Source organism: Lithobates pipiens, unplaced genomic scaffold, assembly GCF_037356315.1.
Source record: "Lithobates pipiens isolate NorthernLeopardFrog02 unplaced genomic scaffold, aLitPip1_a1.2 Scaffold_10, whole genome shotgun sequence".
NCBI lineage: Eukaryota > Metazoa > Chordata > Amphibia > Anura > Ranidae > Lithobates > Lithobates pipiens.
In genome coordinates this window covers 190,721,950-190,788,907 of record NW_027507686.1, presented here as the reverse complement: position 1 = coordinate 190,788,907, position 66,958 = coordinate 190,721,950, and the positions used below count along the sequence as shown (strand labels likewise).

Here is a 66,958-nt window from a genome sequence, read left to right as displayed (position 1 = left end):
AAAACAACAAAAAATCATATAATGTCCAACTAAAAATATTTTTTCAAAATCGCATCATCTAGTTGCTGGAAAAACGCATGGAACTTTTATCAGATGAGGAAGGTGAAGCAAGGTGACTGGTGTAAAAGGGTTGAATGCATTCCTCTCCGGTGCGCCACTCTGTGTTAGAAAAGAGATATATATATGCGCTCACCAGACACCAAACCCTCAATGGGTTAACCGAACAGTCACAGTATGAGCCACTGTGCAGCTTTCTTAGGGCTCTGCCTCCGCTGTGCTGTGGGGATATTTTGCACTCTTCCTTCCGAAAATAGTCCGTTTAGCGTTTATACATAAAGGGAAACAGAAATACAGCCATAGTGCAATACTGTTGTATGAACGTTCTTGTTTATTTAAAATCAGGTTACTCACAAAGTCCGAAAAGACAAATCGCTATGAAATTGATTGCGCCGGCGTTGCTGCTTGAATAACAGTGTAAGGTGCACGTCCTAGGCCACGCCCTACGCGTTTCGTCAGAGCGACGTCATCTGGAGCTCCACGTCGCTCTGACGAAACGCGTAGGGCGACGATGACGTCGCTCTGACGAAACGCGTAGGGCGTGGCCTAGGACGTGCACCTTACACTGTTATTCAAGCAGCAACGCCAGCGCAATCAATTTCATAGCGATTTGTCTTTTCGGACTTTGTGAGTAACCTGATTTTAAATAAACAAGAACGTTCATACAACAGTATTGCACTATGGCTGTATTTCTGTTTCCCTTTATGTATAAACGCTAAACGGACTATTTTCGGAAGGAAGAGTGCAAAATATCCCCACAGCACAGCGGAGGCAGAGCCCTAAGAAAGCTGCACAGTGGCTCATACTGTGACTGTTCGGTTAACCCATTGAGGGTTTGGTGTCTGGTGAGCGCATATATATATCTCTTTTCTAACACAGAGTGGCGCACCGGAGAGGAATGCATTCAACCCTTTTACACCAGTCACCTTGCTTCACCTTCCTCATCTGATAAAAGTTCCATGCGTTTTTCCAGCAACTAGATGATGCGATTTTGAAAAAATATTTTTAGTTGGACATTATATGATTTTTTGTTGTTTTTACTTGGTATTTTCACAATGCTTTTCTGATTGTCACTTTTGAGGATTTTGAGCATAATTTTTGGCTCGCATATGATTTTCCACTAAAGCACCTAATATTTTTAATTGTGACAGATTAACCATATTTTTCACTACACATGTGCATGTTTGTGTTGTAAGATAATAGACACACATTTCATTTATATATTTATTTTTTGTTTCACGTAATTCGTTAAATATCACGCATATAGTGGAGTTTGGGAGATTTCCACATTAGGTCTCGTTTAACTCTTCAGAGTATCAGCATTTATATTTATAGTACACAAAAAGGTTTTAGCGCCAAAGCTCAATTTACTTTTCAGGTTAATTTGGTTGTCTGCGAGCTGGTGGTAAGTTGGCTTTGGTTTTTTCCCTGGGCATTCCCCAGACTTTGTTGTTACCTACATTTAGATACCCATCAATGCAGCCTTATCAGTGTCCATCTGCAGCCTTGTCCAGTGTCCTTGCAGCCTTGTGTCTCTTTGCAGCCTTGTGTCTCTTTGCAGCTTCATTGCAGGAATTTAAAATTGGCGCCGATCGCTAATTGGGAGCGGAGCGAGTGCCGCCGACATAAACAAAGCCGAGTACACTCGGCTAGTCTCGGCTCCTATCACAGTCCCACCCATGTGACTGTGAGCGGAGCCGAGATTAGTTGAGTGTACTCGGCTTTGTGTATGCCAGCGGTGCTCACTCCGTTCCGCTTATTTTCTTTTCTTACTAGTTTCTTTGCATACTTTGAGCCCCTTAGTACCAACTGAGCATCGTTTAAACACCACGGCCTATCCGAGGATTATTGCTGACCATGTCCATCCCTTTATGACTACACTGTACCCACCTTCTGATGGCTACTTCCAGCAAGATAATGCACTTTGTCACAAAGATGAACTAAATCGTTAAATTAGATTTAAACCCTAACATATGACATTTAGTTTGCTAAAGCAACATTTATCAACTACTCTCCTGATGCCTCTTTTCAGCCATTTCCTGTCAACATATATGCATTCCAGTGACAGCTGCTCATCATTGCTCTGCAGAAGCTTCCTAACAGTGCCAATGGAGGACCATGCCTGCGTAGTCTCTGTTGGTCGCTTATAGCAGGGATATGCAATTAGCGGACCTCCAGCTGTTGCAAAACTACAAATCCCATCATGCCTCTGCCTCTGGGTGCCATGCTTGTGGCTGTCAAAGTCTTGCTATGCCTCATGGGATTTGTAGTTCTGCAACAGCTGGAGGTCTGCTAATTGCATATCCCTGGCTTATAGTGTCCACTACAAAAAATTGCAACAAGGTGACAAAGCAGAATAGCAATTCAGAGAAAAGGACACACCAGAAGTCTCTAACAAAATTACCTTTTTCCGGGTTTCCAGGTATTATAATTAAAAAGATGAAAAGGTGTCTATTGAAATTATGTTGTGTTAAAGAGGAAGTAAACCCTGATAAGTTTACTTCCTCTTTCATTCCCTGCAAAGGCAACGCATAATGGACTACTATGCATCGCATAGTAGCCCATTATGTGTCACTTACCTGACACAGGAGCCAGCAAAGTCACCGCTGTCCCCTGTAGTTCGGCGCATCCATCTTCTCGGTGGGTCTTGCAGCTCCGCCGCTGTCATTCGGCGAAGTCGCGATGATGTCACTCCCGCGCATGCGCACGGGAGCCGAGACGCGCGGCATTGCGCGCCATCTTCATAATCGAGGATGCCACGCTCAGTGCGCCTGCGCGCCGCTGTCTACGGCGCATGCGCCGTAGACAGCGGTGCCCGTCTTCGGGCAAATATCTCCTAAACCGTATAGGTTTGGGAGATATTTCTTGGACCTACAGGTAAGCCTTAATCTAGGCTTACCTGTAGGTCAAAGTGGTTTGTAAGGGTTTACAACCACTTTAAAGGTATATAAGATCTTTGAAACTGGGTTTACATTTACTTTATTAGCAAGAGAGTTAACCAGAAAGTAATGTTTGAGACAGAATGTTCATTTTTCCATGTACAAAGCTCCCATGAAGTTTCAGTTGCTTCAGATGCTGGGGAGATTAGCACTGTATGGCCTGGAGACAAGTAAATATTTAGTGCAGAATGAAAGGGTTAATTGGAGTTAGGTCTCTGTAAAATTCACCATAGATGATCCGGTTGCTAAAAAAAAAATAGGTAATCCTATCCACACATTTAAAGTGGATGGAGGAATCCTCCCCGTTGTGTCATTGCATTTTGACAGCAGGGATTCCCCCACTGCCACTCTGAACAGCGCTGCAGCTGATTGGCTAGCATGTGCTGATTGAACACAACATTTCCAACAGTCCCATTCAAGAAGAGCTGATCACAATGTTGACTCCTCTCCAACAGGAACTGCCATAGATGGATTTCTCCATGTTGAACTGGCAGAATTTCGATCCATCTATGGCCAGCTTTAGCATCTAGGCTTAGATTAGTTGTAGGTTTTCTTAGCTTCTTAAAGCGGGATTCCACTCTTTTTTTCTTTTTTTCTTACCTGTCTCACTGGTGGGTGAGTGCTACCTTCGATTGGCATCCACGTCTGGCGTTTATTTGACCCCCGGCGCCACAAATCTTTTCCTCAGGATGACTTATAAAAACCTGCCCTGGCATTTTCCATTTTAACTGTGGGCGTCTGAAGCCCACAGGCATTTACTTCCTGGTATATGATGACGTCTGGCTCCCAGCATGCTCCGCTCCATCTTGCACATGCTCAGTGAGAGCAGTGACAAGGAAAGAAAAACTTTCATTGTCCCCCATGGATTCTTGGGAAATTTCCCAGGGACCATTGCGAGGACGATAGCCACACCTACTCCCACGGGAGGACAACCAGGAAGTCAGCTGAAACATCAGAAATAAAAGGTAAGGAAATGATATTTTTTTTTTTCAGGGTTCGTTTAGGTAAGTATGCTATCTGTTGATTTTAATAACATGAACTTTCATTTTTAGGTACCAAACCACTTTAAATGTTATGCGTTGTGGAGGACAGCTAAAGGCTCACTTTAGAGCTTACTGTATATTTGGGTGAAAATGAAGTTTAGTATCTAGGCTAAGGCTTGTAACAAAATCTATAACAACAATATTGCGCAAATGGAAAGAAGAAAAGAAAAATATATAAGCGATCGGCTGCTGACACGCTAAAATTAGGGACCCTTTTAGCTGAGAGATATGTCAAAAGTGTAGTGTAAGCGCTCTGCTTTTATGACTTAAGATGATCCAAAATGGTATGTGCTCATGTATACTGAAACATGAAAAAATGACCCCCAAAAAGACAGGGGTGGTGCTACAAAGTAACAAAAATTTGAAAATACATAGAAAGTGACCTCTAAATATGTGTATAGACAAAAAATAAATATCAAAATATGTGTATAGACAAAAAATATTTGTATAGAAACTGTATAAATAATTATCCCAGTGATAAGACAACCAAAAACTGTAAATGAATGATCACAGTAATAAAGTTCATAGATGTGCATATAGTCCAGATAAGCATGCAATTTATCGATCCGGATGTATTGTGATGACAACAAAAATTCCTGTGGTATTGTGATCGAAGAGAATAATATTTCACCCTGTGACGATCCCACCACCTTATAGGGCACGAGCTTACCAGATCTAAATGACCCTAGTAGACATACGCCTCAGGGGTCAAACAAAGCTTGTGATCTCAGCCAGTGTAATGGATATACCGATCATGGCATTTGCGACTCCAACAAACGACTAGATGAAGTCAGAATTCTTCAAGTACAAGTCCGACAACAACTCAGGCATGGGGAATGAAAAAATAAAGCCAACATGGCATAATAAGGTTTTTTTAAAAACTCTTTAATAAAAATATGGCTAAAACTCACATTTCCAAGATGGGTAATACAGCATATCAGAGAGAAAAAGATGGCAGTAGCAAAGTCCTCCCGACGCGTTTCGACCCACCGGTCATCATCTAGGCTAAGGCTTAACTGTTAGTGTGGGTTAAAAGTTAAAACCCAATCCCGGGCAGATCATCGAGTAACGTCTGAAATCTTTACTGGAGAATGGTCACATCACAAAGGACATAGTGCAAAGTTTTGGAGACCTGCAGAACCCTTGGTCAGGCATGTGACATGACATACATCATGAAGGGGTCCTGCATGTCTCCGCAGTGTGTCCTTTGTGATGTGACAGTGCTTCAATAGAGATTCTGGATGCTACTTAGTGATCTGTGGTGTGCTGACGAATATCTGCATTTGATCTATAATGTCTCCATGATGATCTGTGATGTCTCCAATTGCAGCTGATTGTTGCTTCAGCACCCATTACTCCTAAACCTTATCCAGGAAATTAAGTTTGCCCTCCTGGTGACACCTCTGTTCTCAAAGAACTCTCACCTTAGTGTGTAATCAAATGCACCTTTTTATTACTATGTCTCTTAGGTTTATGTTCCGCCAATCCTATTGGTGTCTTTGGGCGATGTTCCTCCAGCCCTGGCTCAGTTCCTGGTCTTTCTAGTGAATTTAAATGTATTAGGTTATTCCCTTGTTGTGGTCCCTTTAAGGCTCCATCCACCATGCAGTATTAATATATTAAAGTAACCAAAGTAACCTCTCATAGTGTAGTAGTTAAAATCTTAATGTTTATTTAAAAAATATATAAACTCTTACTTTCAATTTGGTAAGCAATGCTTGGTATATGCAGATACAGGCACTATGTAGGCTTCCAACATCACTTCTGATTCAGCAATGCCTTACACGTTACGTCACCGTACGTGACTTCATCAGGGCCGTTGATATTTTTTTTTTGTACGATTTGTCTATACCGCTTGGAACACAGTGGGAAGTTGCAGCAACTTGCCTAAACAAGATTTTATGTTTATTGTGGTTATACAGTTGTGCTCATAAGTTTACATACCCTGGCAGAATTTATGATTTCTTGGCCATTTTCAGAGAATATGAATGATAACACAAAACTTTACTTTCACTCATGGTTAGTGTTTGGCTGAAGCCATTTATTATCAGTCAACTGTGTTTACCTTTTTTAAATCATAATGACAACAGAAACTAATCAAATAACCCTGATCAAAATTTTACATACCCTGGTGGTTTTGGCCTGATAACATGCACACAAGTTGACACAAAGGGGTTTGAATGGCTATTAAAGGTAATCATTCTTACCTGTGATCTGTTTGCTTGTAATTAGTGTGTGTATTAAAGTTCAATGAGTTTCTGGACTCCTGACAGACCCTTGCATCTTTCATCCAGTGCTGCACTAATGTTTCTGGATTCTAAGTCATGAGGAAAGCAAAAGAATTGTCAAAGGATCTGTGAGAAAAGGCAGTTGAACTGTATAAAACAGGAAAGGGATATAAAAAGATATCCAAGGAATTGAGAATGCCAATCAGCAGTGTTCAAACTCTAATCAAGAAGTGGAAAATGAGGGGTTCTGTTGAATCTAAACCACGGTCTTGTAGACAAAAATTTCAGCCACAACTGCCAGGAAAATTGTTCGGGATGCAAAGAAAAACCCACAAATAACTTCAGGTGAAATACGGGACTCTCTGAAGACATGTGGTGTGGTTGTTTCAAGATGCACAATAAGGAGGCACTTGAAGAAAGATGGGCTGCATGGTCGAGTTGCCAGAAGAAAGCCATTACTAGGCAAATGCCACAAAGTATCCCACTTACAATACACCAAATAGCACAGAGACAAGCCTCAAACCTTCTGGCACAAAGTCATTTAGAGTAATAAGACCAAAATTGAGCATTTTGGCCACAACCATAAACGCTACATTTGTAGAGCAGTCAACAAGGCCTATGATGAAAGGTACACACCATTCCTACAGTGAAAAACGGAGGTGGATTGCTCACATTTTGGGGGATGTGTGAGCTACAAAGGCACAGGAAATTTGGTCAAAATTGATGACAAAATGAATGCAGTATGTTATCAAAAAATACCGGATTTGCAATTTACTTGGACATTTCAACGTGACAATGATCCAAAACACAAGGCCATGTCGACCTGTCATTGGCTACAGCAGAATAAATTTAAGGTTCTGGAGTGTCCATCTCAGTCTCCTGACCTCAATATCATTGAGCCACTCTGGGGAGATCTCAAACGTGCAGTTCATACAAGACAGCCCAAGAATTTACAGGAGCTGAAGGGCTTTTGCCAAGAGGAATGGGCAGCTTTAGCATTTGAGAAGATAGAGAGCCTCATCCACAAATACCACAAAAGACTTCAATCTGTCATTGATGTTAAAGGGAGCAATACACGGTATTAAGAACTGGGGTATGTAAACTTTTGATCAGGGTCATTTGGGTAGTTTATGTTATCATTATGATTTAAAAAGAGTAAACACAGTTGACTGATAATTAATGGCTTCAGCCAAACACCAACCATTAGTGAAAGAAAAGTTTATGTGTTATCATTCATATTCTCTGAAAAATGGCCAAGAAATCATAAATGATGTCAGGGTATGTAAACTTATGAGCACAACTGTATCTGATACTTACTCTTTATTATCACAGGATTAATTTATTTGGATTACTATATTATCACAGAGGTGGCACAGAGGTACACATTCACCTTTTACCCATTGGAAGATTTCCCCTCTGTTACTTTTCTGAGGACAACCCAACATTTAGCATTTTCTTTCACTTTCAATAATAATGGTAAACATATTAAATGGAGAGGGTGAATCTCCCTAATGGGGGGCATAGACAGCAATAAAAACTGGCAAAGGTTTTAATCCCCCTGCACTATTCAAAACTATAAAAAAAAGTTTTGCCTTTAGTTATACTTTAATCTAAAATTGCTGATGCTTTAATTCTACTTTAATGGCCTGTTATATTGGGGGAATTTGGTCATTTGATTTTCAGAACCGAAGCCAGCAACTCCTCTAAGCAGCACACTTGGCTACAATTCTGCTGCTGGATTCCCCAACATTTTGAGATGGGAATGAGGGACACCTACTAGAAATTAGAATTTGGATGAAAGGTTCAGCACTGTTTGAAACAGTGGGAAACATTGTTTGAAAGATAAAAAGTGCATTTTATATACAACTATATAGATCAGTCCAAAATGAGGGGCAAATGAGGGGGGAATTGGGACAGAGGGACATTGCTCCAACTCAGGGACAGTCCCTTGAAATCAGGGACAGTTGTGTACTGTACAGATAAAGATAAAAAGTAACTAAAAAAAATAAATGTTACAGACAAGTGCTCTACCCTTTTATCATGCTGTCCTTGGCACCGGCGCCAGACCAATGCTCCTTTCAGTTTACTATTGTACCAAAACTGCAGTCTGTTATTCATGGTACAGTTTTCCAGTAAATGCTACATAAGAAAAGACACAGAGACCATGTGAAATTGTCTGGAAATGTATTTTCTAATGAGTCATAAATGATAGCCACTATTCCTTACACCCAAAAAAGTCAACAAATATATCCATTTACTAAAGAACAGTCACCTTCAAAACTAAGAATGTTCTCAGTTTTCCTGGAAATTAACAAAAAGAACAATTTACATTCACTATTCTTATTAGATTTGGAGAACATCCTGAAATTGTTAAGTAAACAAGCATTTGAGACCTAGATATAAAAGTGTTAAGAAAAACAGAAAAATATTGTCATGCCAAATCTTGTTATAAGTTACCAGTGTTAAAGCATTTTATAGATTAAAACAGAAAAGTTTTTTTTTTGGGGGGGATAGTTTTTTTTCATTACAGATTAATGGTTTTAGTATGTCCACATGTAATGAAACCTTATGATTATAAAGCATTTAAATAACCTTGACTGATATGATGTAATACGAATGAACCTATACAGCTGCATTAAATTATATCAAGCGGAACTAAACCCTCCTATTTTTTTTCAGCCAAGGAGGCTACCATCATAGCCTCTGTTTGATCTGCAGATGCCATGGTGCTGCACATGTGATCAGTTATGACTCTAGCCATTTGATGATTTGATGGTTATTATTCCCAGCATGCCAGGAATGTAACTGTTTTTTGAAACCATTAAATTGATGGCTTTAGTCCCACCTTAATATATGAAAGAGACTTGAGAGTCTTGGCATCAACCAATCAGAAAAAGAATTTCACCAGTCAGCTGTTTCAATCTTCTAGGTTGGTAAAAGTGGATTTCTGATTAGTTGCCATGGATTACTGCAGAAGGTTACTGTGTATAGACGGTAACTCCTTTCTACCAATTATTCCTACTATTTTACATTGAGAATGCACAACACAAGTTCCATGTCTAAGTTCTATGCATGATAGGCGAACAATGCTCCTCTGGCTCTTCAAATGAGCTTCTACTAAACTAAGTGGTAAGTGCCCACAATACACACACTCAGTTGGGGTTTATAGAATATGTTCCTGTTAAAGTGGCATTAAACCCTCCTCTTTTTTGATTTTCAAGGCATAGTCCACCTTTACCAAAAAACTTCCTATGCAGATAAGGGGTGTCTATACAAAAAAACTGTGCAGCTTTGAACAAAGTTGAAAAATGCCCTTGCTATAGGTGTAGACCCTTTGCGTAACTTGGCGAAGTCTGAGTCAAAAACTCCCAGGGATGGCATCATTCCATCCTGCCTTGTTGCTAGGACATTGCTAAGACACTCCCAGCTGGTGCCGTTTACCCATACCATCACAGCAGAGAGTTCTCAAAAGCTGATCTCAAAATGCAGAGATACTGTATCAGGGGAAAGAAAGCACATGGAGGTGAATATTAACAACTGGGAGTGTGTTAGCAACCTCCTAGCAACAAGGTAAAACAGGATGATGCCATCTCTGGTAGTGTTTCGGTCAGGCTTTGCGAGGTGCTGGATTACCCCTATAACAAGAACATTCTACAACCATGGTCAAAGCTGCACAGTTTGTTTTTATCTACATACGCTACAGACTACTTACCTGCATGTGCATTTTTTTGGTAAAGGTGGACCATGCCTTTAAAGTATTCATTTCCACCAAAACAACCTACAGCATTAATAATTTTTCTGTATATATTCCCAATCCAGGGGTGTAATTAGAACCTTCAAGGCCCCGCTGCAAGAAACCATGAAAGGCCCCTCTGAACCCACCTCCTTCAGAAAAGCATGATTTTGATAATTTTTGTTTCAATATATAAAACCGTAAAACATTTCTGTTTCTAATTACAACTTACTGTAATTGTCAACAAAGGTAGTTTTAGGAGAGGACATGGTCAGGCTTAAGGACAATGTTGGAATTAGGAAAGGCTGCACAAACCGGGACCTAAGTAGGGAAGAAATTTAACCTACTTCCTTGCTCTGGTCTCGGGACCCTTTCCATCTGCCCTGGGAACCTTCCCATTGGTCCTGGGTCCCTTTAATACTGGTCCCGGCACCCTTTCCCCAGGCCCAGGGCCCGTTTCACTGTTCCAGGAGCCCTTTACTCCTGTCACGGGGCCCATCATTTTGGTCCTGCAGCAGGACCCTTTCATATGTTCTGCAGAGGCCCCCCTTCCTGCTCTCTTGGGGACCCCCCACCACGGTGGTGGAACACCATTGCCCAGTTGCAAGTGTTACCTCTGCGACCCTGGTAGTTCCGCCACTGTCTTAATCTCTTACTTTGTCACTTGCTCTTCAGAGATCAATGCCACTATCTTAAATGTTTTATCAAGGTGGGTGGGGAACTTGCACTGTAGAGATTACATGATCACTCACATTAGCAGTACTTGGTCCCTCATCCCCCAGGTCCACCTATGTCAGCTATACCTATGAACCCTCATTCAATTTGATAAAACAGTGCATGTATGCCCTATCCCATGTTAAAGTGCCTTAGTTGCCACATTATAGTCACATGACCGCCATCATCCTTAAAGGGTCACTAAACCCTCATTTTTTTGTTTAAATAACAAACGTATCATACTTAACTCCTCTGTGCAGTTGGTTTTGCACAGAGTGGCCCCAATCCTCCTCTTCTGGGGTCTCTCAGGTGGCTCCTCATCTTCTTGAGTCGTTGAGCTGTTGAAGCGATCCCTTTCGGGACACCGTGTGGGCACGCTTCCGAGTCCTGCTGCTGCGTCTATTGACACAGACACCCCCGTGTCATTGGCTGCCCTGCTATCAATCTATCCAATCAGGACAAGTGACACCAGCCGGAGCTGGTGTGCTCGTTCCTGTCTGGGGATTTAGGGGCTCAGGTAAGTAAAGTGGGGACTTGGGGGGGGGGGGAGGGGGCCTGCTGCATGACAGGAGGTTTTTCACCTTAATGCATAGAATGCATTAAGGTGAAAAATCTTGAGGGTTTACAACTCCTTTAATTCCATGATAACAAAGCACATGCGCACCCCATCACAGGGTGGAGCATGCACAAAATTGTGGCTCGTTATCATCTTGCAAGGCAATAAATATGGAAAAAAGATGAACTTCTAAGGCAGAATTCAAGCAAGTGACAGGCTGTGAACAGAAAGCAAAGAGCAAACAATACATGTTTTGTAGTGTATTACTCTACATTAATATTGAGGGTTTAATAACACTTTAACCTCTGACATGTATTCATTGTGAACACGTGTGTTAAAAGTGACCCTTCCTATACAATGTTCAAAGGATGCAGGTTGACTTCTTTTTATTGAGCAATGAACACAACTTGGTGCAAATGTTCTGTGGGCAAAGAAAGACACTTCTTTTCGTCCCCTTCATTGTTCAATATACATACAAATTATTTTAACTAATGCTTCATTTAAATTAAAATAAACAATGGAGTAAGGTCAGACAGAACTATGTCATGAATTTTTAACCTGCCAGTGTATAAACTGGATTTTGTATAATTGGGAACCTTTATCTTTAGCTAAGAAATAACAAAAACAAACAGTTTCTAAGAAAAATCAAATTTATCAACTGCTACCTAACAGCACCATTGAATAAAGGCAAATGCCCATACGAGAAAGGCAGTACCGGTTACTGGTCTTGGTCCTAAGTCTATACAGGCCACATACTTTTTATTTTCAGAAGCTTATTGCTGGCCAGTTTAGGGTATTCAATAATTTTCATGATTGAAGTTACATTCACGACATACAGTCTATTACTAGAAGCCAAGGGAATCTTTTAGGCACTTGGTATCAGGCCATGATGGTCAAGAGGGTAGAGGAGAGTAATAACAGAATCGCACTGCAGATGGTCTCGTGACTTAGAGATCACATGACCAATTAGGTAGAGCTTTATTAAACATATAGCTGCCTTGTGTAAGCTCCAAGTCAATCCTAGTTAGAGCTTACACAGGACTGAGAACTCTCTCCCTGCCACCATATGACAGTGCTGATGCCTGATTGGCCAGCTATCATGCAGCAGCACTCTCATGAGGAAATAAAAGAAGTGCTTACATGCTCTCCTATATCAGAAAGTACAGGTATTTTTCATCTCTCGCAGCAGTAAACAGAATGTCCAGAGCATAAAGGAAAGGTGAGTATGAGCTGCTCAGCTTTATTTTAGGCGCTGCCCCTACAGAGTTATCATAGCTACAATTCCTGTCATTTAAGAAATTAGATAAAGTATTTAATTGGGAACATAAGAGACCTTCATCATGACCAACCTTTTGGATTCAACGGTTGCTCAACCGAGAAACCCTTGAAATAACTTTCAAGTCTCAGGGAACCCCTGTTAATAATTACCTTCTACATCTCCTGGTGCAATAGACACTGGGAATAATTCTATCTCCTTAGGCTTATGATAATGGAGAGGAATCTTATAGGAAGCTAAAAAGATCATTGTTGTGAGTGGTTACTTATCGGAGAGGCAGAAATTGCTACTCGCTCAAAGAACCCATAGAAACTTCTGGAGGAACCCTATTTGAGAATGGGTGGGTAAACAAGACCAAGGCAGAAGGGAGCAGGTCTGGGTTCTAATGTGAAGATATCTCACATATATAGTCACATTGGGGGGGAAATTGAGACTCTACATGTGTTCACATTAATGCTTTTGCTCTTACATTTTGATTTCCTAGCCCTTAGACCCATCAGATGTAATTTATTATAGTCAACACCCACCAGCAGTCAATCATCTCTATCAAAATTCTATCATACTTCTTTATTGACATCCACCTACTGTCATTCCTCTTTGTTAAAGTGGAAGTAAACCCACTTTTTTAACTTTTACCTACAGGAAAGCCTATAATAAGGCTTACCTGTAGGTAAAAAAAATATCTCCTAAACCTGTACGGTTTAGGAGATATTCCCCTCGGTATGCGCCGCTGACTGCAGCGGCGCATGCGCACAAGGGGGTTCTCTCCGCGAAAATCCGGCAGCGCTCGTCCGGCCGGATTTAAATCTCCCGCGCGCATGCGCGGGAGTGACGATATCGCGGCTCCGGCCACTCACAGCGCCGGAGCCGCGATACCCGGAAGAGACGCCGAGGGAGCATGTCGGCTTCCTCGGCGTGGATCGGGCGAGATGTCGGGGCCTCGTTCTAAGGTAAGTATTTCATAATGAGCTAGTATGCGGTGCATACTAGCTCATTATGCCTTTTGCTTTGCAGGTTTTTAAAAAAAAAAAAAAAAAAATGCGGGTTTACTACCGCTTTAATGCTCACTTTAAGTAACTCATCTTTAATTGGCAGTTGTCACATCTCTTTAGCAAAGTGCATTTACATTTTACGACTTTCATTTCACATTCATTCATTCAATTAAACATTCTTTTAATCCTCCTTTTATTTCTTTTCCCGTTTCTCTTTCTTTAACTTTTTTTTAATTTAAAAAATAGATCCCACATTCTCTGTGTACAGCATTCTGGGACTGAAAAGGTTCAGCAGATTAACAAGTGATTTATTTACAAAGCCTTGATGCATTCGGCTGTGTAGCAAAAACAGGAACTGATTGAGGGAAGTATAATGCCCTTGGTTTGGGTATATTATCAGGTGTTACATTAAGAGTCTTTTAGGTTTAAGGCTGAGATGTACTGCAGAATCATTTATTTATTCCATCAGTGCCAGGAAGACTTGCAAACCCTTGCATTGCAAAGTACTACAAGTCTTCCTGGCATTGCGAGTGTCATAGACACACAGAAAGCTCCCCGACCTTACTTTTGAGGCAGTTTGTTACAAACTTACAGATAACAAGTATAGATGTGAATTGTGCTATTTTAGAGTTCAGAGGTCCTACTGTGCAGAGTTATTCCAGAGTTACGTCACTTGTGGAGGTAGGCATCTAACCAAAGGTCCCCTGACTTTCTCAGAGATCTAAAGACAGAAGAAAGAGAATACTATTATGAGATCCCATGCTGATCAAAGCATAGTAAGAAAAAAAACGTGATAAAGAATATATGAACACAACTTTATTTGTTTTTAGGCAGAGAAGCACAAATCAAAAATCATCTTTCTGTACACTGACTGCTCTGACAATGGGATCCAATTGGTTGCAGTGGGTTGATGTACCTTCTACTTCTTGAATCTAAGTCTACATTGCCAGGACACTATGTATTGTTAAGATAAAGCCCACATGTTTATTAAAGTAATTATATTACAGTATTAAAGGTGAAAAGTTGTGGGGCTATTCAGCACCCCATTGTATAGTGCACTGCCATAACATTTAGCCCCTTTTCACCCACCCCTGCAACCCTTTAATAGGGTCTGTACGTAGAAAGGATTAGAGATCATGTGAACACTGTGATTGGCTGATACAGTTTGAGAACTAGTCCTGATGGCATCTGATCACTAGTGTGGATCGAGGACTATCTTTGACAGCTTGGTCTCTGTATGCATGCAATGAGTGCACTGTCAGGACACACACGTTGGCCGTCCAGTGATGCGCAGCATGTGGGTGTTAAAGCCCACCATTTTGCCATAGCACATATGTGTTACGCAGGCAGCAACAGGTTAAAGAACCACCCAGCAAACAAAATACAGAAAAAAGAGCCAACACCTCACCTCTGACATCGAAATCACATCATAAACCTGCCAAAACGAATGCAAAAAATGTGTCCCTGCCTATCCACAGAGAACCTAACTTTAGCCATTATTCAAAATACTGTAGACACGGGGCAGCGAGTGTGGGGGGCTCTAGGACTGTTATGAGGTTCCTTAGCCCTTGTACACACGGTCGGAGAATCTGTCGGAATGAGTCTTATCGGACCTTGTCGTCAGATAATCCGACTGTGTGTGGTATGCATCGGACTGATACCGTCCGAATCTCCGTCCGACCCAATTTTCCAACATGTTGGAAATATTTCCCGCCCAACTGGGCCGGACGGACCTAATCCGATCATGTGTAGAGCATTTTCATCGGACCAAGTGCCACGCATGCTCAGATCAAATTCCTACATCAAAGCTATTGGCTACTAGCCTGAATGTAGTCCCATCGTAACGAAATTATGTCATCACGTTCTGAAAGATCGGATTTTTCGCCAACTTGGCCCGACCGTGTGTATGCAACAGTTTCGGACACAATCCGTCGGACTAAATCCGACGGGCAAAATCCGACAGATTTGGTTGGCAAAATCTCCGACCATGTGTACGTGGGCTTAGACTGCAAGCCCCTGAGATTACACAACATGCCAAACCCTATAACATTTAAAAAAAAATTAGTTTTTTTTATCCATGATTAAAAATAGAGACATACAGTATGTCCATAATTGTAAAATACATAAATTAAAGCGACACTACAAAATCCTTAATTTTCCAAGCTGGTGTTTCTGGTAAAGTGAAGTTGCTCTTTGCATGTATTCTGAATCCTCCAAAGAGCAACTACACATTACCATCAACACCAGCTGGGAAAATTAAGGATTTTGTAATGTCGCTTTAATTGATGTATTTTACAATTATGGACATAGGTCTATATTTTTAATCATGGATAAATAAAACTCTATATTTTTTAAATGTTATTTTAATCCTTGGGTACTGACATAGCCCACTCATTCCTTTTTGGGGGCACATGAGGCTATGCTATTTTTTTTTTATAAATGCACCTTAAAGTGTAAAAATCTAAATAAACAGCTATTTCTTTTATGACCATGCTTCAACAGCTGTAATACTTTCACAAAGAAATATAAGCCACCTAAAGGTTCTCAAATCTGTAAGAAACATGCTGGACTAGGAGTGACAATTAAAATGAAAAAATGTAAAATGAAGAAAAAGATTCTGACCCAATAATGTCTGTGAAGGCTTTCCACATGGGCTTTTCTTCATAGAGTACTTCATACTTTTTACACAAAGAGCGTACAAAGGGAGCAATCTTGTAATAGTTGTGACGAGGCATAGTAGGGAATAGACTATAGAAAGGAGAGAGAAAATACGAGGTAAGTTCACTGTTTTACCACATGACACAAAAGTAAAGTGAGTTTTTGCCTTTCTCCAATATGGCAACAATATGCCCTGTGAATACAGTGTACTGTATATGTGATATAGTATACTGTATATGTGATATAGTGTACTGTATATGTGCTATAGTATACTGTATATGTGATATAGTGTATTGTATATATGATATGATATAGTGTATTGTATATATGATATAGTGTACTGTATATGTGATATAGTATACTGTATATGTGATATAGTGTACTGTATATATGATATAGTGTACTGTATTTGTGATATAGTGTACTGTATATATGATATAGTGTACTGTATATGTGATATAGTGTACTTTATATGTGATATGGTGTACTGTATATGTGAAATAGTGTACTGTATATATGATATAGTATACTGTATTTGTGATATAGTGTACTGTATATATGATATAGTGTACTGTATTTGTGATATAGTGTACTGTATATATGATACAGTGTACTGTATATGTTAAATGGTGTACTTTATATGTGATATAGTGTACTGTATATATGATATAGTGTGCTGTATATGTGATATAGTGTACTTTATATGTGATATAGTGCAGTGTATATGTGATATAGTGTATTTTATATGTGATTTGTGTACTGTATATGTGAAATGGTGTACTTTATATGTGATATAGTGTACTGTATATATGATATAGTGTACTGTATATGTGATATAGTGTACTGTATTTATGATATAGTGTACTGTATATGTGATATAGTGTACTGTATTTATGATATAGTGTACTGTATATGTGATATAGTGTACTGTATATGTGAGCTTAGACACAGTGGCACTTTTATGACCACCAGATGTGTTGTGTGTGCTGCACAACTGCTAGTGTTAGTGTGTGTTATTGCAATGCTATATAAAAAAATATGGACTAATCATTCCACGCCAAGCATAAAGTGACCACATACTTCCTGCACCTGCTCATCCTGCACCTGCAACAATAACATGTTTGGGCAACCATTGGGTAGTGTTTAGCCCAATTGACCTGTTCATTTAAATTAGCTAAACAAATGCTGCATGATATCTTACAGTTCATTTTCTCATGAAATCAGCCACAGCCAGAGTAGAAAAGCCTGTCCTCTGCCATCATGCTGTAGAAAAGGCCCCTTGATTCCTTGTGCAGAGCCAGAACTAGAGCTCTGCATCAGGGAGTTGGCCAATTGCAAGTTTGCTCAGTGGGGGGGGCTCTACCAGGGCTGCCAACCTTCCACAGCATTTTTTACTGACTGTGCTGAGCACATTCTGTAATGGCAAACTGAGAAATTACAGAAGTCCTATTGAAAACTAACACAGTGAATATTTGAACAGTATAAACATGATATGGAAACACTGACAATACCTATAACAAAGCAATTTGCTTGATTTACACTTAAAAAGTCAACACAGCATGAGATTATCAGCCCCTGATATTTACTGGCAGTTGTAAAAAGAAATCACTGATTTTTACAAACTGTCAGTACATTTACTGGCGGTTGGCAGCCCTGACCTCTACAGAGAGACCAATTCTTCTGCACATAAAATAGTCCTTTACTGCAGGAAGCTGGCAGGGGTCAGGCTTTTCTACTTTGCTGGTGGCTACTTTCTAAAGTAAAGTACACCTGACACTGACACCAGAGGAGGGACAAGCAGGGGTTAGAGGGAGAAAAAGTTAATGGAACTAGAGGGAAAACTGGCAAAAGTGTAGATTGCATTTAATTTGTATCCAATCAAGTTAGCCATTGCACCATATAAGTACATCTGTAGCCAACTGTAGAAGCGTGTGAAGCCTCTGTCAGCTTCCTACTGCTGTCTGTAGCCCAATTTGGGAGATGTCTCCTCACTTCTTTTCCACTCTATCCAAAACTACAAACAGGTTTTGAGTTGGTTTAAAGATAAATTCTGAATTATCGCTGTGATATTGTGGCCTCATCTTGTATATGCAATTCAGTTTTGGTGTGCAATTCTCAGGATAGATGCTGAATTAGAAAGAGCTCAGAAACAAAATGAATAGGGGGCGGGGGGGGGGGGGGGGTGGAGGACCTAAATTATGAGGATCAATTACATAGATCACAGTTATTTACTCTGGAGAAGAGGTGCTTAAGAGGGGGTATGATGTACAAATACAATATATTAAAGGTGACTTCAGTAACTGTAAATACAAGTCTTTACTCTAAGGTCCCTGACAAATGGCCATAATTTGAGTTAAAAAAAGGAGGTTTAACCTTAGATTGCAGAAAGTGTTCTTTACTGTTACAGCAGTACAATGTGTAAGTCCCTACCCCAGGAAGTGGTACTAGCTGGTAGTATTAACAACTTCAAAAATGTTTTAAATGTCTTCCTATGGGAATTGTTAGAGAATAAAACACACACACACACACACACACATAGGTTGAAGTGGATAGACGTGTCTTTTTTCAACATTGTAAACTGTGTAACCATGTAATGTGGGACTGCATGTTGTGTTTTCATTAGTAAAATCACAAAATTGTGGAGTAGCATAATACATCAACTGAATCTGAGCCTCATTGTGTATTTATCCATGACTGGTGTATGGCTGATGTATCGTCTGCCAACGCCTTCTACTCCAACCCCTCTTGCTGGCCAAGCAATACCTTAGAAAGCAACACACGACACACTCTGGATTTTAAATGGCCGTAGCGGCCCCTTTATTAACAACCATAACAATTTTTATATAAAATAAATTCAAATTTTTAACCCAACTTTTTTACCCAACTTAACCAGTTGCCGACCGCCGCACGCCGATGTACGTCGGTACAATGGCACGGGCAGGCATAAGGACATACATGTACGTCCCTTGCCTCCCGCGGGTCGGGGGCCCGATCGGGCCCCCGCCCGGTGCCTGCGGCGGTCGGTATTCGTTCGGGAGCGATCCCGGACGAGGGGACGGCCATTCATTCATGGCCACCCCCTCGCGATCGCTCCCGACGAATAGAAATCCCCGGTGACATCACTTCCTCTCCTGTAATGTAAACACAGGAGAGGAAGTGATGTATTCTCTCCTCCGTGTCGGTATTTTTCGTTCCGACACGGAGAAGAGCGGATCAGTAAGTTGCACCAACACTCTACACACACAGTAGAACATGCCAGGCACACTCACACCCCCCCTTTACCCCCCGATCACCCCCCCAATTACCCCTGCCCCCCAGTCACAGTGACACCAATGTCATTTTTTTTTTTTTTTTTTTTGCATTGGTGTCATTTGTGACTGTAATAACTGTTAGGGCAGTTAGAGTTAGCCCCCTTTAGTTCTAATGTACCCCCCTAACCCCCCCAATAAAGGTTTAACCCCGTGATCACCCCCCGTCGCCAGTGTCACTAAGGCTGGGTTCACATTGCAGCGGTTTATGAGAACGAATGTGATTCGCACCGCACTGCAGTGCAAATCACATCCGATCTCTGTGCGATTCGAGTTCAGCCATTCGCCGCACCCGCCGCACCCGCCACACCCGCCGCACCCGCCGCAAATTCGCACGGGACCCTTTTTTTGGCCCGCAGCAGAATCGGATCGCATGGGTGTTCACACCATGCGATCCGAGTTTGCAGATCGCACTGCGATATGCGAACTGATCTGGGGGTGTCAGTAACATTTCACTGACACTCCCAGCAGTTCGCATAGGGCAGTGTGAACTGCCGCCGGGAGGCATGCGATGCGGGAACCCGCCGCGGATTCGCGGCGTTTCCGCATCGCTCCAGTGTGAACCCAGCCTAATAAGCGATCATTTTTCTGATCGCCGTATTAGTGTCACAGGTGACGCTAGTTAGGCAGGTAGGTATTTAGGTTCGCCGCAGCTTTTTATAGCGCCAGGGACCCCCATATACTACCGCATAAAGCCCCCTGATTGCCCCCTAGTTAACCCTTTCACCAGTGATCACCATATAACTGTTACAGGTGACGCTGGTTGGTTAGTTATTTTTTTATAGTTTCAGGGCACCCGCCATTTATTACCTAATAAAGGTTTAACCCCCTGATCACCCGGCGGGTGTCATTTGTGACTAATAACTGTTAGGGCAGTTAGGGTTAGCCCCCTTTAGTTCTAAGGTACCCCCCTAACCCCCCCAATAAAGGTTTAACCCCGTGATCACCCCCCGTCGCCAGTGTCACTAAGGCTGGGTTCACATTGCAGCGGTTTATGAGAACGGATGTGATTCGCACCGCACTGCAGTGCAAATCACATCCGATCTCTGTGCGATTCGAGTTCAGCCATTCGCCGCACCCGCCGCACCCGCCGCAAATTCGCACGGGACCCTTTTTTTGGCCCGCAGCAGAATCGGATCGCATGGGTGTTCACACCATGCGATCCGAGTTTGCAGATCGCACTGCGATATGCGAACTGATCTGGGGGTGTCAGTAACATTTCACTGACACTCCCAGCAGTTCGCATAGGGCAGTGTGAACTGCCGCCGGGAGGCATGCGATGCGGGAACCCGCCGCGCATTCGTGGCGTTCCCGCATCGCTCCAGTGTGAACCCAGCCTAATAAGCGATCGTTTTTCTGATCGCTGTATTAGTGTCACAGGTGACGCTAGTTAGGCAGGTAGGTATTTAGGTTCGCTGCAGCTTTTTATAGCGCCAGGGACCCCCATATACTACCGCATAAAGCCCCCTAATTGCCCCCTAGTTAACCCTTTCACCAGTGATCACCATATAACTGTTACAGGTGACGCTGGTTGGTTAGTTATTTTTTTATAGTTTCAGGGCACCCGCCATTTATTACCTAGTCTCACTAGTGTACCCCTAAATTTAGGGGTGTCTACTTTCCAAAATGGGGTCATTTGGGGGGGGTTTGTGCCATCTTGGCATTTTATGGCCTTCAAAACTGTAACGCCCTTAGAAAGCCTGAAGGCGGTGCTTGGTTTTCGGGGCCCCGTACGCGGCTAGGCTCCCAAAAAGTCCCACATATGTGGTATCCCCATACTCAGGAGAAGCAGCAGAATTTATTTTGGGGTGTCATTTCACATATGCCCATGGCATGCGTGAGCAATATATCATTTAGTGACAACTTTGTGAAAAAAAAAAAAAAAAAAAAAAGTTTGTAATTTTCCCGCAACTTGTGGCAAAATATAAAATATTCCATGGACTCAACATGCCTCTCAGCAAATAGCTTGGGGTGTCTACTTTCTAAAATGGGGTCATTTGTGGGGGTTTTGTGCCATCTTGGCATTTTATGGCCTTCAAAACTGTAATAGGTAGTGAGAAGTGAACTCAAAAAGTTACGCCCTTAGAAAGCCTGAAGGCGGTGCTTGGTTTTCGGGGCCCCGTACGCGGCTAGGCTCCCAAAAAGTCCCACATATGTGGTATCCCCGTACTCAGGAGAAGCAGCAGAATTTATTTTGGGGTGTCATTTCACATATGCCCATGGCATGCATGAGCAATATATCATTTAGTGACAACTTTGTTAAAAAAAAAAAAAAAAAAAAAAAGTTTGTAATTTTCCCGCAACTTGTGGCAAAATATAAAATATTCCATGAACTCAACATGCCTCTCAGCAAATAGCTTGGGGTGTCTACTTTCTAAAATGGGGTCATTTGTGGGGGTTTTGTGCCATCTTGGCATTTTATGGCCTTCAAAACTGTAATAGGTAGTGAGAAGTGAACTCAAAAATTTACGCCCTTAGAAAGCCTGAAGGCGGTGCTTGGTTTTCGGGGCCCTGTACGCGGCTAGGCTCCCAAAAAGTCCCACATATGTGGTATCCCCATACTCAGGAGAAGCAGCAGAATTTATTTTGGGGTGTCATTTCACATACGCCCATAGCATGTGTGAGCAATATATCATTTAGTGACAACTTTGTGTAAAAAAAAAAAAAATTTTTTTTTTTGTCATTATTCAATCGCTTGAGGCAAAAAAATAAAATATTCAATGGGCTCAACATGCCTCTTATCAATTTCCTTAGGGGGTCTACTTTCCAAAATGGGGTCATTTGGGGGGGTTTTGTACTGCCCTGCCATTTTAGCACCTCAAGAAATGAGATAGGCAGTCGTAAACTAAAAGCTGCGTAAATTCCAGAAAACGTACCTTAGTTTGTAGATGTGACAACTTTTGCGCAAACCAATAAATATACAATTATTGACTTTTTTTTTACCAAAGACATGTGGCTGAATACATTTTGGCCTAAATGTATGACTAAAATTGAGTTTATTGGATTTTTCTAATAACAAAAAGTAGAAAATATCATTTTTTTTCAAAATTTGCGGTCTTTTTACGTTTATATCGCAAAAAATAAAAATCGCAGAGGCAATCAAATACCATCAAAAGAAAGCTCTATTTGTGGGAAGAAAAGGACGCAAATTTTGTTTGGGTACAACATTGCATGACCGCGCAATTACCAGTTAAAGCAGCGCAGTGCCAAAGTGTAAAAAGACCTCTGGTCATTTACCAGCAAAATGGTCCGGTCTGAAAGTGGTTAAACTGACTGATTATGTCTTAGGTTAATGAAGGAATGTTTTCTATCGCATTGGCTGTACCACCACCACCACCTAGGCATCCTGGCCCCTAGCCGCAATTCCACCAGCTCAGGGACAAACTGTTACCATTTTCTTGCCTGATGCAGCCCGATGACCGATAGCCCATTATTTCCATGATAGGGAAGGTACCCATACTGAGAAAGGCCCAACCTGTTCCACACCACATACTGTATTCCTTCCAACATTCCGACCTTCAAGAACCCGAGACCCCTGCCAACCGATACGACAACCTGAAACCTGATGTACCCCCCCCAGCACCCTTTTACTATTTATTTATTTTGTGGGGTTTTTTTTGTTTGTTTTTTTACAAACCCAAAGCCACCCATACACATAGATGAAAAACATTAAATCAGCCATACAGCCTAAACAATAGGGAGGGAGGGAAAGAAAAACTTCCTATGATGGTTTTCCCTCTTCTGCTGACCCTCTACTGAGAGCTATTACCCCCACCCCCGAGACCAATCCAGCCTCCAGGCTGCACCCCTACCCCTCCATTGCACCAATGGCACTGATGGCAGATTTACATTATATAAATTATATACTCACTGATGTTCAATCTGAAAGTTGAGATGTCCACTGAACCAGTCATTGAAGAAGGATTGTTCTATATTGCATGTTGCTGCCAACTGTGAAAATGACAGATGTACAAGTTAGATACAAATGAAAAATTACTTCAAACCTTTTTATGTAATGTAAACCAAATAAGTAATGCAGAGCAGCTGTTTAACTCTGACATAATATTTGTATGGAAAGCGAATGTGCTACTGTATTGCTTGTGGCCAAAGGGGTTGATTTACTAAAGGCAAATAGACTGTGCAGTTGCACTCTGCAAAAGCAGTTGCTCCAGAGCTTAGCAAATGAGCAGAAGCTCTGCTGACTTCCATCATCCAATCACATGCAAGCAAAAATGCTGTTTTCTTCATTTACCTTGCATGTGATTGGGTATTCTTTGCAAAGTGAAGATTTACCTAATTTACTAAGCTCTGGAGCAACTGCACTTTACAAAGTGCACAGTCTACTTGCCTTTATTAAATGAACCCCTATAGTTTACAACTCAAACACTTTGATTAAAGCTGAACTCTGGACATAAAAAAACTTTAATTTCAAAATAATCCTCAAAAACCATTATAAATCGACTTTGCATGCACCAAATGGCATTACAAACTCTCATATTACCTTACAGAAAATGCAGTGACATTGTCACGCTGTTGCACATAGCCTGTGCAAGGGGCAAAGCTGTGGGTGGGCCTCAACAGGTTCCTACACTACACGATGCCTGCAGAAAACTACAGGAGGGGGGCGAGGACAAGACCACTCACTCTGTACAGGGTAAGAGAGCAGCAGTCACCGGTCTTTATTACAGGAAGCTCCAGCACAAATGAAAAGGTCCATGCTGGATTACTGCACAGATTACTGGATTATTGCTGGATTACTGCATAGCACGAATCTCTCCGTGGTCACCGTGGCCACCCCCTATTCATGCCTCCGGCCCCTCTCGGTGCACCAGGCACATGAATTACAGCGGCGGGAGGATTTTTTGAAGCACCTGATTAGAGCCAGAGGCTCTTATAGGCTTCAAAATAGGGTGGGCTTGGGTCTCAGAGCATGCGGCCGGAGCCCACCCAGGTGGTGTTACAACAGTGAATGAATATTTGCTGTTGAAACACTGATCCTCAATCCGGCCAATCAGGAGCAGGTGTGAGACCCGATTGGCCAGAAAGAGGAGACTCCCGCCGAGGAGGAGGAGGGAGGAAATGGAAGCTGCCATCATGAAGAGAAGGAGAATGGGAAGCCGCAGGTGATGGAGAGTAGGAAAACGGGAGGCTGCCTCCGTCGAGCAAGGGTTAAGTGCCGATCTACCGCCCACACCCCACCAAAAATATTTCCACCAGCCGCCACTGAAATTAGGTGATATACCTCCAAGGCAACACAGACTACCAATCAAAATTCAGAAAAATTCTAGTCCATCTCTGTTGTACCTAAAACCGTTCTGGCTTTAATCTTTAAAGTGGTTGTAAACCCTTACATATACTCAGTGACCTGACTGGCCTCAGATGATACACAGAAATTACACAAATTATCCTACATAAGTTGTACCTGTTTATCTGCAGCCCCCATAAACACACATTTTACTTTGGAAGGCAGGGGGTGGGAATCTGATGTCACACACTGCACAACATAGAGCACCCAGCTGAATGTAATCTGAGACCTGAGTGGAGGGAATTGAAACCCACCCCCTACACAGGCTCATAGGGAAACATGCACAGCTGTGGCTGTCAATTACCTGCTAAGTGCTGGAGGGAGATGAGGCCATCTTTTGGCATTGCTTGGTGTCAGTATAGATTGTCAGAAGTGACTAGTGCAGATAGCACATGAGTGGACAGAAATCACACTAGGTGCTTTGAATAGAGGTACAGTCAATCAAGTACACACTACAGAAGGATATACTTTGTTCATTTTTCATTTCAGAGGTTTACAACCACTAGAAATACACTTAATGGTGGGCCAATTTTATAACAACAAATGAATACAGCAGGACATATCATCTATTGTTACCTAACATGTGTGATATATGGTGGTCATGAAGGTAATGATATAACACAGCAGCAGCAAGTAGGCTTGCTGCTAGAAGGAGATATTAAATCAAAAGTGGGTGGAGCTAATGACAGACTGGGTGACCATGTGCCCATTCACAAACCTTTCAAGGGATTACAGTTCACCTGTCATCATCAGTTAGTGATCTGCCATGGTGTTGGCCTCCTACCTGACTTCCCAGCCAGTCTCTGTATTTTTCATGGTCAATCTCCATTGGGATATGATTCATCTGTGTGACCCACACAAACCAGTGCGATTCAATAAACCTGCAACGCATAGGGGACAATTCTCAGAAAGGAAGATGACATGGGAACAACGACAAGGAAGTAACAAGCCCTCCGATTAGGTATCAAGGGAGAAAGAGTCTATTTAAAGGAATCACAACAACACTGAACCGGGCACTAAAGCAGGGTTGAATGGAAAAAAAAAACCTGAAGCTGTACTCTGCTTAAGAAAACAATGTTTACTCCACCACCAAGCATTTATCATGTTCATTATAAAATTAGGATTAATAAAATTCCAATGGTGGCCTGAAGCTTCATCATGGCATTAATGACATAAATATTTTCATTATGCAAAATGCCATTTTTATATTTATTGTCTGGGTGTGTATTGTAAATGCTAGGACATGTGGGAGCATTTAGTACATAATGTAAGATAAATGTTTGTTTTGCTATAAGCCTCAAGGGAGGCCAGCCTGTACGAAAATAAATATGGCAATATGGAGGAGCATCATTTATTATTTCATAATTAATGATTTAATTAAAGAAGCCCTGCCAGATCTCCCCATGCCCCACACCCCCCATCCTTGCTCTATAAAACTGTCAATAATGGATAGTGGGGAAATAAACATTAATAGTTGCCTTTCCCCCCTGTGAATGTTTCTTTGTATTTAACTATTTTTGTCAGCCTCTGTGCTGCCTGGGTTCTCATTCCTACTCCACCATTTTGGAAAAGTACGTGATATTACACATGCGCAAAATAAAGTGCATGATATCATCTTGCGCATGTGCCATACAGCGCTAAATGGCTTTGTTGGAGAATACAAAGCCAACGATCTCACGGAAAAGCTTTTTTTCTCCAGCAAATTTATGTAATTTCATATGGCGCATTCGCAAAATGAGGCGTACGACATCTTACGATTCACCTTGTGCATGTGCAGTATGACAATACTGACAGATCTTGCAGTTTAGGGGGATTTCCATGAAGGCAATGGAGATGTACAGTCAGGGCTATGTCAACACTGCCTTCAGGGAAATCAAGAAGTAAAATAGAAAAAAAGGTAAGTAAAGCAAGTAAAAAAAAAAATGTTAGGCAATTTTATCTCTTCATGTTGATGTTAAATTCAAGGAAAGGGGGGAAAGATCGGCTTTAAGTAATATATTTTATAGTTCTTTTTTTGTTTTGTGAAACAATTTTTTTTCTATATCAGAAAGGTTTCATTGAACCAAGAGAAACAATAAGAATCTGGTGCCAATACAGCACTATAAATATTTTGACAGCCATTCTTTGTATATCACCAAACAAGGACGTCTTTCTCAGAGATCAAGCATCAAATACAAGAGAAAGGCACATAGACATACAATGCAGTAGGGACGTTAAATCACAAGCGGCAGTGATTATACATCAACATGACATTGCAGTAGTCCCATTTGGACAAGTTCCCCAGGAATCGGGCCAGGCGTATCAAGCCAAGGAGCCCAAAGCTTTCAAATTTTCCCAGGCATCCCCGGTGCTGGTATATAAATCTCACAAAAATAAGAGTGTTGCCCATATGAGTCACCCATAACTTGTCATTAGGAGGATCAGGGGATTTCCAGTGGAGTGGAAGCAGCTTAACCATCTAACCATTTTACATTGGTCATTTCCTGACCTGCATGATAGTTTTCTAACATTTACAAGGAAAAGCTGAGCAAGCTTTAATAATAAATATAAGCAGTCTATAAAATAAATTTACAGATGTTTAAGGTGAGTCAGAGCTACATACCTGACTGTTGTGAGTAGGGCAATCGATCCAAAAACTCCAAAGTAAGGAACAAAAGTGAAGAGAAAACGAGCATAGTAAGACAGAGACCAAGCCAAATCCTGTAAAACATAATAATAGGAATATAAAATAATACAATATAAAGAGGTGTTACATACCACAACATACCACAAGATCAATACACTTATGCTGTGTACACATGACCACACTTCCGGGCAGACTAGGTCCGACTGTCTTCCCGACTGACTTTTCAGCGAACGAATGGACTTGGCCACACACAATCACTCCAAGGTCCGTTGGACTCTAACGTGATGACGTATGACGGGACTATAATAAGGAAGTTCATAGCCAGTAGCCAATAGCTGCCCTAGCATCAGTTTTCGTCCATCAGACTAGCATACAGACGAACTGATTTTTTGACATGTTCTAAATCTAAAGTCTGTCTGATTTTTAGACAGCAAAAGTCCGATGAAGCCCACACATGATCGAATTGTCCAGTGGATTCGTTCCATCAGACCTTTGCTGACGAAAAGTCCGGTCGTGTGTACACGGCATTAGGAATCAGTGCAATCTTCTACAATTATGACAAAGACAAGTCATAACCTTCCACCAAAACTGCACCCAGACCCACCGATGTCTCAATCAGCTTTGAGCATTCAGAATTCATTAAAAAGCTGCATTTGACCTGCAGTTGACCTGCTTCAAGGGAATTCAATTTTGCAATCCAATAGGTTTGTACAATAATGCAAAACCTGTCTGACCTGAACAAAAGCCCATCGATACGAGCCCTTATAATTTCTTTTTTTTGTGTATACAAATATTTGTTATCTCTTATAGCTGTTCATAATTAAAGGAAATCTGTATTAAGAAATATGGAAGTCAATGCTGAAATCTTCGTAAAATGTTTGCTCTCTGCCTTTAATACTGCCTCACTGATTAATTTCTAAGTCACAAACCACGTAGTCAGACCAGAGGTTCTGATTTGTCTTTAACTTTACCTACTGTATGCTTGAGACCATATATAACCAGAAAGCAATTTCAGAAAGATGTCAAGCCTTAATATTTCTTCCAGTACAGATTTCCTATAAGACATATCGACCAGACAGAAATAAATAGCACTTTTGGCATGCGCCTTGTGGTTGTATATCTTATTTTTTGTAGCTACTTAGGAAGTGTATCTAGGACATGGCTCATTATGAAGGTGAGTGAATAGATAAAGCCTTTTTTTTTTATCATTTGTACATCATTCTTGTATCTCTTGTGACTAAAATCCAGACAGTCCTAACAAATGAATAAAAAATGATGTGTGTTTGTGCAAGTTAGGATGTTGTTGCACACCAAGATATAATTTCAAACATTTTTTTTTAGTCACATGAAAAATATGTGAAATTTTGGGATCATGCAAGGCCCCCTTCATCAGGCAGCTATGGGTGTTCTTCTCTTTGGCTGGAAATTCTTATGCTTAAATGTTTTATTGGGCATACAGTACATTGTTATGTGAATGGGGGTAGTAGAAATCACTTACCACCCAATCCTTGCGGGTTATCATAGTCTTCATAATTTGGACTGTGAAATACACTGGGATCAGAAGTGGGGGACCAACTGCAGAAAAAATAAATACTTTTTAGAAAATCAAAGTTCAAGATTAGTCTCTACAGATCATGTTGCCTGTTTCTGTTCTAAAATGCTGATTATTTTTATTTTTTTTAAGGGTACTCAGTGTTAGGCCAACTTTCCATAGTGTTAACATTTCAGAATTAAACATGTATCCCCTTCTCCAGCCTAAAGAAATCCCCACCAGATGCATCCATACTTAAGTAACATTATGACCATTGTTGGTATAGCCTTTCTGGGGTTGAAATAACCGGGACTATACCACAAACATAGGCTATAGTCTGGAGCAAAGCATGGAGTTGCCTCAAAATGGTTAAACAATTAAATTATAGAGCATATACTCACTCAAGAAAAAATACTGATGTTGGTGATTATACGGCAGGTACTTTAACTTCTTCTTCCCATACTGTGAGGAGATGGGAGAACATAATTAATTGCAAATCAGTGTTGGATGTCATCCATAGTACCAAGTTTTGTTATTATGTTTGATAAATAAAATGTGAGTAAATTTCATAATCAACTTAAAATATTTTTCATAAACTGTGATTACCAAAAAGTCTTAGTGCTGCAGATTGATAGGGCTGACCTCATTGAATGGTTCCATGTTAGAAAGCCATGTAAAAAGACTAACCAGACAGCAGTCAAATATCGTTCCAAAATGAAATACATGAAAATGTTCACGTACAAACTAAAGACTGAGAAAATAGGTCAATATCAGCAGTAGTATTTCCAACGTACTGGTTCACGTACAACTTATTTGATGTAAAATAGTACAAGCAGTAGAAAGATTAGATGAAGGCTAATCTATAGTATCCACATAAACTTATATAAACCCTATATATAGGTATATCATCCTTGCTCCTGGAGGCCTACAAATTTGTCTCCCCACCTTTCTAGATCAAGTGAGCAGTTTAGAACTATTTACTTGATCCTTCTTGAAGAAGCTGCTCCTCTTTGGTAGAGCCAATTAGTGATGGACGAACTTCCGACGGGACGTTTCGCGAACGCGAAACGCGAACGGACACAAACGTTCGCGAAAACGACCGTTCGCCGCGGGCTCCATTGACTTCAATGGGAGGCGAATTTCGCAAACCTTTAGGTCGAATTTGCGGCCACGGGGTAATTATTAGGGGGTAGCACGTAGTCCCACCACCTGGACAATAGCATAATACATGTATGAGGTGAATTTGGGATCGATAACTACAAGCATTTTTTTTTTATTTGGGAAATTGTTCTGACAATTCAGGACTATGGAGCTAATGAAGGCAATGGAGGAGAGGGAAGGTCAGGGACCAGGGTAGGCAAACAAGAGGGTGCAGGAGATACAGAGCACTGACAGCAGCACCGTAATACAGAGCACTGACATCAGCACCGTGACATACAGCGCTGACAGCAGCTCCGTGACATACAGCGCTGACAGCAGCTCCGTGACATACAGCGCTGACAGCAGCTCCGTGACATACAGCGCTGACAGCAGCTCCGTGACATACAGCGCTGACAGCAGCTCCGTGACATACAGCGCTGACAGCAGCACCGTGACATACAGCGCTGACAGCAGCTCCGTGACATACAGCGCTGACAGCAGCTCCGTGACATACAGCGCTGACAGCAGCTCCGTGACATACAGCACTGACAGCAGCTCCGTGACATACAGCGCTGACAGCAGCTCCGTGACATACAGCGCTGACAGCAGCACCGTGACATACAGCGCTGACAGCAGCTCCGTGACATACAGCGCTGACAGCAGCTCCGTGACATACAGCGCTGACAGCAGCTCCGTGACATACAGCACTGACAGCAGCTCCGTGACATACAGCGCTGACAGCAGCTCCGTGACATACAGCGCTGACAGCAGCACCGTGACATACAGCGCTGACAGCAGCTCCGTGACATACAGCGCTGACAGCAGCTCCGTGACATACAGCGCTGACAGCAGCTCCGTGACATACAGCGCTGACAGCAGCTCCGTGACATACAGCGCTGACAGCAGCACCGTAAGCAGCCCCAGGAGGAAGTCAGCACAGCACAGGGATGGTGTGATCCCCTCATAATAAGAACCCCCAGGAGGAAGTCAGCACAGCACAGGGATGGTGGGAGCCCCTCATAATAAGAACACCCAGGAGGAAGTCAGCACAGCACAGGGATGGTGGGAACCCCTCATAATAAGCAGCCCCAGTAGAAATATGACACCGCTCAACCTCTTCAAAGAGGAGGGTAGGGGCATATAGTACGGTGTGCTTTTTTGGGTCAGGGAAGTGAGCCAAATGAATTAAGAAGGTCTGTGTGCTTGATTCCAAAAATTGTTTATAGACATATACATGGTCTACTGATCACATGTGTTGAATTCCTCCGAGATCCATGCCTCATTCATTTTTAGAAATGTGAGGTAGTTAACACTGTCGTGAGCTAGGCGAGTACGCTTATCGGTCACAATCCCCCCTGCTGCGCTGAACGTCCTTTCGGACAGGACACTGGATGAGGGGCAAGCCAACAGTTCGATTGCAAATTGGGCAAGCTCTGGCCAGAGGTCAAGCCTGCCCACCCAGTAGTCTAGGGGTTCATCACTCCTCAGAGCGTCCACATCGGCCGTTAACCCAATGTAGTCGGACACCTGACGGTCTAGGCGTTCCCTGATGCTGGATCCGGATGACACCTGTCGATGGGTCGGCTGAAAGAATGACCTCATATCCGAAGTCACCAACACATCTTCAAACCGGCCTCTTCTTGCAGGCGCTGTTGGATTGGTACCCGCAAATCCTTCTCTGGGAGTGGGAATTGCTCCTCTGCCAGCGCACGCAAAAGCAGAATGCAGCATTTCTCGAAGCAAGGCCTGGAAGTGCTGCATTCTGACAGCCCTCTGCGACGGCGGTAACATTTCCGCCATTTTGTGTTTGTACCGGGGATCTAAGTACGTTGCCACCCAGTACTGGTCCTTGACCCTCATGCTTTTTATACGGGGGTCCCTATTAAAACACTGGAGCATGAAGGCCCCCATTTGCACTCAAGCGGAAGGTATGTGGTGGTGGTGGTGTTGTTGGTGGTAGTGTCTTTGGGGGTGCACATAGCAGAGAGTGAAGAAGAGGGTGCAGATCGAGAGGATGAGGAGGGTGCAGAAGAATAAGGCTGAGTGAGCCACTCAACCAAGTCTGGTGCGTCCTTTAAAGTAATTGAACGCACCTTCTGCAACTTCCCACTTTGGCTCAAGGCTGTTGCTCCTGCCCTACCCCTACCACCCCTGCGGAAGGGCCTGCCTCTTCCTCTGCCTGTCATTTTTTAAATCACCCTGTGACAAAACTCTTAGTCCCTATACCGCTGAAGGACTGCTGCAGTATAGGGCAGCGGTCAGCAGTAGTGCACGTCAACCCTATGTATTGTGGACCGATAGCGGTCCTTACAGAACAGCAGACTGTACTGCACTCAGGCCTATGTACCGTAGCACCCTATACCAAGTTACCAGTCCTTATAAAAACTTTTGTGGACCAAGCAGGTTGTGTGTTAGTGTTTAGCAGACTGTGCGTCAGTCCCTATACCGCTGAAGGACTGCTGCAGTATAGGGCAGCGGTCAGCAGTAGTGCACGGCAACCCTATGTATTGTGGACCGATAGCGGTCCTTACAGAACAGCAGACTGTAACGCACTCAGGCCTATGTACCGTAGCACCCTATACCAAGTTACCAGTCCTTATAAGAACTTTTGTGGACCAAGCAGGTTGTGTGTTAGTGATTAGCAGACTGTACGTCAGTCCCTATACCAATGAAGGACTGCTGCAGTATAGGGCAGCGGTCAGCAGTAGTGCACGGCAACCCTATGTATTGTGGACCGATAGCGGTCCTTACAGAACAGCAGACTGTACTGCACTCAGGCCTATGTACCGTAGCACCCTATACCAAGTTACCAGTCCTTATAAGAACTTTTGTGGACCAAGCAGGTTGTGTATTAGTGTTTAGCAGACTGTGCGTCAGTCCCTATACCGCTGAAGGACTGCTGCAGTATAGGGCAGCGGTCAGCAGTAGTGCACGGCAACCCTATGTATTGTGGACCGATAGCAGTCCTTACAGAACAGCAGACTGTACTGCACTCAGGCCTATGTACCGTAGCACCCTATACCAAGTTACCAGTCCTTATAAAAACTTTTGTGGACCAAGCAGGTTGTGTGTTAGTGTTTAGCAGACTGTGCGTCAGTCCCTATACCGCTGAAGGACTGCTGCAGTATAGGGCAGCGGTCAGCAGTAGTGCACGGCAACCCTATGTATTGTGGACCGATAGCGGTCCTTACAGAACAGCAGACTGTAACGCACTCAGGCCTATGTACCGTAGCACCCTATACCAAGTTACCAGTCCTTATAAGAACTTTTGTGGACCAAGCAGGTTGTGTGTTAGTGATTAGCAGACTGTACGTCAGTCCCTATACCAATGAAGGACTGCTGCAGTATAGGGCAGCGGTCAGCAGTAGTGCACGGCAACCCTATGTATTGTGGACCGATAGCGGTCCTTACAGAACAGCAGACTGTACTGCACTCAGGCCTATGTACCGTAGCACCCTATACCAAGTTACCAGTCCTTATAAGAACTTTTGTGGACCAAGCAGGTTGTGTATTAGTGTTTAGCAGACTGTGCGTCAGTCCCTATACCGCTGAAGGACTGCTGCAGTATAGGGCAGCGGTCAGCAGTAGTGCACGGCAACCCTATGTATTGTGGACCGATAGCGGTCCTTACAGAACAGCAGACTGTACCGCACCCAAGCCTATGTACCGTAGCACCCTAGACAGACCAAGTTACCAGTCCTGATAAAGAGCTTTGTGGAACAAGTGAGTTGTGAATGATTAGCAGACTGCAGCAGAAGGGCAGCAGTCAAGTATAATATTCTTTCTATATTTGGAAGAAAGAATATTATACGTGTACAAGCCTATTACCGTACCACTGATACCAGTCCTGAAAAGAACCTTTGTGGAACTAATAGTAACAGCAAGTCTTTAAAATTATCCTCACTGCCTGACACACTGCTTCCTGCCTGTCCCTATACAAATTGGCAAAAAAGAGTAGGCTGGAACGATTAGCTGGAACAGCTCTTTTGTGGACCTGATAGTAACAGCTAATGATGATGATGATGATGATGATGAAGAAAGACTAATCTGGCTGAGCTGTCCCTAAAATAGCAGCATACAGCGCTCTGTCCCTTTATCTAAACTGACAAAAGAAACTCAGGCTGCTGACCTAACACCTATACCAGTCCTGAAAAGAACTTTTGTGTACCAAATAGCTAGCGTTTTCTCTGTCCCTACTCCACACAGGATCCTTTCCCTACAGTGACAGAAGAAAGAATGTAAAATGGCCACCGGATCGGGTGTATTTATAGGTTAGGGGGAATGTCCAAGTGTCCATGAGCTGTCATGTCTCAATTGGTTGTCCTGTAACACATGATAAACGTGTCACGAAAGGTTAAAGTTCTTGTATACATTAAACACGTAAGTCCGCCGGGGCGAACGACGGAAAAAGGCGTTCGAACCCGCGGACGGCGAAAGTCGGAAATTCGCCGCGAAACGACCGCCGGGCGAAACGTTCGTCCATCACTAGAGCCAATGTGATTGGCATCAAGGAGTGAAGACCGAGGAACGAGGATTCCAGTAGGAAGACATATATTTCTAACATCTCTGTGAAATTTGTTATAGTTATTCTTGAGCATGGTTGGTATAAAACAAGCTTATGTGGACCGTATTGGTCCTTTTTAGACCAGATCATTTCTTACACTTTGACCACATCAAAGTGCTGATTAAGCTGATTGAAGTTAGTTTTTTTTCTTCACACGCATCTATAGTTACAGTATGCCTAAAAGGCCTGAGATAACTTGCTTCTATTGTGATGCCAGCTCTATTTAGTTTTCAAGCTGGATTGTCATGTCCTGTTTCTCCAAGGGGGATTCTGGCCCCAGTCCTGAGATTAACAGAGCAGCACCTTCCCCCAGCACATATATATTGGGTTTTCTTCTGTATCCTGCCCCCAAACAGCTCCCTTCCCAGAATCGATGCCAGTATTGAAAGTCCCTCCAGTACACGGTGCTCATCAACCCGTTTTTGCAGCAGCAGGGTATGTGCATTTACCCATCAAGGACATGTCTCGAGTATGCATTCAATTGTCGGTGCAAGTCTCAAGATTATGTGCAATAACCCCTCAGGGAGAGGTCTCCAGGCTATTAGCAATACCCCTACAATGGGTAGTTTTTAGAGTGCCTTAACCTCTCCCAGTGGCCAATAGCATTTATTCTTTAGCAGATATAGTACACACACAAAATAAAACTTAAATATCTTGTATGAAACATTACTCAAGCACACGATTATGACAATTAACAAACTGTACCCATTCCAAAAATTACACCAATAACGAACAGACATACTTTTGCTAGTAAATGATTATATGACAAATTGCACAGAGATAAGTGGTACATACCTCCACAGGCTGGGTGTCACCCAACACAAAAATGTGGACCATGTTCACATCTGGATCTTTGCTGAATATGTTAGGCTTGGCATGGTGCTGAAAATGCCGATGGTTCCACCAGTTGGCTGAAGCTCCCTGATGACAGATGGGCTTAAGTAAGCTAAGCAGCAAGATGGAATATCAGTACATAGCTCTACAACTCCCAAATCTCCTTAGATGTAACCCATGTTTGTGAATGACTTGTTTTCTATCACTGCCATATATATATATAAATGTATACCTAGATATGCTGCAGACTGTTTCACTGTGCTTGTAATAGTGAATAGATATCAATAAACAATCTTTTGAAAAAAGTGGGGAACTGTTTAATTGAAGCGTAATTGAAGTGGGCTTATCTGTTCTAAATTGTGCTTCAGAGTTGATAAAGCACCTGGAACATTTGAGCCCTTTTTCAGCACTTTGAGTGTTCTGAACTCCTTAAAACAGAATCAAAAATAGCTGATTGGCTGGGGTCTGAGAGCTCACTAAAACGTTATTCAATTTATAGAAAAAAAGAAAAATAAATGTCATAACAATTTGTGCACCAATGGACATTGCATTGTGCAAGTGTTGTACCTGTGACTTCTTTGAAAGACCCCACTTAAACTGGCACAGATGGAAAAATTCAAACACACTCAAAAATACACCTTGCAAGATCTTTATCCTTAAACACCTCAAGGCAACACATTAGTGGAAACAGATCCTATGGAGCCCCATAAAGTCACTCACATCCATGCAGTTTCTTTGTATTGGGAAATACAGAAAATGCATGACCAACCAACCATCTGGCAAGAACCTTTAAAAGGAATCTATAATGGTTTGTATACATGTTCTTCATTTATGTTTTATGTTCAGGGCAAAAGTATACATAGCCAAAACTTCAATTAGAAGGAAGCAGTCAACAAGTGCAGCGGTAGTGCTGGGCTTTCTTACTAGAAAGTCCAGCATTCTTTGACAGAACTGTATTAAATGCATATTCGTAATATAGCAAATTTAAACATATGCAAAACATATATAAAAGAATGGTTTATAAAAATGCTAACATTAAATAAAATTGATCAAAACTTAGATTAGATTGATCAAAATTTACAGTTGATTTCCTTTGAAGAGACACTGTCACTCTGCCCCTGCTGGGCAAAGTGACAGGGCTCTGTGCCTTATACTCACATTGCCTCTGCTACCTCACCACTCCTTCTGATGCCCAGCAAGCATTGCAATTATCTGTGTCCACGACTGCAACCCAAAGAAGAGGTAATGTCACTACCTCAGTCATGTTGATGGTGTTCAAGCCTAAAGATTGGTTGCTACACCTGAACACTGGGACGGGAGGGCAGGTGACATTCCTTACTATAGCTGGAACTGCAGGATAGTGTCACCTGCTGTGACGGAAGAGCAGTGAGGGAACATGAGCAAAATGAGTAAAAGGTGGTTTCCTTAAATGTGTTTTCCAACCCTTTTGGTGGTGGCCTATTTGGGGAAGTCTGATGGAGGCTATTTTGGCCCTCCCTCAACATCAGGGCCAGATGGGCCACATTGTTGTCAACTTAGCACTCTAATGCCCCATACACATGATCGGACATTCTGACAACAAAATCCATGGATTTTTTCCGACGGATGTTGGCTCAAACTTGTCTTGCATACACACGGTCACACAAATCTTGTTGGAAATTCTGAACGTCAAGAACGCGGTGACGTACAAAACATACGACGAGCTGAGAAAAATGAAGTTCAATAGCCAGCGCGGCTCTTCTGCTTGATTCCGAGCATGTGTGGAACTTTGTGCGTTGGAATTGTGTACACACGATCGGAATTTACAACAATGGATTTTGTTGTCAGAAAATTTGAAATCCAGATCTCAAACTTTGTGATATGGAAATTTTCATGGAAAATGTCCCATGGAGCCTACACACACTCGGAATTTCCTTCAAAAAGCTCCCATCGAACATTTTCAGTCAGAAAATACGACCGTGTTTATGGGGTATAACTGTCTCTGAGAGTCCAGGAGTGGCTCCAGAACCTACCTGTTAAGTTATTTTTCATGTTCTGGGTCTATGTATATGTCCTTAAGGTTGCTGCTACCTCGTAATGGAATGTGCGTCTACTAGTATGTTGATGTATTTTGTATGCTTGCGTATATTATACATGCCTTTTGGATCTTCTATTTTTACACTTGTAAAATGCTTAATGCGACATGTTACTTTGTTTTGCATAAATAAAGATTATATATATTTAAAAAATTGTTTTTCAAAGCACAGTTCTATACAGATGATCTAGATTCACTTTTGGCATCAGTGAGGATTTTTTATCCCCCCCCCCCCCCCCCCCCGTTTTTGCAACTTTCCCCAAATAATTACTTATATGAGTCTGAAACAAAAAGAACATCAGAAAACCACTAATTCTAATGGTGTGCTGAACCCACACAGAAAGGAACTGACTCAGGTGGGTACTCATCTACCTCAGAGCATTACCCCTTAAACTCATAACATTATCCACACAGAATATGATTTTCATAAAATACCAATATACTGTCTTTTTACCTTTTATGGAGAGAAAATGTATATAATCTTTTTATATTCTCCTTATCTATGTGTATGCTAGATAGTTGTCTTATCTATGCTCTGAATCATATTTCCATTATACAACTAATCACCCCCTCTGTGACAGCACCTTCAGATGGCCAATGACAAATTTATGGCCGATATGATTCCATTTTGAGGTCTTGAAGACAGATAAGTGCCCAAAGTCATGTTGCAGCCAACCGGCCTGGGCCTGCAGAGAAATACATGTGCCATGAATATATACATCCAGGGTGCTGAAATTAACAGTACAAAACAAATATCTTTAAGAGCGTTAACCATTGGATTGATGTATAAAACTAGAGAAACTGGAAAGTGATGATCTTGTTTATAGCACCCAATCAGATTTCAGCTGTCATTTTCCTGTCCATCCTTCAACCAAGAATTTTATTGGTAACATGTTCACTTTGGTTTCCTTATATTTTATACACCAAGTCCATTAGGTCTTATACAAGAATTTAATTCACCAGGCAATTGATTTACGATGAATTGAAATTACCTGAGATATTGAGAGGAGCAGAATGGTGATTATGGTTGGTATCCATCCAGTGCCAAGGTAGTAGAGGGTAGCCCAAGCGAGAACCTCTAGGACCAGGATGTGTGAAAGGTAGAGACCGAAGAACACCACACTGCTTTTGAAAAGTCCCATGTCTTCTGCTGTTTTGCGTAATTTCTGAAAGTCTTCCACTTGCTCCATCTGTATGAAGACATAACATTGCATAAGAAAACTTAACACTCTGCAACAAAATCTGAATGATTCTATAAATGAACATGAATGTAGCAATTTCTTCATGGTGACTCCAAACACAACACAAGTCCACAGTTCTTTCCCACGTGGAGTGGGTCTGCTTTCCTAAATGTAACCTTCATATACGGTACTTGAATTTTGTTTGCTGTTCTTAACCACTTGCTTACCGGGCACTTAAACCCCCCTCCTGCCCAGACCAATTTTCAGCTTTCAGCGCTGATGCATTTTGAATGACAATTGCGTGGCCATATAACACTGTACCCAAATGAAATTTTTATAATTTTTTTCCCACAAATAGAGCTTTCTTTTGGTGGTATTTAATTATAGCTGTTTTATTTTTTGCTAAACAAACAAAAAAAGATGCAAAATAAAAAAAAAATTAAAAATCATGTTTCATAGTTTGTTATAAAATTTTGCAAACAGGTCATTTTTCTCCTTCATTAAAAATGCGCTGATGAGGCGGCACTGGTGGGCACTGATAGGCTGCATTGGTGGGCACTGATAGGCTGCACTGGTGGGCAATGATAGGCATAGTTAAGGCGGCACTAATAGGCACAGATAAGGTGGCACCGATAGGCACAGATAAGGCAGTACTGATGGGCACAGATAAGGCGGCACTGATGGGCACAGATAAGATGGCACTGATGGGTGGCACGGATGGGTGGCACTAAGGGGCACTGATAGGTACCACTGATAGATGGGACTGATTGGCACTGATAGGTGGCTCTGATAGGTGGCACTGCTGGGCACTCATGGGCGGCACTGATGGGCACTGATGGGCACTGGTAGATGACACTGATGGGCATGGATATGTGGCACTGGGGTGCAGCACTGTTGTTGAGGCAGATTGTGGGCACTGATAGGTGGCACTGTGGGCACTGATAGGTGGCACTGTGGGTAATGATGGGTGGCACTGTGGGCACTGATGGGTGGCACTATGGGCACTGATGGGTGGCACTGATGGGGGGCACTTTTTAATATTTAGGTGGCACTGGCAGGGGGCAGGTGGGCACTGATAAGCTGGCCGTGATCGGGACTGATGTCCCGATAACGGCCGCCGGTGATCGGCTTTTTTGCGCGAGGAGGAAAAATAGCCGATTACCGGCTCTGTTGTGTCACATGATCAGCTGTCATTGACTGACAGCTGATCACGTGGTAAGGGGTCGGGATCGACCCCTTGCTTCGATCCGTGATCAGGCGAGTCTCATAGACTCGCTGATCACAGAGTCCCGGCAAAGCAGGTCCGCGCTGTAGCCATCATTCGGCTATAGCGCGGATCTCTAGTGGTTAAAGTGGTTGTAAACCTCAGACATGAAATATGAACAAAGCATATCCCTCTATAGCAGGGATATGCAATTAGCGGACCTCCAGCTGTTGCAGAACTACAAGTCCCATGAGGCATAGCAAGACTCTGACAGGCACAAGTATGACACCCAGAGGCAGAGGCATGATGGGACTTGTAGTTTTGCAACAGTTAGAGGTCCACTAATTGCATATCCCTGCTCTATATATAGTGTGTACTTGTCTCAATTAAGAGCACTAAGTGTCATTTTTTTCTACTGCTTCAATCCTCTCCTATCAGCCTGATTCACTTCTGACAAATTTTCCTGACACCAAGAGAAAAATAGTGACAGGGGAGGGATCTCCAGCTGATTGACAGCTTCAGCTCTGTTCCTGTGTGCTGTATGGAGGGGCAGTGTTCCTTCCTTCCAATCAGCTCTCAGAATTCTACTCACTGAGCTCTGCAGAGTGTAACTTCAGCTCTCCGCCCCCTTTTTTCTGAACTCTCAGACAAGCTTTATAATTCAGCAATTTGAACAGATGAAGAGAAAAGAAGGCTGCAGATAAACAGGTACAACTTACATAGGAAGATTTGTTTCACCTTTGTTCATCATCTGAGGCCAGTCACTTCACTGGGCATATTTAAGGGTCTACAACCACTTATAACCACTTTATTAACCACTTCAGCCCCAGAAGAATTGACCCCCTCCCTGACCAGGCCATTTTTTGCGCTACAGCACTGCGCTGTTTTAACTGACAATTGTGCGGATGTGCGACGTTGTACCCAAACAAAATGTATGTCCTTTTTTCCCCACAAATGGAGCTTTCTTTTGGTGGTATTTTATCACCTCTGCGGTTTTTAATTTTTGCGCTATAAACAAAAGAAGAGCCACAATTTTGAAAAAGAACAATATTTTTTACTTTTTGCTATAATAAATATCCCCCCAAAAAAAAAAAAAAATCAGTTTAGGCCAAAATGTATTCTTCTACATATTTTTGGTAAAAAAAAATCGCAATAAGCATATATTGATTGGTTTGCACAAAAGTTATAGCGTCTATAAAATGTGGGATAGGTTTATGGCATTTTTATTTTTATTATTTTTTTTACTAGTAATAGTGGCGCTCAGTGATTTTTATCGGGACTACAACATTGAGGCGGACACTTTTGACTCGCCTGCTATGGCTCTTAAAGGAGCTGCCGTTACTGCCGTACATATACAGCGATCTGTGCAGGAGAGCCATAAGTACAGGAGCCGGTCAGGAAGTGGTTAAAACAATAACCTCTTAGCGTCAGCGCCTCCTGGCTCTTTAAGAGGTTTATGATGTCGGGAGGTGGGGCGGGGCTTAAGACTATGTGGCTGCCGTGACAGCCAATCACAGCGATCACGTGGTCTCAAGCCCCGCCCTGCCTCCCTGCATCATAAACCTCTTAAAGGGCCAGGAGGCGCAGGGAGGTTAATGTTTTATATATATCCAGTCACGTGATCCAGAAACTTTTGGTTAGGCGACGATAACTGTGCTGGGAGCGCGCAGCGCGCTCTCTCTGGACAGGTGTATTGGCAACAATTCATGCAAATAAGTGGCCCCTCGGCGCTAAGGACCAGGTGCCATGAGGCCATATATCTGTGAACAGGTTTAAGAACAATCTGAGAGTTTATAGATTTGAATTTGGCCTAATTATTCCTGTCTGGGCAGATCCAATTCTAATGTCAACCAAATAAACTGTTCATTTTGCAAGTAAATTTTCCCCAGACCTTAGTGTATGAGGTGAAGCTCTGATGACTTCCATCATCCAAACCATCCAATCATGTGCAAGTAAAAATGCTGTTTTTTTATTTTCCTCGCACATGACTGGGTATTCTTTACAAAGACAAATTTCACCACGTTCATTAAGAAGGAGACATGAAGGACCGTGATCTTCACACCTGCAGTCATAAACTGATTTTGACATCCATCTGTTCCTGGCAATGATGAATGCAGGTTTCTGTAGGACAGGGATATGCAATTAGCGGACCTCCAGCTGTTGCAAGACTACAAGTCCCATCATGCCTCTGCCTCTGGATGTCATGCTTCTGGCTGTCAGAGTCTTGCTATGCCTCATGGGACTTGTAGTTCTGCAACAGCCGAAGGTCCGCTAATTGCATATCCCTGCTGTAGGGCATTGTGGGGTCGATTTACTAAAACTGGAGAGTGCAAAATCTGGTGCAGCTCTACACAGAAACCAATCACCTTCCGTTTTTTTTTTTGTCAAAGCTTAATTGAACAAGCTAAAGTTAGAAACTGATTGGCTGCCATGTAAAGCTGCATCAGATTTTGCACTCTCCAGTTTTATTAACCACTTAAGGACTGCCTCCTGCACATATACGTCTGCAGAATGGCATGGCTGGGCACAAGCACATACCAATACGTTGCTTTTTAAGTGCCCAGCCATGGGTTGGGAGCGCCCAGTCCTGAGTTCCGTGACCGTGGCCGCGGGACCAGCGGACCCGATCGCCGCTGGTGTCCCGCGATTGGGTCACAGAGCTGAAGAACGAGGAGAGGTCTGTGTAAACAAACCTCTCCACGCGCTTCCTACTGAGCCTGTCACTGATCGTCTATTCCCTGTTATAGGGAAAGACGATCAGTGACGTCAGACGCCAAGCCACGCCCCCCTACAGTTAAAAAACACACACACACACTTAACCCCTTCCTGCCCCCTAGTGGTTAACTCCTTCACTGCCAGTGTCATTTACACAGGAATCAGTGCATTTAAATAGCACTGATTGCTGTATAAATGACAATGGTCCCAAAAATGTGTCAAAAATGTCCGATGTGTCCGCCATCATGTCGCAGTCACAATAAAAATCGCTGATCGCGGCCATTACTAGTAAAAATAAAATATTAATAAAAATGCTATAAAACTATCCCCTATTTTGTAAACGCTATAACTTTTGCGCAAACCAATCAATAATTGCTAATTGCGATTTTTTTACCAAAAATATGTAGAAGAATACGTATCAGCCTAAACTGAGGAAAAAAAAATGTTTTTTTTATATATTTTTTGGGAATATTTATTATAGCAAAAACTAAAAAATATTGCATTTTTTTCAAAATTGTCGCTCTATTTTTGTTTATAGCGCAAAAAATAAAAACCGCCGAGGTGATCAAATACCACCAAAAGAAAGCTCTATTTATGGGAAAAAAAGGACACCAATTTTGTTTGGGAGCCACGTCACACGTCCGCGCAATTGTCAGTTAAAGCGACGCAGTGCCGAATCGCAAAAAGGGGCCTGGTCCTTTGGCTGCAAATTGGTCCGGGGCTTAAGTGGTTAATCAATCATGGCTGCATTTGATGGCACAGTGGCTGTGTTTGATGGGCACAGTGGCTGCGTTTGATGGGCATAGTTGCGGCAATTGATGGGCACAGTAGCTGCATTTGATGGGCACAGTGAGGCTGCAATTGATGGTTTTTTTTTCAGTTTGCGCCCCCCCCCCCTTCAAAAATTAGGAACACCAGCCGCCACTGCACCTTACACTACCAGGATCCTGCAGTTCTCTTCTCTTTACCTAATTATAATACAGGAAAACCATTGCTGAAATTCAGAAATCACCCAACCCACATGCATGGGGCTCGGTGAATTCTGGCTGCAATGGATTGCATAGGACTTAGGAGACATTTCTGACTTAAGCACAATGGCAGTGTTCCATCGTCATAATGAAACACAAATACAAGCATTATTAAATCATGTTCTCCCAAGGACACAGGTATCAGTAGTATAGGTTACCTACACTCCCCCATAATGCTACACAACTGAGAAAGATGAAGCAACAGATTTTAAAACAATAGAAGACAATACACAAACCTGTCAAGCATTGTGGTCCATTCCCTTGAGGTTGAGGTAAGAGACTCAGATGGCCTGCCTACCGTCTACCTGAGTGAGACTTACCTTACGGTATGCTAAAAATAGTGCAGAAGAATAACTGATACAGGAAGACTCTGCTTAATAACAATGGCCATTTAGATGTGCCTACCAACTGGAAAAGAACAAGCTTTGCAATTATCATAGATTTGCAGTCCCGGCTCATGTTTCTGAAGAGGTCAGGGACTGAGATAGCTTGAGAATATTGTTAATAATACAGGAACCCAGAACAATAAGCAGCATGAATAATGGAGAAACTAGATTATATTACTCAGCAAATGACATGCACAAATAAATAAAGTATGCTGCACTAATATAATCAACTCTGTGCTGAACTGTGCCACAAATCACAAGAGTTATTTATCATACATATGCACTACTTTCATGTGATAATCATTGTCACATACTGCATGCTATAAACAGCTGACGACATTAAAAGTATACACTATATTACCAAAAGTATTGGGAAACCCGTCTTTACACACACATGAACTTTAATGGCATCCCAGTCTTAGCCCGTAGGGTTCAATATTGAGTTGGCCCACTCTTTGCAGCTATAACAGCTTCAACTCTTCTAGGAAGGCTTCCCACAAAGTTTAGGAGTGTGTCTATGGGAATGTTTGACCATTCTTCCAGAAGCGCATTTGTAAGATCTGGCACTGATGTGGACAAGAAGGCCTGGCTCGCAGTCTGCACTCTAATTCATCCCAAAGGTTTTCTATCGGGTTGAGGTCAGGACTCTTTGCAGGCCAGCCAGGTTCCTTCATCCTAAACTTGCTCATCCATGTCTTTGTAGACCTTGCTTTGTGCACTGGTGCGCAGTCATGTTGCAATAGGAAGGGGCCATCTCCAAACTGTTCCCACAAAGTTGGGAGCATAAAATTGTCCAAAATGTCTTGGTATGCTGATGCCTTAACGCCCTGTATACACAGTCGGACATTCCGACTACAAAATCCATCTGATTTTTTCCAACGGATTTTGGCCCAAACTTGTCTTGCATACACACGGTTGCACAAAGTTGTCAGAAAATCCGATTGTTCAGAACGCGGTGACATAGAACACGTATGACAGGACTTTAAAGAGGGAAGTAGCCAATAGCTTTCGTCTCGTAATTTATTCTAAGCATGCGTGGCACTTTGTCCGTTGGAATTGTCTACACACGATCGGAATTTAAATGATTGGATCATATATCAATTTTAGATCCAGCTCTCAAGCTTTGTGTGTCGGAAATTCAGACGGAAAAAGTGCGATGGAGCACACACACGATCGGATTTTCCGACAACATGATCCAATCGCACATTTTCCGTCGGAAAATCCGACCGTGCGTATGGGGCATAAGAGTTCACTTCACTGGAACTAAGGGGCCAAGCCCAACCGCTGAAAGACAACCCCACACCATAATCCCCCCCTCTACCAAATGATTTGGACCAGTGCACAAAGCAAGGTCCATAAAGACAAGGATTAGCAAGTTTGGGGTGGAGGAACTTGACTGGTCTGCACAAAGTCCTGACCTCAACCCAACAGAATGCTTTTGGGATGAATTAGAGCGGTGACTGCGTGCAAGGCCTTCTCGTCCACATCAGTGCCTGCCCTCACAAATTTGCTTCTGGAAGAACGGTCAAACATTCCCATAGACACACTCATAAACCTTGTGAAGAGCCTTCCCGAAAGAGTTGAATCTGTTATAGCTGCAAAGGGTGGACCAACTCAATATTGAACCCTATGGACTAAGACTGGTATGCCTTTAAAGTTCATGTGCGTGTAAAGGCAGGTGCCTCAATGCTTTTGTTAATATATTGTATGTATTTTGAACACCTGTAAGTGTTAAAAAAACTAAAGTGTCCACAAATAAAAGTCCTCCAACAAATAATGAAAAACTTTCACAAGTGAGAAATTCTTCTGTTTTGTGTTCAGGTGTAACTCCATCACCAACTCTCATGGACATGCTCTCACCTTATCTTTTTGACCTCTAAATTAAAGGTCTAATGCAAATATTCCTTTTAGAGCCTGGACAGGGCTGTCACTCCACCAATGTTTCCAGATCTTATCAGGCATTAAGAATAGGGATTCATATAACCAGCTCAGAGAGATGCAAAATAAAATACCATAGTGCCCTCTGCAAATCTAAATATTTACTGCATTAATGAATAAAAATTCTCTTACATAAAGACAGATCACTTTCACTTTAAATCACACTAGCTGGAGAGCCGCACTCTGGGGAGTGACAATGAACCTGCCACTACCATGCAGCCTTCTGCTCTGCTTGTCTCTCCTGAAGCCCTAGGCTTCACCCTCTCTTACCACGACCTCCTGTTGTTTCGCCCAACAAGACCCTGATGATGTTGCGACGACGAAACATGTTTGGGCGGAGAGCACTATGGTATTTACTTTTGTATCTCTCTGACATGGATATATGGATTTATCCTTGATAAGATCTGGAAACATCGGTGGAGTGACAACCCTGTCCAAGTTCTAAAAGAGATATGTGCATTAGACCTTTTACTTTGGAGGTCAATAAGATAAGAGCATATTCATAAGAGGTGGTGGTGGTGGTGGTGTTACACCTGAACACAGAACAAAAGTTTTTCATTATTTGTGGGTGTTTTTGTAAATTGTTCAAAACTTATGTATTTTAATGTCTTCACCTGTTTATGACACATGGTAGGGGTTTACTAAAACGGGAGCACCGTGCAGCTCTGCATGGCGGCCAATCAGATTCTAACTTCAGCTTATTCAATTAAGCTTTGACAATAAAAGCTGATTGGTTGCTATGCAGAGCTGCGCCAGATTTTGCACTCTCCAGTTTTAGTAAATCTCCCCCATGGCATTGATTATCACAAGAAAGTGGTGCATACATATGCATGATAAATGGCACTGGTGATTTTCAGAACAACACAGCACAGAGTTGATTATATTAGCGCAGCATACTTTATTTATCAGTTTAGGTGTTTAATCACTTTACGCTTTCAGCCCTATTAATAGATTGTGCTTGAGATCTCGTTTTGTAATATTGGTTGAAGTGACATGCTCAGCTAGCTTTATACAAGTCACCCTTTCTTATCCACAATCAACTCATTTGCATTTAATAAGGAAAAACAACAGTATAATTAGATGCGACGGCTGTACACACGGTCGGAATTTTCAACGGAAAATGTGCGATCGGATCGTGTTGTCGGAAATTCCGATTGTGTGTGGGCTCCATCTGACTTTTTCCGTCTGCATTTCCGACACACAAAGTTTGAGAGCTGGGTCTAAAATTTTCTGACAACAAAATCCAATCGTTTTAATTCTGATCGTGAGTAGACAAATCTGACGCACAAAGTGCCAAACATGCTCGGAATAAATTACGAGAGGAAAGCTATTGGCTACTGGCCCGTTTATAGTCCCATCGTACGTGTTGTACGTCACCTCGTTCTGAACGATTGGATTTTCTGACAACTTTGTGCGACCGTGTGTATGCAAGACAAGTTTGGGCCAAAATCTGTCAGAAAAAATCAGACAGATTTTGTCGTTGGAATTTCCGACCCTGTGTACAGGGCTTTAGGTTTCTTTTTTTTTTTACTTTTCTATTTTCACCTGGTAATCCAGCCAGTAAGTATGTTGTTTTTCAAAAGAAAAGGCTCTTTAATTGCATCAGTTACAGGGATGAGACAAACCATTTCCCATTGACCAGGGTGCTTACAATAATCAGTTTTTATTTAAACCTTTATGCCAAAAGGGAAAAAAAAACCGTTGCTGTAACTTAATAACATATTAGCCGGAGTTCTGCTTCAAATTGTAATTGTATCTAAATCTGCTAATACATCTAACACTCCTCTCCCACCAGACTGATGATGCTGCTGTCCAAATGGCCCCCCATGCTCCTTCATCCAGAGTGGAGGCACTTTAATACAGGAGGTGAGTTACTGGCCAGATCACCAGGTGAAAACAGAGGGAAAAAAAGCCGAAAATAAAAGAAAAGAAATGCAGCCAGCACATCTAAGGATTGATAAGATGCAATATATAAAATTTTTGGTGTTGGGTTTGATACAGCTTTAACCACTTGCCAACCAGCCACTGTATATATACGGCAGCAGGTCGGATCTATTGCGCGAACCGCCGTACACGTACAGCGGTCTGTACATGTCATACTGTGGTCACGCGCCCACTGCTTGCCGCGGGTTCCACAAACTCAATGTCCGCCGGCAACCTGTGATCCCGTTACACAGAGGCAGAACGGGGATCTGCCTATGTAAATAAGGCGGATCCCCGTTCTGACAGGAGACATCATGGAGATCTGCAGTTCCCAGTGATTGGGAATAGCAATCTCTGTGATGTTACAGTGAGCCCATCCCCTACACCAGGGATATGCAATTAGCGGACCTCCAGCTGTTGCAGAACTACAAGTCCCATGAGGCATAGCAAGACTCTGACAGCCACAAGCATGACACCCAGAGGCAGAGGCATGATGGGACTTGTAGTTTTGCAACAGCTGGAGGTCCGCTAATTGCAGCTCCCTGCCCTACACAGTTAGAACACACCCAGGGTACACCGTTAACCCATTGATCTCCCCCTTGTGTTAACCCCTTCCCTGCCAGTGTCATTTATACATTGATCAGTGCATTGTTTTAGCACCGATCAATGTAATAATGTCACTGGTCCCCAAAAAGTGTCACTTAGGGTCAGATTTGTCCATGCCAAAAAAATATTGTTTTTTTTTTTTTCAAAATGTTTTGTTTATAGCGCAAAAAATTAAAACTGCAGAGGTGATCAAATACCAAAAGAAAACTCATCAGACATCAAATCTGTAGAACATCTTCATACCTTTTGAAGCCTGGCTGAAAACTTATGGAGATGACATTCCTCATCCTGCCTTGTTGCTAGAACGTTGCTAAGACACTCTCAGCTGTTACTGCTCACCCTCACCATCATAGGAACAAGCTTTTAAACCCCCACACATGCATGGTACAACGTCGCACAACCACAAAATTGTCAGTTTAAACAACGTAGTGCCGTATCGCAAAAAATGGCCTGGTCATTAATGCGGTAAAACCTTCCGGGGCTGAATTGATTAATTAAATCTGTAAAAGTTTACAGATAAATATATAACAGGAAATGTATTATGAAAATACCAACACAAGCTAGGAAGTTGACACTTTGGTCTGCCTCTTCCTGCCCCCTTGTCATTGGCTGCAGGGGGCAGGACAAGAGCTGACTTTCTAGTTGAAGTCAGTATTTGTATAGCACAAAGCCCTGCACAATTTTATGAAGCCCAAAGAAAATTCATCTGGAAAAAAGTAACTGCAGGTACACTTTAAGTTTATTTCACAGACACAGTTTTAGTTTTGTGCTAATTAAATATGTGTTATTTTATGTGCTCATCCTTTAGTATATAAAGAATATTGTCTAACATATTCTTTCAAATAGCCCCTGATCCTTCCAACTAGCTGATTGGCTTCTCAGGTCTCTATGAACTGTCTACTTTGTTCCTCATTCGCCAAGAAGCATATGCAGTCTCTTGAATTAATCATCTTCCCCAAAAAACTCCCTATGCAGGTAAAGGGCTCCAGTAAATAAAAACAAATTGTGCAGCTTTGACTAAGGTTTAATAATGCCTTTATTATAGATGTAGAACATCTTCATACCTCTTGAAGCCTGGCTGAAAACTTATGGAGGTGGCATCCCTTGTCCTGCCTTGTTGCTAGGACGTTGCTAAGACACTCTCAGCTGTTACTGCTCACCCTCAACATCATAGGTACAAGCTTTTAAACCCCCACACATGCATGGTCCACTCTCTCCATTGTCACAGCATCACTGAGCTCAGAGCTACTGCAGTAGGGGCGAGAGAGAGCATGCGAGAAGGTCTGAATATCTAAAGAGTTCACTCCTGTGATGGCGGGGTGAGCAGTAACCGCTGGGGGTGTCCTAGCAACATCCTAGCAGCAAGGCAGGATTGGATAATGCCATCTCTGGGAGTCTTTCAACCAGGCTTCAGGAGGTAAGTAAATGGCCTACACCTATAACAAGAGTATTATTCGACTTTGTTCAAAGCTGCATAGTTTGTTTTTATCTACAGGTACCCCCTTATCTGCAGAGGCAGTTTATTTGTAAAGGGGAATTAACCCTTTCAAGTAAACCTATCATGAGAGAGATATCAATTCTGCCATTGCTGAACTCTGAAAACACTTTTTGCCTGCCAGTTATACTGCCTCATTGGCTCCAAAACTTTTTAAACTACTGACTGAAGACAAAAGTATTCCAACTGGGAAAGTCGAAAAAAGTTAGAAGCCTTTTACTGCTTGCTCTAGTTAGTCCATTAACCACTTCAATACCGGGCACTTATCCCCTTGCTGCCCAGGCCAATTTTCAGCTTTCAGCGCTGTCACATTTTAAATGACAATTACGAGGTCTTGCTACACTGTACCCAAAGAAATTTTTTCTAATTTTTTCCCCACAAATAGAGCGTTCTTTTGGTGGTATTTGATAACCTCTGCGATTTTTATTTTTTGCTAAATAAATAAAAAAAGACAGAAAATTTTGAAAAAAATACGTTTTTCTTTGTTTCGGTTATAACATTTTGTAACAGAGTAAGTTTTCTAATTCACTGATGAGCACTGATAAGCTGCACTGACTGGCACTGATAAGACGGCACCAATGAGGTGGTACCATTGAGGTGGCACTGATGAGGTGGCACTGAAGGACACTGAAGATGGACACTGATGGGCACTGATAGGCGGCACTGATGGGTGGCACTGATATGCAGCACTGATGGGCATTGATAGGCGGCACTGATGGGCACTCATAGGTGGCACTGGTGGGCACTGATGGGCACTGAAAGGCTGCACTGATGGGTACTTATAGGGGCACTGATAGGTGGCACTGCTGGGCACTGATAGGTGGCACTGATGCGCACTGATAGGCGGCACTGATGGCTGGCACTGATAGATTGCACTGATAGACATTACTGGTGGCACTGGCAGGCATTTTTAATCGGCACTGATTGGTAGCTGCCTGGGCACTGATTGGCATATCCCTGGTGGTCTAGGGTGGCATTCCTGGTGGTCCTGTGTGGTGGCCATCCCTGGTGGTTATAGAGGCATCCTGGTAGTCCTGGGCGGGCATCCCCCCCCAGTCAGGAGAGCTGCCGATCGGCTCTCTTCTACTCGCGTCTGTCAGGCGCGAGTAAGGAAAAGCCGATAAAGCCGAAAAGGCAAAAAGCCGATAAATGGCTCTTCCTTTTTACATCGTGATTGCCATGATTGGACACAGCTGATCACGTGGTAAAGAGCCTCCGTCAGAGGCTCTTTACCAAGATTGGCGATGCTGTGTGTCAGACTGACACGCCGCACCACCGATCACCACGATGCGCACCCCCTAGGGCGTGCAATCGCGGCTTATCCTGTTGGACGTCATATGACGCCCATTCAGGATAACTAAAACAACTCCCGACCACCATTCTGCTATAAGCCGGGCGGGAACTGGTTAAAGTGTCACTAAACCCCCATCATAAAAAAAATATCAATAACTAGTGTATTACATGCTGTCCATACTCACTCAGTCACTATGAGATGTGTTTTCTGTAGTCTGCAATAAACCTGATTGACCCAACAGTTCTCTATCTCCTCCTCCTGTCCACATCCCCGTTGCAGTTGGGGATTTTGCAGAGCAGTGTTGGCAGCTCTGCACATGCTCAGTTTTCAGTGAGTTTCTGTGCTGAGCATTTCCTCCCTATCACATCTGAGCACCCCATGTGACTATAAAGTCACACATCAGTGGCGTAACTAGAACCTTTAGGGCCCCGATGCAAGAAACCATGAAGGGCCCCCCTGAACCCCAGCCAGGGCCCTTCTCTCCGAGTCCGGCGGTGGAACTCCAGGGCGTGGTCACAGGTATGACCTTTGTGAGCCCTGTAGTTCCACCACTCGTATCAGTAGTTTTTATTTTATTTATTTTTTTACATTTTTAGGACTGTCCCTAGGCAGGATGGGGTCCCCGTCCCCAGAAGAGATGAGGTCTTTTTCTCCAGGGCAGATGAAGTTACTGCCCCCAGGTGAGAAGGGGTCCCTGTCCCCATGTGAGAAGGGGTCCCTGTCCCCAGGGGGAGATGGAGGGGGTAAGTAATGGTGTGTGGGGGATGGGGTCCTCTCACTCACCATGACCAAGCTGTAGGCCACGCACTCATCCGTGTTGGCCTGGGCTCCATCCAGTGTGCTGGACGGGCGATCAGCATATCTCCCAGAAAGACATTTCATCATCTGTGTATGATGGGGGAGGAGGGGGGCTGGCAGACAAGCCTGCAGTGTCCTCCGGGGGGCTGTCATAGGGCAGCACTGCATCTGTGTGCTTAAAGTTTGTTTACCCGGGAGAAGTATGCAGTGCAGTGTGGGCCGGACTCGGGGGGGGGGGGGGCACTGGCTGGTGAGAACAGACATCGGACTGAGTGGCAATGCATGGAGCAGGATAGGGGTACTCTGAGGAACCGGCCGAGGACACAGGTCATGCAGGGATTGCACAAATAAAGAGCAGCCAGTGCGATAGTCGAGCATGGAGCTCTGCTAGTCACCCTCCACCTCCAGCCACCCGTGTGCATGGTGCACTGGTACCCCCAGCTGCCTATGCTGCTGCCGGCCATATGTAGAGGGGGCTGCATGGGCCCCCTGCATCACAGGGCCCGGTTGCGGTCGCGACTGCTGCACCGACTATAGTTACGCCCCTGTCACACATATAGGCGTATACACAGTGGTAAATGACAGTCCACTCCTCGTTCCTTCTCAATGTCCACTAACCAGCTAAATACAATGGGGTGGGATATTATATGTAGAATGATGGAAGATTTGCCTCCCTGTTATTCAAAGACACACGCTGGAGGGGCGTGACATTCACCCATGCCATGTTATTGTAAAAAAAAAAAAAAGATTTGATTTCATATATATACATTTGTATGAAAACAGTTTATTGATTTATATTAATTATTCATTTTTTTATTTTGTATACCAAAGGCTGTATTTTTTTTAAACATGTGACAAGCAGCAGAGGACTAGAAGCTCCTCCTGCCTATGTTTCCCTGCAGACAGGCTGGGAGAGAGCTGGGTCATGTGGCAGCTGTGTATAGGTTTGGAGAAAGGTACTTAGATACTAAGAAATTGGGGGGAAATCCATAAAATTTTAGATGTCTTTAGAGCAGGAAGTAAGAGCAAACTTCCATCTCTCAAAGATGGGAATTCTCTTTACTTTGGAGTGATTTCCTCTCATTTCCTGTTACGTCTCCAGCCATTACACAGCAATGTGATAGTAGACTTACATTTTTTCCACGGTCCTGGCTGGGCTCATTCTCATCTAGTTCACCAATATACAGCGGCTTAAGAAATTTCCTCACAAAATTCAGATCTGGATGAAATGCATGGAAAGCGTCCTGTGTGGAAAAACAATAGGTCATTTCTTGGCATTAAAGAACATTTCCAAGCAACACACATAAAGCATAAAAGCAACTGCTAGTCTACTACCCTAAGGACATTGTATCACCGTGACCTCTTAGAGCCCTTTCACACTGCTCTTTAGCAAAATCATATGCTTTTTTTACTGTGATTTTGTGATTTGCATTTCCTGTGCGTTTGTGGTGCATTTTTGGGATGCCTGGACATGTGACTCAAAAACGCACCAAAAACACAAATTGCGGTGCGTTTTTACAGCAACTTGCATTCATTTGGAAAGCTGCATTTTTGGTGCAGTTTTCAACACCACACCAAAGAAGGAAAAACATTTTTCAATGCGAAAATCGCCACGTTCCGCTCCACAAAAATATTTGGGGGCTCCTTCAAGGCATTTATCACATGTAGGATCAATGGGCTGCCCTATGCGCGACGAGCAGAAAAACTCCAAAAGCAGGAAAAATAAATGTGTGCGGGAACGCAAGTTCCTGCTACTCTCAAATGTGAATGGGGCCTTAGTGAATGAGGTAAAGCTACGCTGTCTTCCATCATCCAATCATGTGCGAGCAAAAATACAGAGTTTTTAAAAACGTACCTTGCACAAGAAGTGAGTTTGTATCATATTTATTAAACCTATTCACTTGTAAAGTGAACCAACCCCCATGCATGCATGAGCCATTCAGTTGTTTATTTATTGAGATGGGCCAGCACTCTGATGCTTGAAGGCTTTTTCCATAAAACTTTCTTGGGGATATTTTTACAAGGTAGGTTGCCAAGTCATTCCTTAACCTTCTCCAATTCCTAGGGCTTTGGACTGGCATGCAGAATGCCACATGGACATAACCAATTTGTACATACATACTAGGGCCAATTAACATGGAAGCCAATTAACCTACCATCATGTCCTTGGAGCGTAGGAGGGAACCCACACAAATAAAGGGAAAATATGAAAACTCAATGCAGATAGTGTCCTGGCTGAGATTCGAATGCTGCAAGGCATAAATGCTAACCACTGCACTCCCCTATAAAAATAAGAGATGCAGCCTGACTACTGGTGCCCTTGGGCATTTGGCTACATTCCCTTCTATGTTGCCAGATTGTCATACCTAAGAAGCCCGGGTTATCACTGCTGCACTCACCTACATACACTGCTGTAGTACCTGTGTTCATTGAACTGTGTTGTTCAACTTCCATTCATTCCAATGGGAAGCTGTGTTTTTCATGCAGTTTTCAACACCACACCAAAGATGCAGCATGTAGGACTTTTCAAAAAGCATGGCACCCACAGCGCAGTGGCGTGAAATGTCCCTTAGGATTTAAAGGAAAACATTTTTCAATGCGGAGTGGCTTCCATGCCACCACTCCGCATTGATGCAGTAATTCATGCAAAAGGCATAGCTCCCAACTGTCGCTGATTTCGAGGGGCTCTCCCTGATTTGGAGCAATGTCCCTCTGTCCCTCTTTCCCTCTCATTTGTCCCTCATTTTAGTCTGATCCATATAGTAGTATATAAAATGCACTTTTTATCTTTCAAAAAGTGTTTCCCAGTGCTAAATATTTCATCTAAATTCTAAATTGCTGCATTTTTAAATGTAAAAAGACAATATAAAGGAATAGGAGTGGCAAAAAAAGTCCTTATGGACTTAATTAACCTTTTTTGGGGTTAATTCACCTTTAAGGGGTTGTGTCAGGGGGGCGTGTCCTATGCCTACATAGCAGGTGTCCCTCATTCCCATCTCAAAATGTTGGGAGGTATGCAAAAGGACCCCCAACCAAGTATTGAGTGCATATTATACTGTACAAGGACATACCTTTCAGTAAGCCAACATTTTCTGTATTCAAAATCCTTTTTTTTTATTTTTTTTTTTTTTATTGACTTTATGTAATATTCAAATTTTCTGAGATACGGAATTTAGGGTTTTCACTAGCTTTAAGCCCTAATCATCAACATTAAAAGAAAGAAATGCTTGAAATGTATCACTATGGGGGTTATTTACTAAAGGAAAATCCACTTTGCACTGAAAGTGCACTTTGAAGTAAAGTCGCTGTAGATCCGAGGGGGACATGCAAGGAACATAAAAAAGCATTTTAGTTTGCACATGATCGGATGATACAATCAGCAGAGCTTCCACTCATTTCAGATCTACCCCTTAGATTTAGAGCGACTGCACTCCCAAGGGCACTTGCAGTGCAAAGTGGATTTGCCTTTTCGTAAATAACCCCCTCTGTGTGTAACGCATCTATATAAAATATGAGTTTTACCTTTTGAATTGAATTACTGAAATAAATGAACTTTTTGATGATAGTCTAATTTTAATGGCTGTATATCTATCTATCTATCTATCTATCTATCTATCTATCTATCTATATATATTTTTTTAACATTATGTTTAGGTCATAGTATGTTGTACTATATAGGTGTACAATTGATATTTGATAATATCTGCTCAACTCTATTCCTCCACATTAACGGTTTCCTTGACTGCGCCTGACCGCCAGTTGCCTGCATTGCTGTGAACTGCAGTAACCTCGTCTCTGCGTTTCTCTGCATCCCTTGTTCTCAATGAGCATCAGCAGAAGGCTCTCCTCCAATCAGAGCTCTGCTTTATTTGGAGCCCTCCTACAGGCAGACATGACCAGCTGTCTCTAACAGACGAGACAGCCCTCGGAAACCCTTTACATGGCATTGTTCCTAATTTTTTTTATATGCTTAAGGCTTGCGATTTGTACTCTGCGATATAACAGAAGCAGACCGCACAGATCCCTAGGACTAAAAATCTACACGTATAATGTACATACAAAAGACGTGCATTATAGGCTCTGGTGTGTAATTGTAACATCACAATAATACAACGTACAATCAGATTCAGGGTTTGCAGACATTGCGCTGGCATACTGAAATCTGATCACAGCTATTGTCAGTGAAGTGCACAATACAATCTCCCAAGCCGTTATTGACAGGTGAAAAGCATTGGGCACAGTGCAGGCTCATGTCTCCGAAGGATATGTGGGATTGATTTACTAAAGGCAAATAGGCTGTTCGCTTTGCAAGGAAATCTTCCTATTCACTTAGGCCGCATTCACACCTGAGCGTTCCTGGAACACGCGACAAAGGCACTCTTCAGAAACGCGCTGCACGTGTCGTACTTGCAGTGCCAATAATTAATAATAGTACCCTAAACGCTGGCATCAGACATGCATTCATGCGTCAAAAAACGCGCAATACAAAAACGCCTCGCTCCGCTTCACAAAAATATTTGGGGGCTCCTTCAGGGCATTTATTACACATTGGCTAGCCTATTCAAATGAATGGGCTGCCCTATGCACTACATGCGGAAAAACTCCAAAACTGGAAAAAAAAAATGCTCGCGGAACACAAGCTCTTCCTTCTCTCAAATGTGAATGGGGCCTTAGTGAATGAGGTAAAGCTCCGTTGTCTTCCATCATCCAATCATGTGTGAGCAAAAATACAGAGTTTTTAAGAACTTTGAATTTTTATTGTATTTATTTATCCTGTTCCCTTGTAATGTGAACTAACCCCTATGCATGCATAAGCCATTTAGTTGTTGATTGTTCTGATGGGCCAGCTCTCTGGGCACTATGTCTGGCATGCTTGAAGGCTTTTTCCATAAAACTTTCTTGGGGATATTTTTACGAGGTAGGTTGCCAAGTCATTCCTTAACCTTCTCCAATTCCTCAGGCTTTGGACTGGCATGCAGAATGCCACATGGACATAACCAATTTGTACATACATACTAGGGCCAATTAAGATGGAAGCAAATTAACCTACCATCATGTCCTTGGAGCGTAGGAGGGAACCCACACAAATAAAGGGAAAATATGCAAACTCAATGCAGATAGTGTCCTGGCTGAGATTTGAATAAAGGACCCCGGTGCTGCTAGGCATAAATGCTAGCCACTGTGCTCCTCTATCAAAATAAGAGATGCAGCCTGACTATTGGTGCTCTGGGGCATTTATGGTCTTCAGGGTGGCTGCATTCACTTCTATGTTTCAAGCTTGTCACACCTAAGAAGCCTGGGTTATCACTGCCGCACTCATCTACATATACTGCTGTAATACCTGTGTTCATTGAACTGTGGTGTAGTACTGTAAACCAATGAAAGACGGTGTTCACTGGTCTACACGTATCATTCTGTTAAAAGAAACAATGGTTTTAATATTCTGTCTGAATCTAGAAATGATTGATTTTTTTTTAGCAAATTTGAATGAACATGGACCAGTCTTCAAACAATCCTTAAGAACTGTCTGTGGGATCGTATCATAGAAAGAAATGCTTGCTGGTAGGGGAGGAGACCTACATTGACCTAACCTGCAGTTCAGTAATACCCACAGGTTTTCCCCCTTCCCCACCCTGTGACTGGACAGTGAAAGGAGTAGCAGCAGACTCATGAGTTTGTAGGCATTCCCTAGCTGCAACACATGTCCAAAACTCTTCAGCTAGTGGGCTACAGAAATACAAGGCTATCCAGGGGCCATCTTTTCTGTACTGCAACCACCCCAAGCCCACACTGACCTTCATGTCCGCCACACACATTTACGAATGTCTGACGCTGCACACTACATCCTCTGTTCTTCACCCCCTCCGACCCCTACTTACACCTGAAGCACAGTTTCTTTCAGGGCCTTGTAAATTCTGAGGTTCAGACTAGGGTTCCAAGGTTAGTCTGAATGTCTGAGAGCCATGTGACATGGAGGCCCAGGCCACCAGGTGCCTGACTCAACTATGTTCTTTAAACACCACTTGCCGACCCCCTACAGTATATATACATCATGACCTTGAAGTTATGGCAGCAGCTAGCTGACATAACCCCAGTATCATTCTTTTCTGGGAGCAGTTCAGCGTTGGATAAAAGTGATCCCGGTGGCAGATTCACCACGGGATCACTTTTAGAGGCAGCGGGAGAGGTGTGCCCCCCCCCCCCCCAGCTGCTTACCGGTCATTTCTGGTCGTTTATGGTTTTACCGACAGCTTGGATCTGATCCATCTGATGGCTAGGCAGGAAGTCGAGTGAGGGCAAGATGGCTCCCACTCAGTGCTATGCTCTTAGAGGATCGCAGCGACCTCCAACGTCACTTCCGGCGTAAAGACATTTTTTATTTTTAAAAGTCAGAGTGTCAAAAAATATTTTTTTTCTTTTGCTTTTAAAGGTAAATGAGAAATCTGGGTCTTTTTGACCCCATATCTTTCAATAAGGAGGAACTTATTGCTTATTTCTATTACAAAATTATTTCTATTACAAAGGATGTTTATATTCCTTTTAATAGGAATAAAAGTTATAATAAAGGGACAGTGTAAAAAAGTAATACATAAGAATTTTTTTTTTTTTAAGTACCCCATCCCTCTATTCTTGCATGCAGAAGCAAACGCATAAGTAAGTTGCACCCGCATATGTAAACGGTGTTCAAACCACACATATGAGCAATAATTCTAGCACTAGACCTCCTCTGTAACTCTAAACATGTAACCTGTAAAAAAAATTCAATTGTCGCCCATGGAGATTTTTAAGTACCGTTGTTTGTCACCATTCCACGAGTGTGCACAATTTTAAAGCACATGTTAGGTATCTATTTACTCGGCGTAACATCATCCTTCACAATATACAAAATAACTGGACTATCTTTAGTGTTTTTTTTTATTTAAATTCATTAAAGTGTATTTTTTCCAAAAAAAAAATTACATTTAGAAGACCACTGCGCAAATACAGTGTGACATAAAATATTGCAACAACCACCATTTTATTCTCTAGGGTTCTGATAATAAAAATATATATACATATATAATGTTTATGGGTTCTAAGTATTTTTCTACCAAAAAATACTAATTTAAACCTGTAAACAAAATGTTCCACAAAAAGGCTGGTCAGCAAGTAGATTCATAGCAGCCAATCAGTTTGCAAACAGCTATAGAATGAGCACTAAAATAGGACTGTGCTGCACAGTACACACACATGATGCTGTAAAAAAAACAATATACATTTGTGCTCAAAAGTTTGCATATCCTGTTTGCATATTGTTTTCATGTATATTGCCCTGCATTACACAGACTCTATATATGTGACCAGAATATAATAATTATAATAATAATAATTTAAAAATTAATAATTATTATAAATCATTTAATAATTATAATAAATATAAGTAATATTTCCCTGTCCAATGCACTCTAGAGTCTCCTAATTTCTAATCCATTGACACAGATGGATTAGTTCAATATCTAGGCCTGACTACTATGCAGTTCTCTGTGGATGAGAATCTGAAAAGAAGAGGTATGTCAGCAATGTGAAGATCTTTACTCTACGTAACCACACAAGGCAGAAGTCATTACTCATTACAGCACCGGTCAGCCTTTAGTACATCACCAGTCATGACATGTAATTTGCGATCTTAAAATAAACTGTATTTGATTCTAAAAAAATGCATCAGTATGAAATCATCATTTCTCTGTCCCAATTGCAATCCTTTTATAGTCTTTTATTCATTAGAATCACAAAGGATAGAAATCGGAATATGAATGTAATGCACTGACTATTAATTAATAAACTGTATATTTAATTTCTTTTTTTTTTTAATAGATGATTTTAAATGTGCAAACCATGTTACACTACAGACTTATTTTTTTAAATATATACACATTTTTTTTTTTTTTTATAATTTTAGTTATGAATGGACAGACCCTTTATTTTTGTTTGCCATCTCAGATTACTGCATAAAGTACTCAGGCACAAGATATATTATCAATATAACCGGGGGAAAATTATTTTTTTTAATATATATTTTTGGGGGATATTTATTATAGCAAAAAGTAAAAAATAATGATTTTTTTTCAAAATTGTCGCTCTTTTTTTGTTTATAGCACAAAAAATAAAAACCGCAGGGGTGATCAAATACCACCAAAAGAAAGCTCTATTTTTGGAAAAAAAACGACGTTGATTTTGTTTGGGAGCCACGTCGCATGACCGCGCAATTGTCAGTTAAAGTGACGCAGTGCCGAATTGCAAAAAGTGCTCTGGTCAGGAAGGGGGTAAATCCTTCCGGGGCTGAAGTGGATATATTATTAATATAAATCAGGGATCCTCAAACTTTGGCCCTCCAGCTGTTGCGAAACTACACATCCCATGAGGCATTGTAAAACTCTGGCATTCACAGACATGACTAGGCATGATGGGAATTGTAGTTCCTGAACAATTGGAGGGCCATAGTTTGAAGACCCATGATATAAATACTGACATTCTGAACAGGTCCCTCCCCTTGTCTATGTAAGCCCTGTCCATTCCAGTGACCTTTCCCATTGTGGCAGTGATCATAGGTATGCACAGTCTATTGCATTAGGGTGTGCACCCCAAAGCCCAAACCCACACGCCTTTCTCTGCAGCCTCAGGGGGCAGTGAATAAATAGGAAGTGCTCTGTGCTGAACTGCTTCCTGTTCATTCACAAACGGAAGCATAGTAAACACAGTTTACTATGCTTCAGTTATAAATTAACACAGTGAGTGAGTGTGTTCACTGTGTTCATTTAGAAAAAGAACTGGCTGGTTAATTATATATTGACTAGCCCTTTCCCCCGTTCTCCATCCTGAAACATCCCCCACAGCAGCCGAGGGGAGAAACCAGCAGCACTACAGGGGGGGGGGGGGAGCTGGGGCAGTAATGGGAATCAGCACTGCACAGAGAGATTAGCATAGCTCCCAACTGTCCCTGATTTGGAGGGAGTGTCCCAGATTTGGAGCAATGTCCTTCTGTCCCTCATTCCTCCTCATTTGTCCCTCATTTTGGTCTGATCTATATAGATGTATATAAAATGCACTTTTATCTATCAAAAAGTGTTTTCCAGTGCGAAACTGTTCATCTGAGTCCTAAATTGCTGCATTTGTGAATTCCAAAAGCCAATATAAAGGAATAGTAGTGGTAAAAAAGCACTTGTGGGTTTAACCAATCTTGTTTTTTTGTACAATTTTCCATTTAAGGGGGCGTGGCAGGAGGTGTGTCCTATGCCTGCATACTTTTGCTTATAGGTGACCCTGATTCCCATCTCAAAAAGTTGGGAGGTATGGATTAGGTTGTGCCCCTGTGCATGCCCAGGGGAGTGTTGCCAAGTATGCAGCTGGGATATGTTAATTATAGCTTATGTGGCAATGTGCTACCAATGCTATCCAGCAAACACTGGAACTGTGCTAAAATCAGAGGACTAACATGGTTACATTTAATTCAGGTTATCTGTGCCCCTCTGCTACAAGAATTCAGACAGCACCTCACAGGGTCGCTGGGAATGTAGATCCTGAAACCTCTGCTATGTAACTTCCTCTCTGCTCATGCTCACATTCGGCCCTCCACGCAGGTTTAAATCTGATTGGTGGTTGAGAGAATCTTATCACTGCTGACTGGGATCTTTGCATGTGAGAGGCAGCAAGCAGATAACAGTGGGTGTGTTTTAGAATAACGTTCCTGCATCACAAGCAGGGGTTCTCAGATCAACAGATTACCAATAGTAAGAGACTCAGGGAACAGCGACCTGGTGGGCTTCATGTTTTTCTTTCTAGACTTTATTTTCAGTTCTGCTTTTGTTAATGTTTTGAATGGAATATTAATACTAAGATTTAATGACCAGTAGTACTTGGTGACCTGTCGGAAATAAGTCTAGCTCCTAAAACGGACATGTGATTGGCTGCCAGCTTTTACAGCAGATTAATGACCTTTGTACTACTATTAAAAATATTTGTACACATGGGCTCACACACACAAAGCCTTTGAAGCCAGCCTCACATTCCATATCCAAATGTTATATTTGCATGTATATTTATGAATTTCTTAGGATGACCATAGGCAAACGTGAGAAACCTCAACTCTTCCCGTGTACAGTCAACTAGAAATGTCAAGAGACTTGAGAAGTGAGGACTCTATCAGTCCTTATTAGGAGGAGTCTCACTTCTGATGCTGAAGCATAGCACACTGAGCAGAGGACTTTACAATCGACTTGATACATTGCAGCATTTTTTTTTAGCAACAGTGTGGTGGGATTTGATTTGTGGAAGCGCTGCCTCTGTTATTTTAGGACTGGTTCACACCACAAAAACGCACTCCAGATCCGTTTCTGCATGTGCGTTTTTAATGCGTTCTGGCATGTTTTTGATGCGTTTCTGGATGCATGCCAGATGCTTTTTTCTTCTTTGTTCCTGATTTTCTTATCACTGTACTGGTGCATTTTTTATGCTTTCCAGTGCATTTCGGTGTGTTTTTGATGCTTTTTACCAAGTTCCAGTACAGTCAAGTGTAGGACAAATGCAGCATGTTCTACTTTAAAAAAAAAAAAAATGATGGGATTGGAACGCACTGGAACTGACCGCACTGAGGTGAACTATACCATTGGAAACCATATAACCTACTTTCCATGTGTTTTTGATGCCGAAAAAAAAAAAAAAAACACACACTGGACTTCATGTTTTGTGAACTGACCCTAAAAAACAAACAAAAAAAAAAAACAGGGAAAAGAAGAAAAAAAAAAAAGCACTGGACTGCATGTGGTGTGAACTGGCCCTAAAAAAAAAAAAACAGGTAAAGGAAGAAAAAAAAAACGCATTGGACTGCATGTGGTGTGAACTGGCTCAAAAAAAAAATAATAGAAAATAAAAAATAAAACAGAAAAAAGAAGAAAAAAATAATGCACTGTACTGCATGTGGTGTGAACTGGCCCAAAAAAAAAAAAACGCACTGGACTGCATGTGGTGTGAACTGGCTCTAATAAAAAATTAAGTAAATAAAAAGAACAGGAAAAAGAAGAAAAAAAAAATAACACACTGGAATGCATGTGGTGTGAACTGGCTCTAAAAAAAAAGAAAAAAACAGGAAAAAGAAGAAAAAAAATAATGCACTGGACTGCACGTGGTGTGAACTGGCTCTAAAAAAAAATAATAGAAAATAAAAAATAAAACAGAAAAAAGAAGAAAAAAATTATGCACTGTACTGCATGTGGTGTGAACTGGCCCAAAAAAAAAAAAAAATGCCCTGGACTGCATGTGGTGTGAACTGGCTTTAATAAAAAATAAAATAAATAAAAAGAACAAGAAAAAGAAGAAAAATAAAATAACGCACTGGACTGCATAATAATACTGGCTCTAAAGAATAATACTGGCTCTAAAGTGAACTGGCTCTAAAGAAGAAAAAAAAAAAAACAGGAAAGGAAGAAAAAAAGCACCTGGAATGCATCCAGAAATGCATCAAAAACGCATTGAACCGGCCCTCAGATTATTATTATTATCATTATTATTGATTTATACCCTTCTAACATTATTTGATCGGTCACAGTTCAGGATTGTCTTTTGGTAGAGTCTTTGTCTTTCCCATTAAAAATAATAATAAATAATAATACAAATAAAAATACTATAACACAGGATTTGCAGTATATTCTATGGCAGTATTTTGTGGGTCATGTAGTCCTGGAAAATCTTTTTCAAAGTGTTATTATGTGTTTCACATTGAAACATTATTAATAATATTATTATTATTATACAGGATTGATACACTTGTGACATTATTTGACAGGTCACATCATCCAGGATGATCTTTTTCTAAAGTATTTGTGATTTTGTTTTCCTCATTAAAACATTGTTACTATTATTTTCTTCTTTTTTTTTTTTTTTTAACAGGTCATTTATTCCAGGATTTTGTGTTTCCCACTAATAACAGTTACATAAATATTCATGTTTACAAAACAAAACCTCGTTTCTAACACTGAGATGTGCAGAGATTTTATAGGCACAGTGACCCGTCCTATACACAGTATGGCACCATAGTCGGGGGAGCAGGGAGCTCTCTCCTTGCACACTGTATTGTCACCTGGCATGCTGGCACACAAGCAACAGCTGATTTGGCACCGCTGGGTTATTCTACTATAGAGGTGTATTCTTAGGGATTTACTAAAACACGAGCACTCCGAATCCGGTGCAGCTGTGCATGACAGCCAATCAGCTTATAACTTCAGCTTGTTCAACTAAGCTTTGACAATGAAAGCTGGAAGCTGATTGGAGAGTGCATCAGATTTTTGCACCCTCCAGTTTTAGTAAATCTCCCCCATTATCCTTCCCTGACGTGAAATAAAATTAAAAGACACGTGTTTGGATCTCCTAATGGGATGTGCTTCGTTTTATAACTGATTTTTAATCTTGAAAATTTGCAATAAGAGATCTACAACAAATGCTAACCTTATCATTTGGTGTTAATCATTCTAATTAGATTAAAATCTAATAACAGGTGTATGATTGCAAGCTCTGCAGCTCATGAAAAAAAAGAAGAAGAAAGAAAAAAAGCTGGGGGTGACCCCGGGACTCACCGAGGCGTCTTCTCCGGCGTAGTGGCTGATCACCCTGAGCCCCCCGGGGTGCCTCTTCACCCAGGCACTGATGTTGTAGACTTTGCGGTCTATCACCAGCCACTTATCAGTCCTCGTGTTGTGCTTCTGGATCTCCTCCCAGCTGTAGCGAGGATCCGACTTGACGCAGCCAGAACTGCACCCCTCTCCGTTCTGGCCCCCCTTGCCCATGGTAACTCCGTTCTTGGGGGGGCACTAGGCGCCAGCTTCCCTGTCCTCCTCCTCTTCTCTCTGCCGGGAAATAAAAGCAAAACTGTCATTTAGATTTCAGAAGCTCATCGTTTCTGTGTTGTGTCTGTCATTCTTGTCACTTACCTTCCCCTGTCACCTCACCCCCCCCCCATCAACTTCCCCCACCATCAACTGCCTCCCCCCACACCATCAATTGCCCCCCACATCATCAACTGCCCCCACATCATCAACTGCTTCCCCCACATCATCAACTGCTTCCCCCACATCATCAATTGCCTCCCCCACCGTCAACTGCCTCCCCCCACACCATCAATTGCCCCCCCCCCACACCATCAATTGCCCCCACATCATCAACTGCCCCCACCATCAACTGCCTCCCCCACACCATCAATTGCCCCCCCAGATCATCAACTGCCTACCCCCACACCATCAATTGCCCCATCATCAACTGCCTCCCCCCACACCATCAATTGCTCCCTTACATCATCAACTGCCTCCCCCCACACCATCAATTGCCCCCCCACATCATCAACTGCCTCCCTCCACACCATCAATTGCCCCCCCACATCATCAACTGCCTCCCTCCACACCATCAATTGCCCCCCACATCATCAACTGCCTCCCCCCACACCATCAATTGCCTCCCCCCATTAACAACTGTCTCTCCCCCCTAACAATTGCCTCCCCCTCCACCAACAATCACCCCCCTCCACCAACAACTGTCTCCCCCCCACTACCAATTGCCTCCCCCCCACCAACAATTGCCTCCCCCCACTAGCAACTGTCTCCCCCCCATTAAAAATTCCCTCCACCCCACCAGCACCCCCCTAACAATTGCCTCCCCCTCCACCAACAATCACCCCCCCCCCCTCCACCAACAACTGTCTCCCCCCCACCAACAATTGCCTCCCCCCAGTAGCAACTGTCTCCCCCTAGACTAAGAATTGCCCCCCTCCACCTGCTGCTCCAGCTCACCCAGAGTCTGCCCGCCTGCTCTCCTTCAGTCTCGGAGTCTCCACATGTAGCCGGCTACAAGCATTTCCCCTCCTCTCCCTCCACCTCCTCCTCCCTGAGCATCCTCCTCTCCTCCTCTCCTCTCTCCTCTCTCCTCCTCTCCCCTGTTTAGGGTTTCCAGGGCAATCAGCAGAGAGAGAGGACCAATCCCGGGCCCGGGACCAGGGGCAGCCTCCTTGTCATTGGCCCTGCTGGATCTTTCGAAGCTGGAGGACGTGAGGGAATTATCTGTGAGCTGGGAGGGGAGCCAGAGAACACCCCCAACAACCTGAGAGAGGAGAGGAGGGGGCAGACCTGGGGAGAGGAGAACTCTGATATGGGGGTGAGAGAAATGGAGGGGCCAGCATACAGCTGTTGGTGGTAACAGGTTATTGTCGCCTGAGAAAGAGAAATGAATGATTATTACACAGATGAGGAGTAAATAGGTGTGTGGGAGGGAAGTCATGGCAGAGAACGTCAGTTAGGCAGTGCAGTGGTTCTCACCCCTGCTGTGCAGCACTGGGGTGCCCTGGATGAGCACTGGGGTCCTCAGGTGAGCGCTGGGGTCCCCTGGATGAGCACTGGGTTCCCAGATGAGCGCTGGGTCCCCAGATGAGCACTGGGGTTACCTGGATGAGCGCTGGGTCCTCAGATGAGCACTGGGGTCCCCTGGATGAGCACTGGGGTCCTCAGATGAGCGCTGGGGTCCCCTGGATGAGCACTGGGTTCCCCGGATGAGCGCTGGGTACCCAGATGAGCACTGGGGTTACCTGGATGAGCGCTGGGTCCTCAGATGAGCACTGGGGTCCCCTGGATGAGCACTGGGGTCCTCAGATGAGCGCTGGGGTCCCCTGGATGAGCGCTGGGGTCCTCAGATGAGCGCTGGGGTCCCCTGGATGAGCTCTGGGGTCCCCTGGATGAGCGCTGGGTCCCCTGGATGAGCACTGGGGTCCCCTGGATGAGCACTGGGTTCCCCGGATGAG

The 66,958-nt window shown here is 42.6% G+C and overlaps 1 protein-coding gene across 1 annotated transcript; it reads right to left on the bottom strand.

The window, feature by feature from the left end:
- Window positions 1-8,434: 8,434 nt before the first annotated feature.
- LOC143936975 (fatty acid desaturase 2-like) lies at window positions 8,435-66,103 on the bottom strand. The gene is made up of 13 exons (XM_077460771.1): window positions 65,958-66,103; window positions 64,752-65,021; window positions 53,280-53,390; window positions 38,571-38,768; window positions 38,163-38,264; window positions 35,466-35,591; window positions 29,368-29,428; window positions 28,934-29,010; window positions 27,412-27,509; window positions 25,594-25,690; window positions 23,376-23,455; window positions 16,161-16,286; window positions 8,435-14,259 (listed from the first exon to the last, which is right to left on the bottom strand). Exons 2-13 carry the CDS (start codon window positions 64,959-64,961, stop codon window positions 14,208-14,210), a joined length of 1,338 nt encoding a protein of 445 aa, XP_077316897.1. The 5' UTR covers window positions 64,962-65,021; window positions 65,958-66,103; the 3' UTR covers window positions 8,435-14,207.
- Window positions 66,104-66,958: the final 855 nt, after the last annotated feature.

Bases quoted from the DNA above. Each gene is read 5' to 3' on its own strand.
- LOC143936975 (XM_077460771.1), bottom strand. From the start codon at position 64,961: ATGGGCAAGGGGGGCCAGAACGGAGAGGGGTGCAGTTCTGGCTGCGTC. The intron at 29,011-29,367 runs GTGAGTATATGC...TTTTTTCTGCAG, and splicing joins ACATCAGTATTTTTTCTTGA to TTGGTCCCCCACTTCTGATC. The intron at 23,456-25,593 runs GTAGGAGGCCAA...TCATTTTCACAG, and splicing joins GAGACTGGCTGGGAAGTCAG to TTGGCAGCAACATGCAATAT.